We start from the raw sequence: 72,089 nt of genomic DNA on the forward strand, positions 1-72,089 counted from the left end.
TTTTTTCAATTGAATGTAAAAACAATTTTCTCATTAGTTTTCTAAAATTTGGAGTTGCATAATGTCTTGCTCCCTACATCTTTTCCCCTTTCATTGAGAAGGCAGGCAATTTTATATAGGTTGTACATAAGCAGTCATGCAAAACATATTTCCACATTAGTTATGTTGTTTAAAAAAAGAAAATTTTAAAAGTGTGCTTCTATCTGCATTCAGACTCGATCCTTTTTACCTCTGGAGTTGGATAGCATTTTTCATTATAAGTTCTTTGTAATTCTTTTAGGTCATTGTATTGCTGGAAATAGCTAAGTCATTCACAGTTGGTCATTGTACAATATTGCTGTTACTGTGTACATTGTTCTCCTGGTTCTACTCGCTTCATTCAGAAGATGCCATTTTCTTTAGTTACTTCTTTGGCAGAAAGTTTTGCCTGACATCAACCCTAAATTTGTCTTTTTTCAATTTTAATCCAAACAGATTTCGTCTAATCCTAGCATTTTTTTTAACCCTAGCATTTTGAACCTAAAGACTATGAATTTGGACTTTAAAAAAATATTTTGGCAATTATTTCAAAATAACTGGTTTCTTTTGTAATCCAATGTATTTTGTTTTATATCTCTAAAAACATTTGTCTAAAAAGGGTTCTAGGCTTCTCCAGACTATCAAATAATCCATATTATGAAAGACAGACTAAGAAATCCTAAACTAATCCTTCTTACACAATGCTGCTCATCCCTCCTTCCCCAGTCTTCTCTGGAATGAGCATCTCTGGTTTTTTTGTTTGTTTGTTTTTTGTTTTTGTTTTTGTTTTTTTGCTGAGGCAATTGGGGTTAAGTGACTTGCCCAGGGTCACACAGGAGATGTGTATCTGAGGCCAGATTTTAACTCAGGTCCTCCTGACTTCAGGATTGGTGCTCTATCTACAGCACCATCTCTAGTTCTTTCAATGACTCCTCACATGACATGGACTCCAGATTCTTCACTATTCTGGTTGCCCTCTGGAGTGATTTTGCTTACTTGTTTTTTAGTCATTCCCAGCTCTTTGTGATTCCATTTGAGGTTTTCATGACAAACATACTCCAGCGGTTGGCCATTTCCTTCTCCAGCTCATTTTATAGATGAGACAACTGAGGCAGAGTTAAATGACTTGCCCAGGATCACACAGCTAGGAAATGTCTCCCTGACTCCGGGCCAAGTGCCCTGTGCACTAAGGTGCCAATTAGCAGCCCCGTATCTAAGACTTTCCGTTGAATTTCATCTTACATTCAGTCCAGTGCTCTAGCCTATTAAGATCTTTCCTGATTCTGACACTGCTTAGGAGGAAGCCCATAGTACTGGATGTGTTCCAAGATTCTTTGTTCCCTGCAACCAACAATCCTTTCCCTGAACTCAGCTGTGTGTTAAAACGAGTCAGGAAGACGAGTTCAAATCTAGCTTCAGAGGCTTACTAGCTGTGTGATCCCGGAGAAGGTCACTCACCCTGTTTGCCCCTGTTTCCTAATCTATGAAATGAGCTGGAGAAGGAAAAGTCAGTATCTTCACCAAGAAAACCCTCAATGGAGCAAACAACTGTAAGATACCACCTCATACCTCTCTGGCTAAGATGACAGAAAAAAATAATGACCAATATTGGAGAGTATTCCGGGAAACTGGGACACTGATACATTGTTGGTGGAGTTGTGAACTGATCCAGCCATTCTGGAGAGCAATCTGGAACTATGCTCCAAGGTCTATCAAACTGTGCACACCCTTTGACCCACCAGTGCCATTACTGGGTTCCTAGGAAATCATAAAGAAGGGAAAATACCTTTTTGTGGTAACAAAGAATTGGAAAATGAGCAGATACCCATTATTTGGGGAATGGCTGAACAAGTTGTGGTATGTGAAGGTAATGGAATATTATCATTCTATTAGAAATGATGAACAAGCTGATTATAGGGAAGATTTACATGAACTGAGGCTGAGCGAAACATGCAGAACCAGGAATACATTGTACACAATAACAGCAAGAATGTGCCATGATCAACTCCGAAAGACTCGGTTCTTCTTAGCAATTCAGTGATCCAAGCGAATCCCAATAAACTTTGGATAGAAAATGCCATCTGCATCCAGAAAGAGAACTATGAGACTGAATGTAAATCAACACATGCTATGTTCACTTTTTTCTTTTTCTTTTTCTTCTCATGGTTTTTCCCTTTTGTTCTAATTTTTCTCTCCCAATGATTCATAAAGAAATGTGTATTTTAAAAGTTAATTTACATGTATAACCAGAAAAAAGGAAAAAGAAAGAAAACTCTCAACGGGGCCATGAAGAGTCAGATGGGACTGAAGTGATGGAAAAGCAACAATGGATTTGACCTGAAAAGCAAAAAGGAAAAAGAAATATTGGATCTCTTGCTGTCTGGGGAAGGTGGGAGAAGGGAAGGGAGGGAGGAAAAAAAATTGGAACACAGGTTTTTTCAGGGATGAGCATTGAAAGCTATCTTTGCGTATATTTTGAAAATAAAAAGCTTATTTTTTAAAAAATTAAGAAGGAGGAAGACACATTTATTAAGTATTTGCCACATGTTAAGCACTGTGCTAAGTGTTTTGAAAGTATTATCTTATTTTATCTTCACAACAACCCTGGCAGGGGAGGGGAGAGAGGAATAAGGGCTATTTACTATCATCCCCATTTTACAGCTGAGGAAAGTGAGACATCGGTCAAGTGATTTGCTCAGGGTCACACAGCTAAGAAGTGTATGTGACTAGATTTCAACTCAGGTCTAACTGACTCCTTGCCCAGCACTCTTATTTAGACATCTCATTGTCTCTTAGGACTGGTCCTAAGAGGGGTACAAACTAATTGGTAGGGGGGGTTACAAATAATGGGAAGATCACTGATGACTGGGGATGAGGGAAATCAGAGAAAATTTAGAGCCAGTGATAATTGAGCTAGTTCTCAAGTGGTGTACCATTTGAAAGGGGAAGGCATTCTTGATAAATTAATTTGCAAATATTTTAATTGAGTGGCAGTAATCTTTTTCAGAAAGTCCATTAAGACTAATGAGAGGGGAAGGGGATATGAGAAAGGGGGAAGGTGATCAGAAGGAAGGGCGTGTTGGGGGGAAAGATGGTCAGAAGTAAATGGAGAGACAAGGTGAAAGGAAGGAGAAAATAAAATAAATGGGGGGAGGATGAGAGAAGATAGTTAGCAATAGTAATTGTGAAAAGAATTTTAAAGCCAGATTCATGAAGGCTTCATTTCTCAAACATATAGGAAACTGAGTCATTTCCCAATTGAAAAGTGACCAAAAAATAGAACAGTCTTCAGATAAACTAATCAAGCTATTTACAGGCATACAAAAAAAAAATACTTGAGGCAGCTAGGTGGTGCAGTGGATAGAGCACCAGCCCTGAATTCAGGAGGACCCGAGTTCAAATCTGGTCTCAGACACTTAACACTTCCTAGCTGTGAGACCCTGGGGAAGTCATTTAGTCCCCAGTTGCCTTAGGGGAAAAAAATCTCCTATTTATTGGAGAAATGAAAATTAAAACAATTCTAAGACTACCTTCTATCTATTATTGTGACTAATGGGCCATAAAAGGAAAATGACAAATGTTGGAGAGAATGTGGGGAAAATGAGACATTAATGCCTTATTGGTAGAATTGTGAACCGATTCAATTATTTTGTAAAGCAGTTTGAAACTGGGCCCAAAGGGCTATGAAATCATGAATTCCCTTTAACCTAACAATACTACCACTAGGCATGGATTTTTTTAAAAATACAAAGAACCTATACTTGAAAAAAAAATTTATATCAGCTCTTTTCTCGGGGCAAGGAACTGGAAATTGAGAGGATGACCATCAGAGGGAATGACTAAAAAAAAATGGCACATGGTTAAGATGAAATATGATTCTATAAGAAATAATGACCATGATACTCTCAGAAAACCCAGAAAGTCCTCCATGAGTTCATGCAAAGTACATGTATATGTATAAAGTAATAGCAGTGTTGGGGGATGATCATATGTGAATGACTTGGCTATTGTCAGCAACACAATGATCCAAGACTACTCTGAAGGACTTAGGATGAAAAATGTTATCCATACCTACAGAAAGAACAAATTGTGTCTGAATACATAGAAACATACTTTTTTAAACTTTATTTTTCTTGAGTTTTTTAGGGGGAGAAAATCTATGATTGCTTTCACAGTGTGACTTTTATAGAAATGTTTTGTATAATTTCACATATGCCTTTTTGATGGGGGATGATGGGGGATGAGGGGAGGGAAGAAGAGAGAGAATCTGGAACTCAAAAGTTTTAAAAACAAATGTAAAAAATTGTTTTACATGTAACTGGGGGGAATAAAAATATTAAATTTAACCAAAAGACTAATGGGGGTGAGGGGTGTTCCCTTCTGTCTTTGTAAATAGGTTCTTAGCCTGTTTCTTAACTATAAAGTAATCTTGAGGTGGATATTACTACATAGTGACTGATTCTGTGCCAATAACTTAATGGCCTTTCTGAAAAAGAGCTCTGGGAGTGAAGAATTTTTCCCAAAAGGATCCCACATGTGCAAAAATGTTTGTGGCAGCCCTTTTTGTAGTGGCCAGAAACTGAAACTGAGTGCGTGTCCATCAACTGGAGAATGGCTGAGTAAGTTATGGTATATGAATGCTATGGAATATTATTGTTCTATAAGAAAAAAAATCAGCAGGATGATTTCAGAAAAGCCTGGAGAGACTTACATGAACTGATGCTGAGTGAAATGATCAGAACCAGGAGATCATTGTACACAGCAACAGCAAGATTAGACGACCATCCAATAGGAAGGAATATACTTTCTTCTCAGCAGTTCATGGATCCTATACAAAAATTGACCATATATTAGGACATAAAGATCTCAAAATTAAATGTAGGAAGGCAGAAATAATAAATGCCTTCTTCTCAGATCACAATGCAATAAAAGCTACATTCAGTAAAAAGTTAGGGGTAAATAGACCAAAAAGTAATTGGAAACTGAATAATCTCATCTTAAAGAATGACTGGGTGAAAGAGCAAATTATAGAAACAATTAACAATTTCACCCAAGATAATGATAATGATGAGACATCATATCAAAATCTTTGGGATGCAGCTAAAGCGGTAATAAGGGGAAATTTTATATCTTTAGAGGCTTATTTGAAGAAAATTGAGAAAGAGAAGATTAACGAATTGGGCTTACAACTTAAAAGGCTAGAAAAAGACCAAATTATAAACCCCCAACCAAAAATTAAACTCGAAATACAAAAATTAAAAGGAGAAATCAATAAAATTGAAAGTAAAAAAACTATTGAATTAATAAATAAAACCAAGAGTTGGTTTTATGAAAAAGCCAATAAAATAGATAAACCTTTGGTAAATTTGATCAAAAAAAAAGAAAGAGGAAAATCAAATTGTTAGTCTTACAAATGAAAAGGGGGATCTTTCCACCAATGAAGAGGAAATTAGAGAAATAATAAGGAGTTACTTTGCCCAACTTTATGCCAATAAATTTGATAACTTAAGTGAAATGGATGACTTTCTCCAAAAATATAGGCTCCCTAGATTAACAGAGGAGGAGATAAATTGCTTAAATAGTCCCATTTCAGAAAAAGAAATAGAACAAGCTATTAATCAACTCCCCAGGAAAAAATCCCCAGGGCCAGATGGATTCACATGTGAATTCTACCAAACATTTAAAGAACAATTAGCCCCAATGTTATATAAATTATTTGAAAAAATAGGGGATGAAGGAGTCCTACCAAACTCCTTTTATGACACAGACATGGTACTGATACCTAAACCTGGTAGATCGAAAACTGAGAAAGAAAATTATAGACCAATCTCCTTAATGAATATTGATGCTAAAATCTTAAATAAGATATTAGCAAAAAGACTTCAGAAAATCATCTCCAAGATAATACACTATGATCAAGTAGGATTTATTCCAGGAATGCAGGGCTGGTTTAATATTAGGAAAACTATTAATATAATTGACCATATTAATAATCAAATTAATAAGAACCATATGATCATCTCAATAGATGCAGAAAAAGCATTTGACAAAATCCAACATCCATTCCTACTAAAAACTCTTGAGAGTATAGGAATAAATGGATTATTCCTTAGAATAATCAGGAGTATATATTTAAGACCGTCAGTAAGCATAATATGCAATAGAAATAAACTGCAACCTTTCCCAGTAAGATCAGGAGTGAAACAAGGTTGCCCACTATCACCATTACTATTCAATATAGTACTAGAAACGCTAGCCTCGGCAATAAGAGCCGAGAAAGAGATTCAAGGAATTAGAGTAGGAAATGAGGAAATTAAACTATCACTTTTTGCAGATGACATGATGGTATACTTAGAGAACCCCAAAGACTCTGCTAAAAAGCTACTAGAAATAATTCAAAATTTCAGCAAAGTGGCAGGATACAAAATAAATCCACATAAATCCTCGGCATTTTTATATATCACTAACAAAATGCAACAGCAAGAGATACAAAGAGAAATTCCATTCCAAACAAATGTTGAGAGTATAAAATATTTGGGAATCCATCTACCAAAGAAAAGTCAGGAATTATATGAGAAAAATTACAAAACACTTGCCACAAAAATAAAATCAGATTTAAATAATTGGAAAGACATTCAGTGCTCTTGGATAGGCCGAGCGAATATAATAAAGATGACAATACTCCCCAAACTAATCTATTTATTTAGTGCTATACCAATCAGACTCCCAAGAAACTATTTTAATGACCTAGAAAAAATAACAACAAAATTCATATGGAAGAATAAAAGGTCAAGAATTGCAAGGGAACTAATGAAAAAAAACTCAGAGGAAGGTGGTCTAAGTGTACCTGATCTAAAGCTATATTATATAGCAGCAGTCACCAAAACCATTTGGTATTGGCTACGAAATAGACCGGTAGATCAGTGGAACAGATTAGATACAAAGGACAAAAAAGGGTACATCTATAGCAATCTAATCTTTGACAAACCCAAAGATTCCAACATTAGGGATAAAAATTCATTATTCGGAAAAAACTGTTGGGAAAACTGGAAATTAGTATGGCAGAAATTAGATATGGATCCACACTTAACACCATATACCAAGATAAGATCAAAATGGGTCCATGATTTAGGCATAAAGAGGGAGATAATAAATAGATTAGAGGAACAGAGGATAATCTACCTCTCAGACTTGTGGAGAAGGAAGGAATTTATGACCAGAGGAGAACTAGAGATCATTATTGATCACAAAATAGAAGATTTTGATTACATCAAACTAAAAAGTTTCTGTACAAATAATACTAATGCAAACAAGATTAGAAGGGAAGTAACAAATTGGGAAAACATTTTTAAAAACAAAGGTTCTGACAAAGGTCTCATTTCCAAAATATATAGAGAACTGACCATAATTTATAAGAAACCGAACCATTCTCCAATTGATAAATGGTCAAAGGATATGAACAGACAATTCTCAGAGGAAGAAATTGAAACTATATCCACTCACATGAAAGAGTGTTCCAAATCACTACTGATCAGAGAAATGCAAATTAAGACCACTCTGAGATACCACTACACACCTGTCAGATTGGCTAAGATGACAGGAACAAATAATGACAAATGTTGGAGGGGATGTGGGGAAATTGGGACACTAATACATTGCTGGTGGAGTTGTGAAAGAATCCAGCCATTCTGGAGAGCAATCTGGAATTATGCTCAAAAAGTTATCAAACTGTGCATACCCTTTGACCCAGCAGCGCTACTACTGGGATTATATCCCAAAGAAATACTAAAGAGTGGAAAGAGACATATATGTGCCAAAATGTTTGTGGCAGCTCTTTTTGTAGTGGCCAGAAACTGGAAGTTGAATGGATGTCCATCAATTGGAGAATGGTTGGGTAAATTATGGTATATGAAGGTTATGGAATATTATTGCTCGGTAAGAAATGACCAGCAGGAGGAATACAGAGAGGCTTGGAGAGACTTAAATCAACTGATGCTGAGTGAAATGAGCAGAACCAGAAGATCACTGTACACTTCAACAACAATACTGTATGAGGATGTATTCTGATGGAAGTGGAAATCTTCAACATAAAGAAGATCCAACTCACTTCCAGTTGATCAATGATGGACAGAGGTAGCTACACCCAGAGAAGAAACACTGGGAGGAGAATGTAAATTGTTAGCACTAATATCTGTCTGCCCAGGTTGCATGTACCTTCGGATTCTAATGTTTATTGTGCAACAAGAAAATGATATTCGCACACATGTATTGTACCTAGACTATATTGTAACACATGTAAAATGTATGGTATTGCCTGTCGTCGGGGGGAGGGAATAGAGGGAGGGGGGGTAATTTGGAAAAATGAATACAAGGGATAATATTATAAAATATATATATATATATATATATATATATATAATAAAAAAAAAAAAAAGATTAGACGACCATCAATTCTGACAGATGTGACTCTTCTTAACAATGAGACAATTCAGAGCAGTTCTAATGATCTTGTGATGGAGAGAGCCATCTATACCCAGAGAGGACTGTGGGAACGGAATATGGTTCCCAACATAGCATTTTCATTTCTTTTATTTTTGTTTGCTTTAATTTTATTTTCTTTCTCATTTTTTTCCTTTTTGATCTGATTCTTTTTGTGCAGCAAAATAATTGTATAAATACGGATGCCTATATTGGATTTACATATATATTTTTACCATGTTTAATAAACAAAAAAAAAGAACTTTCCCCAAAGGGCCGTCATAAAAAAGAAGGGCTGGAGACAAACTGAAGCTGAGCTCAGAGAAAGGATTTTTGAAAACCCGGAGGTACTACAAGCAGGCTCCTGCTCTTGGGGTGGATGCTCTTGAATGGAAGACTTCAAGCCCTTTGCCCACTCAAAGCTGAAAAGATACAGAGTGGACCTTTATAAATCCAGCCTCCTTGCCCTACGTAGCAGGAACTCATAATTCTCCAATACTTTTGAGTTCATGAAACCAAGTTTCTCCTTCTAGTTAAGGCTTCCCCATCCTTCAGAGCCAAAGTCCCCTGTCTCTTCCAGAAATCACCAGAGGCCAGTCAGCCTCTTTCTCCTGGTCTGAATCTTACACTTGACCCCCCTGTTTTTCTCCTCTCCTGGCTCCAGGTAGGTGCTATACATTTACCCCAACCCCTGACCTCCCTCCCTGTGTGAAGCTGAACAGCAGCCATTCCCTCTCTGGGCTCATTTCTCCAGCCTAGTTGGGATCAAAAATCCCTCAGAATTAATATTCTATTTTCTAAGAACCCTGATGTTTTATAATAGGTAACATTTATGAAGCACTTTATACACGTTAAATAATTTGATTTGATTTTCTAAGGCTCCATTGAGTACTAATAATCTTTGTTCTGGGATAGAAATTTTGCATCTACCACTTATAACCTGCATAACATGAGGTACTTAATCAGGCCTCAGTTTCCACATTTATTGAAATAAAAGAACTGGATTAACTTTCCAGTTCTAAGGTCCTTCAGTTCTAATTGAAGCTTGATAGTAACCCTATGCTCCAGACTCTAAGCACAGAATGTCAGCTCTGACAACCCATTTCTCTGTGATCTCTCTCCTGAAACAGCTAGCATTTAATAATAACATGCCCTCTTTGAAGCTTCATAGAAATGCTAAGTGTTTTGTGTTATTTCTTTTGTTCTTCACAACAGTGCTGGGAAATAGGTGCTATTATTATTATTACCATTTTTCAGATAAACTAAAGGTGAGGGGGATATCAGGGAGAAAAGGCCCTACTTCAGGTCTTTCTGTGTTATAGCCTAAAGACTTCTCAGTATTAAAAGAAAGATATACTTTAGGGCTAGGGCCCCATGTCTCTTATTAAAACTCAAGTAAACTTAGGAAAGGTGGGACCCAAAGCCTTTGCCAGTCATTGATACACTCAATTCCACTCAATACAACAAACATTTATTATAAGTACTTACTATGCTCCGGGGCCTGTGCTCAGAGCAGGATACAAAGATGACAAATGACCCAGCCCCTGCCCTCAAGGGGCTTACAGTCTACTAGAGGGTGATAAGGTACACACACTGAGAAGTCTTTTACAAGATAGGGGGAGACGGAGCAAAGGAGTGTGGGAAAGTCTAAGAAGCAAAAAGTTGGAAGAAAGGATCCAAGAGGGCTTCAGGGAAGAAGTGGCTGAGTTGAGCCTCAAACTTTACCCAGCAGAAATAAAGAGAAAATATGTTCCAGGAGCTCCCAAGGACAATCTGCATGATTTCACGGGGGTAGGAGCATACAGGACAAGACCTGCAGGGCAATACATAGTACAGACTGGCCCCGGTGCTCAGTGCATTTAGGAAATACCACCAAGAGAAGGTGCAACCAAATTGTGGACAGCTAGAATTTGCAAAATCAGGGGTTCACATTTTATCCTGAAGATAATGGGTAGCCACTGATAGCTTTTCAGCAAGGGATCATCCTGATCAGAATTATTCTTAAGATTAATTTGGCAGCTATCTGATTGTTTGGAAAGGGGTGAGACTAGAAGTAGGGAAACCAATTAGGGTTCTATCACAATAACCCTGGTCAAGTTAGTGAGGGTGTGCACTAGGTCAGGGGCCAGATAGAGCAGGGAGAAAAATGAGAATGGATTTAAGATGCAGGAATAGGTGGGAAAGTAGAATTAGCAGGACCTGACAACTGTTTGGATGGGAGAAAGAGGAGTAGGGAGAGGGAGTGAAGGGTCTAGGATGACTCCAAGGTTGCAGACCTGGATGTCCGGGAGAGCAGTGGTGCCGTTAATAGGAAAAGGGAAGTTGGGAAGCGGGGCAGACGTGGGAGAAATAATAACTCACAAATAGAGCAACTCACGATTCTTCAGTGCTTTTAGGTTTTTCAAAGCACTTTCCTTAGGACAGGTCTGTGAGGTAGGTAGTGCAAGTATTACTCTCCCCACTTTTCAGAGGATGAGTTCAGTTTGGGACACACTGAGCTTGAAATGGTGGAAAAGCCAAATGCATGTGCCCAGGAGGGCTAGCATGAGCTCAGGGCAGAGAGCTAAGAGACGCCTCCCATGGAGATGATTCCTGAAAAAGCGATGAGAGTGGATATGTGGGGGGGGGGAAGAGTGAGGGGGAGGAGGAGAGAGGAAGAAGAAGGGGAAATAGGGAGGGAAAGAGAGGGAGAAAGAGAGAGTGGGGAAGGAGGGAGGAAGAGAGGGGGAAGGAGGAAAGGAAGAAGAGACAGATAGAGAGAGGGAGAGACAGAGAGATAAAGAGGGAGAGAGGAGCGGGGGTGGGAGAGAGAGAGACAAAGAGAAGGAAAGGGGACAAAGAAGAAAAAGAGGGCCAGAGACACTCACAACTAGGCAGCAGGAAGATGAAAGCGCCAAATGCTCACTGAATTGGCCTAAAGCACCCCTTGATGCTTGCAGCTTCTGGGAGCTCTCCTTGTCAATAATACCTTAGCACCTTGGAATGGATGGGAGGCGGGGCCCAGGTGGGAGTGAGGGGTCCTGAAAAGGGGGTGGGAGGGACCCCAGACAAAGGCGCTTTGTGCCGGGAGGTCCCTGGGCCAGAGACAGTTCACAGTGCGGGGGGCCACAGCTGAGGCAATGCAGGCAGAAGCAGGGGAGATGTGCTCTGGGGGAAGGAGAAGGAACAACCCCTTTTCTTTCGGGGAGGAACATCTTGAGCCAAAGTTTCCTGCAGTTTGGAATTTTTTCTAACTGCAGGGTAGAAACAGGATTTGGCTACGACACTGCTGGCCAGCATTCACACAGGGCTCTTCTTTCAGCCTGTAGCAGGAGGGTCTCTGTCTGCAAAAGAAGTAGAGAAGTGAACATTTTAATGCCGGCGCATGAAACTATAATAACCCAGGTAAAGATTCAGCTTTTCCAAAGTCCTCTTCTAATATCTCAGCTACTATCATAACCTTGTCCCCCATCCCCACCAGATCCCGGGGGGCAGGGACATGGAATCACAGAACATTACAGCCCTTTGACATCATCTGGCCCAATCGCTTCATTTTTCAGATTGGGGAGTTAGCACCCAAATAGGAGGAGACTTGCCCATAGTCATATATATCTAAGAACTGGAAAAGCCAGAACTCAAAATGAGGTCTTTTGACTCTGGGTCCCCTATATCCAGTGCAATCCCACGGGATTAGAAGGTCTTCAAGAAGCATATGAATGACCAATTCATAAGAATTTAGTCAACATTTATTAAGCAGCTACTCTGTCCAGGGTCCTGAATGAGTTATTAAAAATACAAACAAAGGCATAAAGGCCCCTGCTTTCAAGGAACTTACAATGGGTTTAGGGGTACCCCCAAAATGTTGGGGTTCCAGGAAAGGTGTTGCCAGGTATCCCAAAAGAATTCACAGGCTCAAATCACTAAAATTGGAGTAAGTATAGAGATCAGTAGACACAGTAGTCCCATCCAGAGGAAGACTTTGGTGAGATGAGGTTTTCATGAATGTCTCACAACCAGTCACCCTTTTCTTCCCTGAGGGGTTGGGGTACATTCAGCAGGAGGTGTTGGCAAGGGCACAGACAACCACTAAAGGTGAGAAGATAATCTAGGGCCAGCCTGTTTTTCAAGACTATAATGGCCAATGAGTCTAGGAATTCCTAGAGTTCTCAGAAAGAGGGTGTAATATTGTTGGTCAATGATAACAATCAGGTTGAAAGGGATATGTTTCTGAGTGTCCAACCCAGGGAATGAACATTTCCATTCTTTTCCCCAAATGTCAGGGAACATTCTCCCAAAATCCTTGCTTTTGTCTCATTAAAGGTGGTTGGAACAACAGTGTTATAAACAGAAGGACTGCTTAGGTGGCCAAGTGTGGATTTGCCAGAGTGTTTAGACATAGTGAGGATGACTGGTTGAGGGAGTTTCTGGTTGAAATATTCTCTAGGGGAGACTTATCTTACAGAGAAAAGTACAGATAGTGCCTGAGGTCAGGTTCTGTAATTGCTTCCTGGTTAGGTCTCCCTAAGGGTCAATATAATTGCAAGACATTATACCAATGGGGACATCAGTTTTCCGGATATCAGGGAGAAATTTCTAGGCTGGGAAGGGGGCAAAGCAGAAGTATCGTGGGTGAATTTGCTAGAATAATTTTGGAATAGGGGATCCACAAATTATCTCTATAGATGGTCCATAGTCATAGGTACGGTGAGAGTTTGACCCAGCAGGAGAGCTAGTACAGGTGGCTGAGGTGAATGTATGACACTTGTTAGAAGGGCTGCATTCACTTGCTCTGACTGTACTTGTAGTAAAAGTTAATGTCCCGGTTCCTAGTATGAATAGAGTGATATCCAGGGCCAAGATGGTGACATCTGGAAATGGGTCTTTGCAAATAGAGCATTAGGTCATAGATGTGGGTTGCCTTGATAATGCTGATGGTGCATGTACCCAGCAATCGTGGATGTTCCCACTGCCCACAGAGTTTCCCAGTCTCCCCAGTGATAAAACCCCATGATGTAGGCTAGAGAGTACTGGAGAGAGTACTTGGAGCCTTCGTCCTTGGGATATGTGGTGAAAGGGGCAGAGAAAATGGTTTAAGAAGTATGGGATGGAGAAAATGGAAAGTAACAGCAAAAAAGGCAAAGAGGAGGAAGAGGGGGACAGAAAAGTTCCCTCTACATTTCTAGGATTATCAGGGGTCTTGCAGAATACAAGTTTCAGGTCTTCTATGGGTTCACATGAATAGCCAGGAAGGTCCAGAGGAGAAAAGGTAACAGGAATAACATGTTTTATTCCGGAAACATGAGTCCAGCTGAGAAGGCCTTTGAGTTTACCAGCAGTCGAAGTGGTGAAAAGGACCCAGGATGGTCCTTTCTACTTTGCGCCCAGAGGATCTGTGCCTTGAGCCTTCCACGATTTCAAGTATCCCATGTCCCCTGGGTTTACTAGGGTGACGGTCTGGGTATGAAGCAGATACCAGTTTAGGGAGATATTCATTCACAAATCCAGAAAGGGCCTTCTGAACTATCCCAAGTGGTGTGGCAAACTGAGTGATCAAACGTTCCCAAGCTACAAGACTGTCAGAGGTTAAGAAAGACCTAGCATCTAAAAGCTCAAAGGGGATGAATTCAGTGTTCCCTCAAGTGTAATGTGAACCCCAAGTAGTTCTATCAAGAGGGTGTCTCCAGGCACAACTTCATAAGGATTCACTTGAGAATATCTCTATCTTCTCTGAAGACTGAGGATACCAGGAAGAATGGAAATAATAATTAATTTTAAGTGCCTCAGCCAATTTGGGTTATTTATCACTCTGTCACTCTGTAAAGAGCCAGGTTGGCCAAAACAAGGTAAAATTTTCTTTATCAAAAATTTTAAAACCTCCTAAGTTTTTTTAGTCCTGCAAGAAAAGACTTCTGCCCAACAAGCCCAGAAGTAATTTGAAACCCCTCCATGGGGGTATAAGTGTAAAGTCTTATCTGCTAATTTTTTCCTGGATAGGTGAACAGGTATTAAAAGAAGGAGGGGGTTAATGGCACCTTCAAGGATTCACCTGGGCACAAATTGGGTGGGCTTGCGAAAACCTGCCTAATGGTTTCTCCTAGTTTATGACCAGTGGGAAAAGGCTTCACAAGGGACTGGAGGGTACTCTTTCTCAAGTGAGTAGCTTGATAGAGACCAAAGAGAAGCTTCCATTGGCTTACCTCTGGGATTAGAAACTGGCCTGAGAGTTTTTGAAACTACCTGGAGGAAGAAAGAGTGTATCCTCTCTCCTTAGCAAGGGCTTGTTCTTGGGGACTGTAGAAAAGTGTTTAAGAGTCAGGGCTTTGGGAAAATACTGATGCCATGGTTAGGGGCAAACGTGCAGCAACTCAGATGGCTGAGTCTGCAAGCCTGTTACTCCTGGCCTGGAGTGAAACCCCCCCTTTGGTGTCTTTTGCAAAATATAATAGAAACCTCTCTAGATTCATGGACATCTTGCAGTAACTGTAGTATTTCCCTGCATGCTTAATAGAGGAATATTTAGCTGTTAAAGTCTCCTTTTTTCCATATAGTTCCACGAGCATATAAAAAAGACATTAACAGCTCTAAGATTTTGCATCATGTAGTATTCCCCATTTAGTTTTTAACTGGGAGGCTGGAAATGTTACAGAGAGACTGGCATTTTCCAATCAAGGGTATTTGAAATCAGTACAAATGTTAACACTCAGTTCTTTCCCCAATTCTAAAGCTATGGGGAGGGCAATGAGTTCAGCCCTCCAAGGAGGGGTCCCGGGAGGAAGTGGTTCAGCCTCTTAGGTGCTATTAAGACTAACCACAGAGGAGCCCATTTCCTTTCTTTTTCCACAAAGCTGGACCCATCAGTAAATCATTCATCATCTAGGTTATCAAAGGGAATGTCCTCAAGTCAGGGCAGCTAGCGGAGAAGTAATCTAAAGTTTTTTCATTACTATGAATAATATAACCCGGCAGTGTGGCGACTGAATTGAGAGTGTGATAGACCCAAAGAATTAAATCGAGAGTGATCTGATATTTAGAAAGCCTTCCGCTGGCCAGCCACTGATGGCCTTTAGCTTCCAAAATGCCCTGAACTAGGACCTCCAAAGGTTGGCCAAGAATGAGTTTAGAGACTTCTCAATTAAACAGGCCATAGCAGTCACAGCTCTGAGACAGGAGAGGCCACAGAATCAAGATGTTTAGAAAAGTAAGCTACAGACCGGTCCTAGAAGAGAGTTAGAACTCCCAAGAAAGTCTTGACCCCACCATTCATCAATGAACATAATGAAAGGTTTTTCCAAATTAGGTAGGGCTAATGCAGGAGCAGAGGTGAATTTAGTTCTCAGTCTTAAAAGCCTTGACATGGGCAGATCTCCTGTCTAGGGAGGGGGGAATATGTCAGGGACTTGAATAGAATTATAAAGTGGTTTTGCAATAGCCCCAAAGTTGAGTATCCAGATACAAAATCCAGCCATCCCTAGAAAAGTGCCCAGCTGTTTGTTTGTGGCTGCTCAGGAAGAGACAAGCTAGCTTGTGTTCTTTCTGCTGTGAGTGACTGAGAGGTGGGGGTCAGTTTATGGCTCAGATAGACAGGTGATGTGTGCCTCAGATAAGTATACCCAACCACCCCAGGAGCCTAGAAAATAAGGAGCTTGTACGGCAGCCAGAGAAGCCTCCCAGCTTGGCCTGCAGATTTAAAAAATGTTATCTACATCCTGGATCAGACTGCTTAAGTCTTTTCCTAGTGCCTGGCCAAATAGATGGGGGACTGGCCTTATCAGCTGGTGGGGTTGAGTTCCCCCAGAAGTGTCCACTCAAAAGCAAAATGAGATTGTGAATCTTTATGGAGTAGGATACAAAAGAAGACATCTTTAAGTTCTAAAGTGGAAAACCATTGGGTATCCCTTGGAATCTAGCATGAAGATGGCCCTACTGGATGAGCAGGAATAATGGCCTCATTAACAGCTCTGAGATTTTGCACCATGTGGTATTCCCCATTCAGTTTTTAACTGGGAGCTGGAAATATTACAAGGAAACTGGCATTTTTCGATCAAGGGTAGTGATCCCCTTCTAGCCTCCCATTGTGTATCATTGGATTCAGTGAGAGTTAGGAATCCAGAAGGGAGGGTACTATGGCTGGGGCAGCATGAATGGCTTGCCCTGGGATTCCAGAGGAGTCCACTTCCTCCCAGATTTCAGATGGGATATGGGAGGGCCTGAAAAGAAGCACAAAAAGTGCCCCCTGAGTCTGAGAAAAGAGATCTGGGTCCCCAGCTTCACCATCAGGTCATTCCCCAAACAAGGAGAGCTGGGCAAGAAAAGACAAGAAATAAGTGTTTAAATAATTAGTCCCCAGACTGACAGGGCAGAGGGAAAGTCTCAAAACATTTCCTCAATTTCCCTTCAAACCCCATTACCCAATAGGGTGAGGGGCAGGTAGGGCCCGAATATTGAGTTAGGACAGATTAAGTGGATCCTGTACGAAAAAAGAAAATCAACAGACTTAGCTGCCAAAGCCAAAATTACTCTGGGTTCAGAAATAGTGATGGAGTTGGGGGAGCTTGGCCAAAGCTCCCTGTCACTCCTAATCCTGAGATTAGAAGGCAGGGAAAGTAGAAGGCTGGACCTCTCTGGGCAATTCCTCTTCCAATGTCCTTCTGGCTGCACACAGGGTACAGGACTGGGGCTTCTTTTGAGAACAGTTTAAGACAAATGTCCCTGTTCATGGCATGGAGCACAAATCTCCCCATGTGGGGCCCCTCTGAATGGCCCCAAATCCGAGCCTAGCCATAGCCCTACGGTCCTGCTCCTCAGTTGTTCAAAAGCTCCAAAAACTGTCTCCAAAAGCTGGGCCTAGGAAGTCTGAGGACCCAAAACTAACTTCTGCAGCTACCTCTAAAATGCATTGCTGAGGATGGTGGCCCTTTCTAAAAGTGGGGTCTAAGCCGGTATATTTAAGATTCTCTACAAATCACCCTTGAAAAAGGGTGGGATTTTCCTCAGCTCTCCTTAAGCTTCTCATAAATTAAATCTGATTCTTAATTCCCTTCTTCACACCTTCAATGAGGCAAATCGGCCTATGGTCCCTTCTTTCTCTGTTTCTGCTCCCCTTTTAGTAATCCTACCCAGGGTCTCCCTACCCAGAGAATCTAATCTAGATGAATATTAATCCTAAAAAAAGCATTAAACTCACACCCTTGAAAGTCTCCACCACTTCCCTTCCATGATTCAATCTGAGTAGTCTGAATGAGGATGAATTCTTTTATCTGAACTGCAGAAGACAACTGAGTTTCATGATCTAGTCACTTTCTCAAACAAAGGGGCTAAGCACTTCTTAGCCCATCCACACCTTAGAAAAAGTCTACCCACCCATTAATCAATCAATCAAACCCCAGTCTGGGCTGATTTTCACTTATCAGGAGCAACCCACTTTTCCAATGGTATTTAAGCATTTGATGATCTCCATGGTTATTGTCTTTGTTATCTTATGCCGTTAAAAACATTCTTCCAAAAGGGGACCCTCAAGCTTCTCCAGACTGCCCAAGGGGTCCATAACACACAAAAAGTGAAGGAACCCTGGTTTAGACAATCTGGAAACATTCACTTAGCTATTTGCCAATTTAAATGTGAAGGGAGGGAATTTGAGAGGGCAGCTATGTAGTGAAGTGAATAAAGTACAGGCCCTGGAATCAGGAAGCTCCATCTTCATGAGTTCAAAACCGGTCTCATACACTTACTGTGATCATGGACAAGTCACTTAATCCTATTCACCTCAACTTTCTCAGCTATAAAATGAGCTACAGAAGGAAATAGAAAAACATTATCTTTGCCAAGAAAACACAAAATGGAATCACAAAGAATCAGAGATGACTGAACAACTTTGAGAGTCAGACCTTTGCCCAGTGACAACTAAGATGATGCATCACTGGGGAAAAGAATAGATTCTATCCACCTTGACATTCCTGCCACAAATGAAACTAGAAGACAAAAGGAATGGAAGAATTGTTCATTTGCCTCCTTGGAGGAGTGAAAGAAAAAAAGTCAAAGGAAGGTGAACAAATTGACTTGATCATGCGTTCATGGCCAATAAGAAACATTTGACATTTCATGGGATACCCAGATATTTTATGTTAAGATACTCTAGATAAGTATTTGCAAAAAGACCACTGTAAATGTAGTTATAACTTGCAAACCAACATCTGAGGCAGAGGGGACAAAGAATCTTATGAAGAACACAATGATACCCTTGAAATTAAATCAACATAGACCTGCATACACAGTGGCTTTAAAGGCAAGATGGACAAAGGGTAAGACTGAAAAATATATTGGAATCATGGCTCAGGAATAAGAAAGAAAAAAGACTAAAGGCTTGTAGAAGCTCTTGCCCAAGTGGGAATGTATCTTCAAGAAGAGAGTTAGAAGGCACTAGACATGATAAGGACCGAGTAACATTACAAAAAATGAACCGGGAATCTTAAAGTCAGGAAATGGTTACCATTGTGAGAATCATTTAGTTGTTTGCATACAGTCTGCTAATTTGTTAGAACAAAGACAAAAATCAACAAAATTAGAAGGAAGATAAAAATGAGAAGATGATAATACTTCAAGTCATTGAAATGCTTTCAAAAAATGGGAAATGGATAAAAGAACAGACATCAATGCAGATTACTACCATTTATTAAGGATTTTCAATCAATGCAAATCAAATGCCACGATGAAGAGACCAAAAGACTCTAGAAACCACTTCAGCCAATAAACAGTTGACAACTGAGGAGGTTTGGCAGCTAAAGACAATACTGTTTAAAATGTAAACTCACTTATAAAATCTCACAGAGAAGAACAGTGGAAGATTATGGACAGTATTGCTTCATAAAACACTGATTAGCAGTGGAAGGAGGAAAAGAAGCCTACGGAAAACTGAAAAGCAGATCCAACTGAGCCAGATCTGTCTCTTCTTGCCAACAATTTTTAAAAAGTAGCTTCATCATAAACATGCATTTGTGCAATCATTCTAGTTTTGTCTGACTCTTTGTGACTCCACTTGGGATTTTTTGGCAAAGATCCTGTAGTGATTGGCCATTCCCTTCTCCAATTCATTTTATAGATGAGGAAACAGGCAAACAGATTTAAGTGATTTGCTCAAGATCACACAGCTACTGTGTGTTAAGGGGCAGGTCAATTCTCCAAGAGCCTCCACAGCTGTGGATCATAATATCTGAAAAAGTTGCAGAGCTGGTGTTACAGAGTGGGAATGAGATAAATTGGAGGCAGAGGGAAGAGGAGGGAGGTCAGAGAACAGCAACAGCCTTGCAGTCAGAGAGGTCAGAGAACAGCAATGGCCTCTCAGTCTCCTTGTATCATCTTCTCACAAGAGGAGATCCATTCTGGGTTGAATCTCCAACAGTCACTGTCAGGTGGCTCCCATATATTTCAACAAGTATCTCAGGCTGGATTTGAATTCAGGAAAATGAATCTTTCTAATTCCATTGTACAACCTAGCTGGCCAAACATGCATAATACAGCCAAATAAATTTCCTACATCAGCTATATCCCCAAATCCCTCTGCCTTTTAACTTTATCACCTTTCCGGCAGAAGGTGACTGGCCTATTTCATCTTCAGTTCTCTGGTCTTGTGGTTTATTGCATTGATCAGAGTTCTAAAGCTTTTGAAAGCTGTTTTTCTCTATTATGTTGTCATTCTCTTAGCTCTATTCACTTTGATCTATATCAGTTCACAGAGGTCTTCCCAATTTCTTCTGAAATCATACATTTCGTAATTTCTTACAGTACTCTAACATCCCTATATGAAAAAATATATATGTATATATATTTATATATTCTACAATTTGCTTAGTCATTTCCCACTAAGAAGACAACTCCCTAATCTCCAACTTTTGGTTACTATGAAAAGAGTTGCTGTAAATATTTTCTAATATATAGGTTCTTTTCCTCTTTCATATGATCTCTCTGGGATATGGGCCTAGCCAAAGATGAGAGAATACCAGATCTCACTGCACTTATTGACCATAAGTTGACTATAATATATTTGATTCTACAGAGCAAAATTTGACTACCACTCACATATCAAAATCCAACTAGATTCCTTAAAAGGTGGAGGAATTACTTTGATAATCCTCTGATTTTGGATACCAAAGAAAGTATAAAACAGAGACATAAACTCTCCAAAGATAATTTTTAATGTGAAGGAAGATATCTACCAGAGAGTCCATATTGAAGAGAGATTCCCTGTATTCTTCTGTTTGTGGATAACCTCAGGTTGATTTTATCAAATTCCAAAACACTACAGAGCTTTTTAAATGAAACTCTTTGGACAAAAATTCCATTGAATTAATTCATCAGTGAATATATTGTGAACAGATCCCATAGATGGGCAGTGAACTGGTCTGAGAATTGAAAATGAGAACAGGAAGGAGGGCCTTAGAAATCCTAATGACAACCAAAGTTTTTCCTGATACAAGGTCCACATATCTAACTTTGGTACTTTTCCAATGATGGAAGTATTACGTATACCTATGCCATGTAATAATATAGTTTCTGAAGGATTAAAGTTGGAGCTCACCCAAAGAGCAATGAAGAGATACATTCTCAGTACGAGTGGATCCTAACATACTACTAAGGAAACACTCTCCAAGAGCCACATCATGAGAGAGGTTATCAAGAGAAACAGAACAAAAAAAGCAGGTGGATTAGTCAGGGAGTTGGAACAAGAAAAAACCCAATGGACAATCCACATACTCTACTCATTCCCAGACAATGTCAAAGCTCTAGATGGAGCTCAGTCCATCAGATGGAGACCCTGTGATTCATGGGAGGATGTGTATGACAAAGCCAGATGGGTTATAATCTGCACTGTTAAAGGGAGTATCAAAGGAATAAATCACATTTCTACATTATTCATAAAATGCCTATCTCACAATAACCCTAACACAACACAATTATCATTACCCTCATTTTATAAAAGATAAATCAGTCTCAGTGAACGGAAATAATTAGGGGCAAAGTCAGAATTTAAAATCAGCTCCTCACTCTAGGTTTACAGCTCTGCCTATTATACTATATTGCCTTCCTATAATATAATGGGTTGCATGTATGTGCCATTTTGGCATAGTAACCAGTCATCTGGCATTGGAAACAAGAAGATCTCAGTTCAAATTCTGCCTCTGACACATGCTCGCTATGTGATAACAAGCAAGTCCCATATCTCTTAGGGCTCTCTGTTATTATTGATATTCAGTCATTTGAGTCATAGCTAAGTCTTCATGATGCCATTTGGGATTTTCTTGGCAAGGTACTGGAGCGATTTGCCATTTCTTTTTCAAGCTCATTTTATAAATAAGGAAACTGAGGCAAATAGAGCTAAGTGACTTGCTTAAGGTCACACAACTAGCCAGTGTCAGAAGTTGAGTTGAACTCAAGGTCTTATTGATTCCAGAACAGGAACATTATTCAATGGGACACCTTGGAGCGTACAGCAACTTTCTGAGACGATGAGTAACAGAGAAATTGCTTATGCCCGCTTGGTAGAGGGAATTTCCTCACAAGAGCCAATGAAATCACAAGCCCAGTTCTTAAACTTACCCTATCCTTCTCAAATTAGCAAGCCTTTCACCCTCAGTCATAAAATCTAGATCTGTGAGCTAAAAGATTTGGGTTTAAATCCAAGCTCCAACATTAATTTGCTTTTTGACCTTTACCTTTCTAGGACCTTCTTTTCTTATCTGTAAAACTGGACTAATAATACTTACCTCTCAAAGTTAATATGAGGAAACTTTTGTACCTCTTAAGGTTTTATAGAAACATGAGATCTGATTATGATTTTTCTCTCTTTCTCTTTCAACTCCTCCAGTCCAATAACTTAAGTCACTCTTTAGAGACTCAATAGAAGCATTGTAATAAAACAAAAGCACTGAATTGGGAGCTAAGAGACTTGGTTTCTAATCCCAGTTTTGCCATCAATTATGTGACTAAAGGGAAGTCTTTTGCTTCTTCTTCCCAAACCCCATCCCTACTCCTTACTAAAACCTTCTTCTGAGATTACTACTGATTTTTTATCTTGAAAATACATAGTTGTTTGCATGTTGCTTCCCCCATCAGAATGTAAGCTCCTTGAGGGCAGGAATCAAGCATTTGCTTTTCTTCATATCCTCAGTGCTTAGCATAGTGCTCAGAACATAGCAGGCACTTAATAACTACTTATGGACTGACTATGTTTTAGCTTCCTCCTCCATGAAACAAGAAGCTTGTATCACATCTCTGAGTTCCTTTTTAGCTCTGACATGCGAAGATCCCTCCAAGCTGAAATGTTTTGTGCTCCCTTTTATTTTTAGTGAATGCTTACACTGTTCCCCTTCAGTGTTTCCTGAGTGTGTTCTCTCCCCTAAAGAGAGAGGATGGTATACGGTACAGAAAGGGGATAGATTTGGAGCCAAAAAAACCTGGGTTCAGATATGTATGTAGCTGTGAAACCTCTCCCTTCATTTCTCAATCTCATTTTTCTCATCTATAAAATAGGAATAACAGCATGTACCTCTCAGGGCTATTGTGAGGATCAAATGAGATCACATATGGAAAGCACTTTGCAAACCTTAAAACCCCACACAAATTCTAGCTACTAGTACTATGAACTAAAAAAAAATTATAAAAATAAAAGGCAATCTAGTCATAGAGTCTTAAAGCTGGGAGGAACTTCAGAAGTTCCAATCTCTTCTTTTACAAATGAGGAAACTGAGTCCCAAAGAGGTGAACTGCCTTACCCAACATTTTCCAGGTAGTAATGGAGGCAGCATTTGAACTCAGCTCCTATAATCTTAAATCCAGTGTTTTTCCCACCATACTTTTCAATTTCCTCAAGGGGAAGATATCAGAATGCTTTCAAGCTCCTCCCTCTAGGCAAACCATGATTTCATTCTGCAGACACTCACCCGTGTGTCAAGGTTGTAGGCAGTCTTCTTCAGATCCTGGAGGGCTCTCTGCATGAACTCAAAAGCATGGCAATCCACACAAGGTCGACCTGGAGGAAACAGAGAGAGGCTTAAAATGTCAGGGTCAACTAGAGTATCCCCATTTGGAAAACCACCTTAGGGATCATCTGGTCCCAATGGCTCAACTGACGGAGGAAAGGGGGGATCTATTTCCCCAATGTCCCTCACAATAAATTAGTAGCAGAGCTTGGAGGAATGAAGACCCCAGGTGAGACTGCAAACATCCCCAGAAGGCTCCTCCTACATCCTGCAGTAGTGGAATTATGGAAAGGGAGGAAGTAAAACTAGTTCTGCTTAGAGATAAGACATGAGGATCCATGACAACGCAGAGACATCTTCTAGTCCAAATCCTACCAAATGAAGATGCAGCTGCAAACCTAACAAGGAACAGGCTTGTAGCTAGAAGGGTCCTTAGTTATCCAAACACCACTTCAAGACTTCCAGCAATGGGGGAGCTCACTGTCCCATAAAATAACCTCTTCTGCTTTTAGATAGCTTGAACAGCTGAGAACCTTTTCCTTATAACCACCTAAAATCTGCATCCTTGTAACTTACCTATGTTGTTCTTAATTTTTCCCTTTGGGCTCAAGCAGAATATCCAGAATGAGATTTAGGATTTCAAGGCAGAGAACCCTCATTCAAATCTTCACTATTGACTCTCTGTATGATCTTGAATATGTCATAGTAAGCCCAAAATAAATGTTTATTGACTGACTGACTAACCTTTCTGAGACTCAATTTAATCATGTATAAAATGAAAGGATTGGACTAAATGACTTTTTTCATAATAGCTTTTTATTTTTCAAAATACATGCAAAGACAGTTTTCAACATTCACCCTTGCAAAACCCTATTTTTCTCTCTCAATCTCCTCTACCCTAGAGAGCAAGTAATCCAATATAGGTTAAATACATGCAGTTCTTCTAAACATAGGACTAAATGACTCCTAAAGATCCAGATCTGGATCTATGAAACTGAAAGTGTCAGAAACCGAGTCTCAGAGAAGTGAACTTATTTACCTAAGCTCACTCAAGTAGTGACTATCAAAGGCAGAATTTGAATTATTAAAATTAAAATTAAAAAGAGCTAGTGCTCTTTTTACGGAACCTTTTGGTCTCTTGAAGGAGAAGACACAAAAGCACTTTTCCAAACCCTCATTCAATATAAGCCACTATTTCATTCTTGATGCTAATACTAATTACTCTTTCCCCATGACAATTTTTTTAGATACTTCAAGACACTCATCTCTTCCTAATGCCTAACCTAGTGATTCTTCCAGACCCACTCCAGCTTGGCAATATCCTTCTTTTGTTGTTACTGTTTCTGTGGTGATAATCTATGGTAAGCTTTTATTTTTCAAATAATATTTTATTTTTCCTAATTACATGTAAAGACAATTTTAACATTTTTTTAAAATTTTGAGCTCCAATTTTTTCCCCTTCCTCACATACACACATACACAAATAAACTAAAAAACTGTAGGATTTAATCTGCATTCAGACTCCATTAGTTCTTTCTCTGGATGAGACCTTTGGAATTGTCTTGGATCAATGTCTTATTGAGAATAGCTAAGTCATTCATTGATTATCATACACTACTGCTGTTTTTATGGACAATATTTTCCTGGTTTTGCTCAGTTTACTTTGCATCACTCAAGAAAGTCTTTCCACGTTTTTCTGAAATCAGCCCAATCATCATTTCGTATAGCACAATAGTATTCCATCACAATCATATACCGCAATTTGTTCAGCCATTCCCTAATTGATGAGCATCCACACAATTTGCCACCATGCAAAAAAAAAAAAAAAAAGGTGCCATATATATTTTTATAGAAATAGGCCCTTTACCCTTTAAAAAAATCTTTTTGAGATATAGACCCAACAATGGTATTGTTGAGTCGAAGTTTTGTAGCTCTTTGTCAATATCCTTCTTCAAAGGTGCTACCCTATCTAGGCACCTGTTTTCTTTGTCCTTTTCCTTTTTTAAAAAGTATTTGATAAGAATTGAGTCTTTATACTGTGTTCTTTGAGTGTGAGACATGTTTGAGGAAATGTAGGCAAGTGAGTAGTGAACAAGAATAGCGAGTTGGTGGGGGTGAGAGAGAGAAGACAATCTGCATATGGAAAAGGAATTCTATTTCAGGGCAAGCTAGAAGGAGCTGAGAACATCTAGGAAGGGCCTCAGAGCACAGGAGGCAAGAGTTGTAAGGATATAGGACATAGATCACAGGGCATTGAATGCCAGTAATAGAAGGATCCTTAGATTGGAGAATGTCAGAGATGTAAGGGACTTGAGAAAGTGAATATTACCACTGGGTGATCTTAGTTTAAAGATGGGGAAACTGGGGGAGATAGCCTGTTGAGTTGGGAAACATCCAGTCTGGCCATAAAATACAGTGTGGGAAGCTGATATGAAATCAGAATAGAAAGCTTTCTTTCATCCAGACTGTTCACCTTAAATGCCAGGCTGAGTAGTCTGAAGCTTATCCTAGGAGCAATGATGAGCTTTAGGAAGATTCTGAGCAGGGAAGGGACAGGGTCAGACTTATTTATTTGGAAGATAATTTTGCCAGTCAATCTATGGAAGGATGGATTGGTGAAAGAAGGGGCTAGACTCACCTCCAGGAAAATTTAAGGAATTAGGATCTCAGGAGAGGATTCTAAGAAAATGGAAAAGTAAGTCAGAAAACCCCAAGCTCTCCAGATTTCCCTCACAAACAAGACAAAACTGCAGCTCAAGGCAAACATAGAGTGGTTAAAAGCAAATCAGAGTTGGGGCAGAACTATGGTCCCCATTTGGAGGACAATTGGAGAAGATCAGAAGAAAGAGATCAAAAGGAGATTTAGAAGTGTAAATACCTTCAGGCTAGTTCTGCTGAAGATCTTTGCTAAATTCTCTTCAGGACTAAGCCCACAATGAAGTACTCTCTCTTTTTCTCTCCCTCATAATGCCTTCCCTTTAATGGAGACTATCTCCTTATTCTAGCTAACTCTGATAAATCTAACCTGCCAGTCAATGGCTTACTCCCATCTCACAGAGTTATTTCCTTTCTCTTGATTAATTGGGAGTTTCTCTGGGGAACTTGTGTTTTTCCTTGCTTGCTAACTACATGGTTTCCCACTTCTATTTCATATTTGCCACTTCTGGTGCCTACTTTACCTCCTATTTTTGTCTGTAACCTCAAAATCCTAAATAAACCTGCATTTTGCCAAAAAGGATGACCATTATGAATTTGCTGCGTTTATTTCAAACTAGGTATTGCTATCCTGTTCTCATCAGTTCCACTGAAACAATATAGTAAGCCCTAAGGTTATCCGGGTTGATAGATAGTCTCAGTTTCAGACACCGGAACTTTTCCCACCCAAATACTCTGGGGAATCAGCTTTCTGAGTCGGGAAGATTGAGGGAACCTCTGCTGGTAAGGAAAGCCAGCTATGCTGCTGAGATGCTGCCCTGGGTGAAAAGGAACGAGAACATGCTGGGTGAGTGCAGAATCAGTGGAGCAGGGAAGCACTGGTTGTGAGAACTTAGGGTGGAATTCTAGGTTTTGGATTCTAGGACAAAGCAGAGAACTGAAAGAAGACCCAAAACCAGAGGCACCATTCCCCCACCCTCACCCCAGGACTAGAGATGATTACACTAACAAGCTCTTAAATTTTAAAAAATGAGCAAGAACCCAAATATACCAAATTATTATGGGAATAAGAAAGACTGGGGTTGATCTTCAGAGGCACCCACTGATTTAAAAGGTACATCATTATCTGAAGAGTACCCTTAAATGGTTACCTGACCAAAAGAAAATTCATAGAAGAACTCAAAAAAGACTTTAAAAGCCAAATGAGAGACGATAAGGAGAATGGGCGGTTTTAAAAGTACAATTCAAGAAAACAAGAAGATTATGAAAACAAAGTCAACCTGAAGTTAATAGAAAATTTGACATATAAGAGCCAAGAGAAATATCAGGTAAAATCAAAGACTAATTTTGAGGAACTCAATAGACAAACTGTTTATGTATTTATTATACATGGAGATGTAAACCATAAAGAAGGACTAGCAATCATTGATTTGAAAGTTAAAGTTAAAATAAAAAAAGATTCAATCAAAAAAGAGAAATCGACATTATGTCAGTCATATTAATGTTGTTTTAGATTATTCAAAACAACTAAATAGTATAAGGTTGGAATATTGCATAGGAAATGATGTTGGAGTTAGAAAAATATGGAACACTTGGACTTATCTATCACAGAGAAATAGAGGAAAAGTAAATGGAGTACAACTATACTTAGATGTATATGAATGTGTATGTATTATAGGTATCTGTATATATGCACATATTTGTATGCATGTGTGCATAACTATATCTCTGCTTAACTGTAGCCTGCTTAGAGAATCTGAGGGGGAAGAAAGGAGAAAAGAAGAAGAAAGTAAAAAGGGCACAGTACAGAACAACAACAAAAAAAACCCCTCAAAGAAGTAAAGATGAACACTTCTGAATACAATGCCTTTTATTATATATGCTTTCTAGAAATGGAAATTTATCGTTACATACTTTGAATCCTCTCATGTTTTGTTGTGTACAATGTTGGGTTTTTAGTTTTGTCCATTTTGTATTTATGTTTTAAGTAAATATATTTAATTTAGAAAAAAGAACTGGGAACTCCTGAATCTCAAAGCGGTTTCACGATTCTTGGGCAAATGGCTCTTGCCATTAAGGAAAAAAGAGTAATAGAGTATGCTTCCCAACTTTTGATAAACAAATGATGAACTACAGGTGCAAAACGAGACATACATTTTCAGACATGACTGATACAACATAGATTTGTTTTGCTTAAATATGCTTTTTTGCTACATCAAGTTTTTTTGAAAGGAGGAAAAAATTGAGGGTAGTGAGAATGATATTTTAAAAAAAGAACAAAGCGATTAAACATTTCAAGAGACAGAAAAGAGCAGAAGGGAATTCTTCAAAAGAAAGATACTTTCTCTCCTCCCTCAAAAAAAAAAAAAAAATCACACACACATCATGCCTTCCACTTTTATTCCACCTCTATAGCTTTGAAACACAATCCCCCCCGCCCTTTTTTCTAACCAATACAAATCCTACCTATCTTCAAGCATGGATAATAACAAGAGCAAAGAACTGAACAAAAAGCCGAATTTGAATGCAGGGCTCTGCCCCTAAATTGTCATAGAAAGATAGGGGAAATACCGCCCCTGCGATGGGGACACACTAGACTTGGGTTTAGGGCCGGGTTCCGGGTCCTTGTCATCCACCTCTGGGCAGTCTGGTTTATCATTTATCAACTGTTGTAAAAGAGGGAGGAGGGGGAGTCATTTTTGTCCTTCTATTCCCAAAGCTGGAAGTTAAGATTAGAGAAAGGACCATTACGAAGAAAGCTGGAGCTGCGGTAGAAGTCAGATGGGCGGGCCTTCAATAAATACTACTGGGGAAGTGCAGGTAAGGGGAAAGGGACTGGTTTTGCTCAGGTAAGCGGCCCGGTGGAACAACGGGCCTGGATTAGAGATTCTGTTGAACTTTTACAAAATATCTCGATAACTGTATGTCAGTGTAATTGACTTTCTTTGAAATCTTATGGGTTTTTATTTAATGCATTTTAAACATTATGCTAAGGAATCCAAGTCTTCATCATGCTGCCAGAGGGCTCCAGGAAAGGCGGAGGAACTGGAGGGGTGGACCCCGGAGCTCCGTCCGAGCGCAGACATCCTTCTCTCGCCGTGGGCATCTACCCGGGCCAGGAGCAAAGCCTCCCCGGGCTTCCTAACTGCAGGGAACCTCACTCCCTACCTATTCCCCCCTAGCCCCACGGGGGTACCCAAATGATGCCCCACGGCACGTCCGCGGGAGAGGTGTCCTTCCCCGCCCCGCCTCTTCCCCTCCTCCCCTCCCCCCCCCCCCCCGGGCAGCTTCCACCGGCTTCGTGAGCCGATCTCAGGGTGGGCGTCTGAACAACCCCCTCCCCGCCCACAGTCCGATAGGGGGCGCCCCGAGCCTAGGGAAGGGAGGGATGCGCGGCGTGGACTGGGCAGGGCACACCGGGGAGGGACGCTGGGTACGTGGCTGGAGCGGCTCGTGCGCCGCGGGGCGGGGCGCCACGGAGCCGCCAGGCGTGGGAAGGGAGGTGACGGGTCGGGTCGTGGGGAGGGAGGTTCCCGGCGAGGCCAGGCGAACGGAGACGGGCACGCGGCGCGGGCCGAGGCGCAGGGGCCTGGCCCACATGGGGTGGGGCGGGAAGCCCTTGCAGTCGGGGCCAAGGACAGGTAGGCGCGGGCTGCGCGGGGCGCAGTGAGCGCGGGGAGGGAGACGCCGATCCGGAGCTAGCCGGCGTAGGCCGAGATCTAGGCCGAAGAGGAGGATGGGAGGGTGTCCCGTACGCGGGGAGGTAGGACCGGGCTGAGCGCACCTGTCCCGGAGAAGGGGAGGGGCTGGCTCACGACCAGGCCGCGAAGATGGATGCGCCAAGCCAGACCGCTGTGGGCGCACCGGGGAGGGGGAGCGGGGCTGGGGTGGGCACTCCGGCATCAGGGAGGCAGGCACCTGGCCGGCCCGGACTGGGCGCACAATAGAGCGGGACAAAGATGGACCCACGGGCCCGGGAGGCAGGTGCGCACAAGAGATGGGCCCACCGGACCGGGGAGCGAGCGCCACACAGGGCGCACGGGGGAGGTGGAGGGCGCTGGGCTGAAATGAGCCCGCTGGCCAGGGGAGGGGAGGGGCAGCCGGACACCTACTTTCTGCCGGGATGACGCTTCCTGACGCGGGCTCGGCAGTGAGAAGCCGCGGTACGAGCAGCAGCAGCAGCAGCAGCGGGAGCAGCATCGATCCCGGGGCCCCGGCGGCGGGCCGAGCGGCCATAGCGAGTGTCCTGCCCCGCGGGGTGTGCGCTCGGCAGCGCGCGGCCCAGAAACTCCAGGAAAGGATCGGAGAGAGATGGATGGGACACGACTGCGCTGCGACCGCCTTCCCCGCAGACGTGTCTAAGCTCCGTGCCCGACGATGCCCACGCAGCCTCGCCCTTCCAGCACCTTTGTTTGGGGACCCCCAGCTCGGGGCGGAATCCCTCCAGCCGGCACAGAGCATGCGTCCCCGGGTCTCCCCCACCCCACCCCGTTAGGGTCATTGCCAAGGAGATTCACTATAGCAACATCCCAAGGGGGGGGGGGGCGGAAAGGGAGGGAGGGAGCCTCTATGAAGAATGGAATTTAAAGGGACTATCTCAGAACGTCATAACCGGAAGGCCCTTGAGCTTTGAACCGAGAATATTCTGCGCGCACCATCTAATACTGTTATCATCTTACTGAGTAGAAAGGGCCACACGAGAGAGCAAGGGGGCTGCAATGCAAAGCCTCAATTACTTCCCTCAGAATAGGATAATACCCCCTCCCCCCGCTTTCCAGATTGAAGACTGTAAGGAGGCTAGTGCCTAGTCACTGATACATGATATGAAATACATCATAATTTAGAAGGAAGAAAGAAGACAGGCAGGCTAGAATAGCTCCTTGCTAGAAACAAGGGCTGCCAAGAGAGCTAAGGAGATCCTGAGGAAGAGTCTGTAGAGATAGGAGATGGACTCACAAACCATCAACTTTCAGGGCTGGAGAAGCCCGTAGAGATCGCTCAATCTTATAAAGTGGCTGTCTGTTAAAAGATGTAAATGATATTTGGAATGGGCAAGTTACCCCAGAGGGAGACCGAACCAAGCTGGGACTGAAGTCTTCCGGGCAATCCAGGCTTGGTTTGTTTGTAAGATTAGGACTGCCGGGACTGCTTCTGCTAGGACAAAGTGGGAGGTGGGGGAGGAGAGAAAGGAGCAGCCATACGGAGCCTGAATTGCAAAGCGCTCAAGCGTTTGAAAGGACCTTGAGGAGGTAGAGTATCCGAGCTGAATGAGTCTCCTCTTATTTTTCATTTGAGGAAAATTAGCCCAGAGGAATGTGACTTGTTCAACATCTCACAGGAACTAATGGGGGGGAGGGTCAGAAATAAAACCTAGGAGGGACAGTTGAGTGACAGTGATTACCGGAAATAGTCAGGAGAACCTGAGTTCAAAGTGTGCTTCAGAGGCGGTACCCTGGACAAGTCATTTAACCCCATTAATTTATATATAAAACCCAGGACTCTAGACTTGCCATTAAATGAAGGCCAGTTGGGTGGAATTTGGGGGGGGAAAGATCCATCTGCCAAACAGGACTAAATGCGTAGCCTATGACATTGTCTGAGAAGTCTACCTCCCCCAGAAGTCAGAAGAGCTGGGCTCTCTGCCCCTATTAGACTCTGTGACTTTGGGCACTCGATTTCCCCTCTTGAAGGTCTCAGATCATTAGACTAGGTGACTTCTTAGGTGGTTTCAAGTGCTAGACTCCAGATTCTATCTATGGTTTAACATAATGCCCATTTGAAGATTAGGAGAGCAATTAAAAATAGCTATAGAGATGGAAAATTAGGCATGATTGGTAAGGACCAATGAAAAAGAACCCTGAAGAGGACTTGGGGTTAAATGATCAGCTGTGGGACCTTAGGAAAATTACTTCCTTAGATCTCAGTTTCCTCATCTGTAGAACTGAATTAGAATTAGAAGGACCTCTTGAGATCCCCCTAGCTCAAGCATAAGCTTGAAAATGGCAAAAACTCCAAAGAATTTTAGCTTCATTCTAAGATTGGAATGACTAGTTTTGGACTAGAATTTCGTCTTGTATTATGTGGGGAAGGAGGAAAGCATCTGTGAGCAACTTAAGACGTTTTTCAAGTATGGACATTTCAGAAACACCCATTTGTGGGCAATCACATTTCAGGGAACTCATTAGGCAGCTCCCAGTGGGAACTAACCTACACTAAGGCACGTTTAGGATACTAAGTATCCAAGTAATAAAACTTATCTAAAACTAGGCCTTGCATTCTTTATGAAAACATTTTATAGGTTTCTTCTGTGGAACCACAGTTGCGGGGTGGGGAGTACAAATTTAATGAGCACTGATTTGGCTTCTGTGTGAGATGTAAAATTTACCAAATCATAGCTAGCATTTATAAAGCATTTAAGGTTTGCAGAATGCTTTGCATGTATTAACTCATTTGCTCCCCAGACTTGTGAAGTAGGTACTACCATCATTCCCATTTTACTGATGAGGAAATTGAGGTTGAGAGCAGTTAAGGGACTTGCCCAGGCTAGATGAATATCTGAGATAAATTTGAACTCCGGTCTAAAAAAAACTCCAATTCCATAATCACTTACTTGTCTTTGTGACAAGTATTTAGGAAATAAATTTTCTGGGAAATAATAAAAGCTAACAATTATACAACACTATAAGGATTATAAAGTGCTTTACGTCTGTTTTCTTATTTGACTCTCATAACCCATGAGGTTATTCTCATTTTCCAAATGAGGAAACTGAGGCAGAAAATGTAACTTGCCTTGGATCAGAAAGGTCTGAGGTAGGATTGATTCTTGGTCCATTGCTCTAACCTCTATGCCCAGTGATGGTAGCAGATGTGGAGGTGATTCAAGGAGAAAGCCTTCCAAGCTTAAGGAATATCATGGGCAGCAGAATCATAAGATTGGGAAAGTGTTGGGGAAATATGGCAGATGGCACAGTCTAATTCCATGGGGGATAATAGAAAATAGGAAAGGTCAGATACTATAGTAAAAGAATGCTGGTCTTAGGATATAGGCGACCGGTTGGAAGGTCTCAGCCCCTATTCTTGGACAAATCCTTTCATCTATTTCTGAGCCTCAATTTTCCCATCTGTAAAATAGATATAACACTTTCACTATCTATCCAATAGGATTATTGTAAGAAGAGTGCTTTATAAATCTTAAACATTCAAATCCCACTGCCTATATCACATGTGGATCAATTGACTACACTTGACGTCATCCTGATAGGGATGACCAAGAATAGGATTTTTCTAAGAGTTTTATAAAGAATTCTATTTTTGTAACTAAAGCATAATTATTTGCCTAATTTCTGACAAAAAAAAAGTTAGAGGAATTTGTGGATTTAGAGGAAAATGTGAAGAAGTAGACTTAAATACAATGTGGAACCTAACCTTCAAGCAGTTCCTTTCTTTGACTCTCAAAGACCCTCTGACTAATACAAGCTTACTGAGCTGCATGGTACAATGGAAGGAGTGTGAACTATGAATTTAAATCCTTACCTGGAATTTACCTGTTGTATCATAGTGAGGGTATTAGTTTCCTAGTTTTTTGTTTGTTTGTTTTTATTGAGGCAATTGGGGTTAAATGACTTGTCCAGGGTCACACAGCCAGGAAGTGTTAAGTGTCTGAGACCAGATTGAACTCGGGTCCTTCAGAATTCAGGGCTGGCGCTCTATCCACTGCACCACCTAGCTGCCCTCCTAGTTGATAATTTTTAAGAAGTAACAACAATCAAATGAGATAACATGTAAAGCATTTTATCAGCTTCAAAAACATTATAGAAATATGAGAAAAATTATAAAAATGTAGGAAAGCACTATATAAATGAGTTATTAGGATAGAAATTCCAGCTCCTCTTTCTAGCATCTTGATTCTGGGCAAAGTAACCTCCCTTCTCTTTAGTCAAATGAGATTCCATAGGGAAGGCACTTTGCAAACCTTAAAGTGGCTATATAGATGGTATTAGTTATTATCTTTGCCTCATTCCTCATCTGTAAAATGGGGATAATAATCACCCTCAAAGAGCTACCATGTAGAAAAAGATTTTGGAAATCATACATGGTTATAGAAATGTAATTTCTTATTAAGGTGCCTTTAGTGAAGACAATTTAGGAAGGAGTACTTGACTTGGAGCCCAGCATAGGACCTTGTTTAAGTAGGCACTCAAGGAATGTTGGCTGAATTAAATCAGTTCTTCCGGCATGCCCTCAGGCGGGACGCTACTTCGGGCCTGTAGCTCTCCTTGCAGGCACTATCACAAAGTTTTAGTGGGTACTTTGGTTCCAACCTCTCCCCTCTCCTGATCCATCCTAGAGACTATGCCCGGGTCCCGCCGGGTCATTTTCTTCTTCAGAAACCTTTAACAAGCTATGTTTGCCTCTGGGATAAAACGATAGACTTCAAGATGACTCCATGCAGCCTTTCCCGCCATGTTTCATACATCTCCTTCCCTACCAAGTGTGGGAATCTTGGCCCTAAAATGTTTTCTCTCTCCTTCGTCCCTGGTATCGCGTCCATATTGTACCCCGTGTTAGACTGTAAGCTCCCTGAGGGGAGTCTTTTTTTTTTTTTTTTTAAAGCTTTGCATGTTCGATATAGAGCACAGAGCATAATACCTGCATAAAATGTTAAATTGATGTTAAATTGGGTGTGGGGTAGTCTCTGGCCACCATTAAATGTTTTTTAAACGGGAGACCTACTTTCAAATTGTCAGTCATTTGGATATTTGTGTCAGTATATATAAGTACATACATATATATATATATATATAAATACTTATAAGTATTTCCAGATCTGGCCCCTCCCGAGGGCAGTTTCATGGATGGAAGGGGGGGTGAGATGTGGGGGGGCGCCTGGGGGAGGCTGGAGAAGGGTATTAGGAATCTTTGTTTCCTGGGGCTGGACTCGTCCACCCCCGTCTTCACAGAGACGTCTTCCCTCCCTTCCCCTCCCTACTGCTGAGGAGAAACCACCCCCAATTAGCCCAAATAAGGCCGTGGGAAGGTCGGTGTCCCGAAGGTGGGAGATAACCAGGGAGAACGTGGCGGGGGAGCAAGGACCCCGCCCCAAGCCCTCCAGTGTTGCCTTTCTGCTTCCTCCGGGAGGGCAGAGTCCAGGGCTGCTCTACCCGAGTTCATCCCGACGGTATCGATCTCTGAGCTGGACCGACAGTTGCCTGAGGAATATTAGCAGCTGCGTTCTCGCCCCTCCCCCTTTGCACCTGTCTCCTCCCCTCCCCCCACAGGTGCCCAAATTAGGCCGGACTGCCGCAGGTCAGGGAAGAAATGGATGGCGGGGGCAAGCCCGGCCCGGGCGCGTCTTCGGGCCGCTGAAGCGGGCCAGCCTGGGCACGCGCCGTCCGCGCGGGGCCGCTCCGGTCGGTCGGTGTTGCTCCCCACGTGCCGCTCCTCCACCACGCGAAGCCGCGCTTCTGTCTGGGATGAAGAAAACGTAAAAAGATCAGCGGAGCACTCTCCCCAGGGCCCCCAGGCCTCGGGAGCACTCCTTGCGTTTGCCTTTTTCTCCGTCATCCCGCTCCTTTCCTTCCTCTCTGCTCCCCTCCCTTCCTGTTGTCTCCACTCCTTTATCAAGTGAATCCAGGTCCTCCCCCCCAAGACAATCAGCGGCTGACCCCGTGGTCGTAGGATTTAAGGGAAAAAAAGGCAAAGAGCAGCAGATTGAATGCTTTGAATCAGCAAATCTCATAATCCTACAGGTTATAGTTCAGATTTTCAGAAAAAACAGCCACCAGATAGTGAGGGACATAGTAGGCGGGGAGCAGAAGCCCTGGGTTAAGTAGCAAAAAAAGAATTCTTATTTATACAGGGTTTTAGTCATCGTAGGACATTTTCCCACATAAAATGAGGCAAGTTTTTACAAGATTATCATTTCATTTTGTAGTCCGACAAAACCATGGCCAAAGGGAGGATAGCATCCATTTGACCAGGGTCACAGTCCATCAGGAGAACCCAGATGCAAGCACAAGGGTCTGTGGGTTCCATTCTTCTCACTACAGCATAGCCTTTTCCCCATTGGCTGTGGTACCCATTGACCCAGAGGAATGAACACACACATACACACACTCACACACACACTGACTCACACACGCTCACACACACACACACACTGACTCACACACGCTCACACACACATACACACACACACACTGACACACACGCTCACACACACATACACACACACACACACACACACACACACACACACACACACACACACCAGGCCTTCTAGGAGGAGTCTTGTTCTACCTGCTCTCAGAGTTATTTCTCTAAGGCTGTGAACCAGAGAAGTTGTCCACAGGCCAGCAGCAGAACCCAATGAGTCGTTCTCAACAAATAATATATGCTGGAAGTGACATGAAGGAAACCATCGGAGAGATGTGTAACTTAAACAGAAAGTGATGCAATAACTGAGGGTCTAGGTATCAAGTGGAATCCAGGAATAGCCTAGCATTCGGGTGTATCTCTGTGGAGAGTTACAGAAGCTCATGGTTGAGAGTTGTAAAAGATCAGACAGGGGGCATTTAGCCACAGACACTAGCTAGACAAATCCCTCTGCCTCAGTTTCCCCAACTGTGAAATGAAGATAATAGCAGGTGTCTCCCAGGATTGTTGTGAAGATCAAACGAGATATTTGTAAATGGAACACATAGTAGTCACTATGTAATTGCCAGCTATTATCATTATTGTTATTAAGAAGATGTGGGTAGGTTATAATCTGCATCTTTTGGAAGAAATGCCTACATCAGCAGGATGACAGACCCTACGAAGGAACAAAATATAAATGAATGAATGAATGAACAAAAGGTTGAAGTAAAGACTAGCTGAATGATACTCTAGAACAATCTGAACAGCACTGTTGATGGGGAGGGGGTAAATTGAGCTTCTGGCACATTCTTTAGGTCTTCTGACCATCATCAAATACTCAAGCTCTCTGTTGTCTAACCGATTGAAAAATTAGCCATGTTACCTATCAGCTTGTAAATCACTCATGTAGACAGTATTTCTCCTTCAAGGGAAGGATTGAGATAGGAGCTAAAACAGCTTCTCTCACTGAAGGGAGCTCTTCTGGCTATGGGGAAATCATCCCTCAAAGCACAGAACCCAGACTATCAAAAACAGAAAAAACCTTAGAACATCATAACATCATCCACGCTAGACTTTAGAAAATAAAACAGGATTGTCTGAGCTTCTGAAACATGGTGCCTAGAATCTTATATTGGGAGAATTTTAGAACAAAATGTCAGAGCTGGAAGGAACCTTAGAACATGAAAGAGCGGAGCTAGAATGGAAAATAAGGAATAATAATAATAGAATAAGGAAAAGAGACTAAGCTGAAGGGGACCTTAGAACAAAGAGCTTTAGAACAGGGAATATAGCATAGCATGTCAGAACTGGGAGGTACCTCAGGATTTAGAGTCACCGAATATTAAAGTTGGAACGGAGCCTCTCTAGACTACCCAGGCTACCTTTCTGTCTGATGACAGCATTCCCTGGGAGGCAGACTGAGGCAGTGAAGAAGCTCAGTACACCGTTTCCTCTTGTCTCCCATCCCACCATCCTCGAATTTCTTCCCCGAACTGTGGGCAGTCCAGCCAAGTAACATAAGAGATAACAGAACTTAAGGATTGTTTTTTTTCCCTCCCACTCATTTTTAAACAAAAATTTAATTTAGATGTTAATACTTACCAATATATTTACTAGTATTACTTTCACAATATAATAGTCATTTACTATTAATCCGACGTGTTACATATTTATTCTTATAAATCAATTAATATATCACTATTGTTTAGTCAATTCATTGTGTCCAACTCTTTATGACTCCATTTGGGATTTTCTTGGCAAAAATACTGGGTTTGCCTCTTTGTTCTCTAGCTCATTTCATATATTAAATATGTACTCTTAATTACAAACAAAATGTAATTAATTCTCTATTAACTATAGCTTGTGCTGTTATAATGGAATAATCTATAGCTATTAGAGTATTGGTTGGTTGTTAATTATTAATAATATAATTATTCATGTATAAATTATTAATGATTCAGATTGATGTTTTATCAAAGATTTTTTAAAATTCAAAGCCATCAAATAAAACATGTATTTCTGCATACAAAGTAGATTGAAAAAATGGATTGCATGTGAAACTGAATCTCTTATGTAAAGCTTGCTTTTCTTTTAAACTACATTATGAATTCAACATATAAATTTGCCCTTCTTGTTCGTGATTCTTTGTTTTCTACTGTGCATTTTTTAAGATGCTTCAGTAACCTTTTTTTCATTCCTTGTTTTCCCTTATGACCTTATCTCTAAGTCTCCTCCTTTCCATCAAAAACACGCATTGGAAATAGAAAAACAAAGTTCTTGTAGTATATAAGCATGATCTAGCGAATCAGATTCCCACATTGGCCAACTTCAAAAATGTGAAGACACAAGATTGCTCTGCCCATCTTTAAATCAGCAAAAGAACTTACCTGTTTTTTAACCTATAGACAAGAAAATGGACCCAAAGAAAGTCTTTGTCATAGCTCTAACCACATTTAGAAGGAAGCTGTATACAAAAGGCTAAACTTATAAATAACTAATAACTGAACTAACAATTCTTTCTTTGCTTATATAGAACATTCTGCAAACTATAGGCCAGTGAACTTGACTCTGATCCTGGGAAAAGTCTCAAATGGATCATTTATTTCTATTGAATTTATCTTATTCTCTGGACCATTAAAGAAATGATTAGTTAACAGAAAAGAAAACAGTAATCACAGAGAGCCAGCAAGGGTTCATCAAGTGCAGATTGTGGCAGACTAATTTCATTTCCTTTTTTTGATAGGATCACTAGTCATTTAGGGAAATGCTGCTCATAAAGTTTACTTAGATTTGATGCATTTTTTTTCCTTTTTTGAAGACATTTGGAGCTAAGTGACTTACCTATGGTCATAAAGCTAGTAAATATCTGAGTCGGGATTTGAACTCAGGTTCAGAGACTCCAAGACTGATGCTATATCCATTACACTATTTAGCTGCCCCAAGATTTAAGCAAATATTTTGATAAAATATCTCAATATTGTTCCTGAGGAAATGTAGAGATAGGGATTAGATTGCAAAGCTTCATATACTGTGGGTCACAATCCCATATGGGATCTCGTAATGAATGTGAAGGGGATGCAAAATTGTAATTTATTATCAGTCAATTTTGATTTACATACCTATATACCAAGGATCACATAAAAATTTCTCTGGTAAAAGGGTTTCAATTGGAAAAAATTCTCAAACCCTGAACTAGAGTATAATATAACCAGATGGATCTGAATTTGTTGAATGGCCAAATTAATTGTCCAATGATCCCTTGGCAGATAGTCTCCAGTGGAGTGTTCCAAGTTTTTATGTTTCCTCCTGTACTATTTGCAATTTTATCAGTAACTTAGATAAAGTCAGAGATGGTATGCTCATTAAATCTGCAAATAACGTAAAGGAATTAAATTTATAAGAGGAGATGTTCCACTGAGACTTCAGTACATATCTATGAGGGGATTCAAAAAATTGACATGTAACAGAAAGCTATTAAATGCAAAATAATATCTGTGCCCATCCCAGAGAGGGTTGGAGGCATAAAAATTTAACTGCATAGGAAGAGATCATAGAGATAATAATTTGGGATTCATACCTTTATACTTAGCCACTTGTCTATATAAGATTGCCTAAAGAAATATGGGGGCAAAAAGAACTGAATTTAAAATGATGCCCTAAGGCAACATAGAGTGGCTTGCTGAATGAAGACATTTCTGAGCTAGGAAGAATGTACAAAACTGGGATGACCAGATTTCTATGCTCTCCAGAGATATTAAACCATCTCAGAAGCTTTGATGGAGTCAAAAAGAAGCTTCTTCCAATCATAAGCTAAGGATAGGTGCTCTGTCTGAAAGAGTTCAAATTTAGGAAGGGCATCACTCAGTCAAGCCCCTGGCTCAAAGTGGAAAAAATTACAGCTGTTCATCTAACTAGGAGAAAGAAGTGACCTGCCCTAAAAAGAGCCCAGCCTTGGGACAATCAGCTTGGCCCAGCCTAAAATCAGTGAAGTCTGATGAGAAGCCAGAAGAGTCAGAAAGGACCTTAGAGACCATCTAATCCAACCATTTTATTTTACAGATGAGGAAACTGAGACCCAGAAAGGCTAATGGCTTCCACAATGTAACACGAATAGGAAATGCCAGAGCCAGGATTTTAATTTAAGTCCCCTGAGACTCCAAGCTCAGCATTCCTAAATATTCTTTCTACTTTGCCAAAAGGTAATATCTATCCTTATAATCTCAGCAATCATTTTGAGGACTGAATGAAACAATAGATATGGAAGTGTTTTGTAAACCCTATTATTCCTTAAAACTCAGTTTCTTCAAAACATGCATTGTGCACATAGCCTTCCACATGAAATCTTAGTTGAATGAGACCTCAGAGACTATGAATCCAAACCAATCTTCAGTCTCTGCTACAATAATATTGGCAGTTGGACAATGCAACTTCAAATGCAGCAACTTTAAGGTGGGATGGTATACATTTTTTAAAAATTTGTTAATAATTTTATATTTTCTGTATCTTTTAGCCAATTGTGTGGATTGTACATGTGTGAACTACATTATTTAAAAACAAAAAACAAAAAACAAACAAAAAACCCCAGCAGGACCAGGAGATCATTGTACTGGCAACAACAAGATTATAAGGTGATCAGTTCTGATGGACATGACTCTCTTTCACACTGAGATGATTCAAACCAGCTCCACTTGTTCAGTGATGAGAGGCATCTACACCCAGAGAGAACCCAGCATTCTCACTCTCTTTGTTATTTGCTTGCTTTTTGTTTTCTTTCTCAGTTTTTCTTTTTCTTCCTTCTTGATCTGATTTTTCTTGTACAGCAAGATAACTGTATAAATGTGTATACATATATTGGATTTAACATATTTAACATGTATTGGACTACCTGTCAGCTGAGGGAGGGGGTGGGAGGAAGGAGGGGAAAATTTGGAACAAAAGGTTTTGCAAGGGTCAATATTGGAAAAAGTACCTATGCATATGCTTTGTAAATAAAAAACTTTAATTAAGAAAAATTTAAAAAAACCCAAACCTGTGCACCAGCCCTGAAATCAGGAGGACCTGAATTCAAGTCCAACTTCATTCAGACTCTTAACATTTATTAGCTGTGGGACCCTGGGTAAGTCCCTGAACCTGTTGCCTTGCCAAAGTAAAAAAAAAAAAAAAAAAAAAAAAAAAAAGTAAGCCCTATTTTATTATTTCAATTATAAACACATTTCTTTTAGCTCCCTCCCATCTCTACCTCTACTTCCCCCCCCCCCCCCCCCCCCGCAGCATTCTTTGAGGCAGAAATTCCCAGTTACTTAGAAATCTGTTGCTCAATTAGACAGTTTCAAATAAATTCAGTTGATTAAATTCAACAAACATGCACTGTCTGAATGAAAAATACCAGGCAGCTTTCCTCTCCTTCACAACATGCAAAGCAAGGGGAGCTGAATGATCCTTTCCATTCATTTATCCAAAATGCATTTATTTACCCCCAACTATGTTAGGGATGCTTTAAAAAAAGTTAGTCTGCTCTGGAGGATATTGTTACATTTTACTGGAAGGTAACCTGCTCCCTGCATCTCTGGGCCTCAGTTTCCTTACTTATAATGAGGGGATCAGACTGGATGACCTCCTCTAGCTCGGCCATTCCATGTTTTATGTTATCAGAATCTGTCCGGGTGATGACCACAGAATTGTCGAAAAAGCCCAAATGGAGTCAAAGGAGCCGGATTCAAAACCCAGCTCTCCCCGAGGACATCTGTGGGTGACCTCGGCCAAGCCCACCGTCCCCAAGCTTTTAGTTTCCCCTTCCTCTTGTGGGACCCCTGGGGGAGTAGAGTGAGGTCACCCCGTCACCCGGCCTTATGCAGAGGTCCCAAAGGTTCCGCTCAACTTTTCCAGGGCAGCCCTCTATTTATGCGCATGGAACTCGACCCCAGCCTGGCCTGGCCACTCATTTCCCTATCCCATCAGGACAAGACTGGATCCCCCGAGTTCCCGACATCCTCCCCGCCATTGTAGCCACACCTGCTCACAGGTGCTGGGATGCATTTGGCAGACGCCCACTCTCCCTCCCTCCGCGCGGTACTCTGCCTTCCCCCGCAGCAGCCGGGAGACATCCTTTCCCAACCCAAGGACAAAGACATCTGCCCTGCCCGGGTCCCCACGGAGAGGGGACCCCCGGGCGCGTTCCCTGCCCCCTGTCCCGAGGGGCTACCGAGAGCCGACGCCTACCTGGCTCCCTCTCCATTTCTCCGTTCGAGCGTGGCGCCTGCCCGGCAAAGCTCTCTGAAATGGCCCCTGGCAGCCAGCCGCTCCCTGGGCAGCCCCAGCATCTGTGAGCATGTGCGCTGGCTCTGTTAGCCTGCCAGGGAGGGAAGAAGAGGGGAGGGAAAAGGAGGGGATAGGAGAGGGAAAGGGGAGGGAAAGGGGAAGAGAAAGGAGAGAGGGAAAGGGGGAGAGAGGGAGGAGGAGGAGGAGAGAGAGAAAGGGAGGGAGGGAAGAGAGAGAAGGAAAGAGGGAACAGGTAGAGAAGGGGAGAGAGAAAGGAGGGAAAGACAAGATAGGAGGGAAGGGAGGGAATGAGGAGGAGGAAGAAGAAAAGGAGACAGAAAGAAAGGGAGGGAATAAGAAAGGAAGGAGAAAGAAAGGAGACGGAGGAGGGGGGAAGAAGGGATAAAGGGGAAAGAAGGAGAGGAAGAGGATGGGGAGAGAAAATATCTCAAAGTCAGGACAGCAGTGATAGTTGAGAGAGCACCCGTGATGGGAGATCAAGAGTTGAAGAGGATATGGAAGACAGTCCGATGAGTCTGATGCTCTTACTTTACAAGTGAGAAAATGGGAACTAAGAATCCATTCAAAGGGAAAGCACCTAGGGAGAGGCAGGGAAGCATGGTGTCCTGCAAAAAGCCGAGCACTAGGAGGCAGGAGTTCTGGGTTCAGATTTGGACACCAGCATTTGTGAGTTTGGGACGTCACTTCCCTTCCTTGATCCTTGGGTTTCCAAGCAGACCTGGAAAAGGCTTTCCTTCCCTTTCCCCTCTTCCAACTCCCAATCTCTAAAATGGGAGGTATTAATTTTTGCTTGAGAGACAACATGATTGTAGAGATCATGAGGCAGCTGGATGTGGAGTTAAAAAGACCTGAGTTCAAGTATCTTCTCTGACAACGTCACTAGTACTAGATGAATAGTGATTTTGAGCAAATCATCTAACCTCTTCGTGTGTCCCTTCCCATGAGCACACACACACTCTCTAAACTAAACAGATCTGCATTGGAAATGTTTCCTTCCCTGGAGTTCCTCTATTAATATTAAATCAGAGTTCCGAATAAATAAATGAATGAATAAATAATAAAATTAATGTGAACAGATAGATAATGAGTCAAAACCATCTCTGCCCGCCCCACAATGCCAAACACTTTGTAAACCTTAAAGCAGATTTTAGGGGCAGCCAGGGGGCGCAGCGGATAGAGCACCAGCCCTGGAGTCAGGAGGACCAGAGTTCAAATCTGGTCTCAGACACTTAACACTTCCTAGCTGTGTGACCCTGGGCAAGTCACTTAACCCCAGCCTCAGAGGGAAAAAAAAAAAAAAGCAGATAGAAAAGGTCCTGGATGGGACCAACACATGATGAAATGTTTACCTCCTAGGGAAAAGTAGCCAAGCTCCAATATGCAATGTTGTGTATACTGATATGTATTCTAGGTTGATCGGTCTAAATTGTTTTTCCTTGTTAGAAGGATGTGTAGGAAGATGGTTGTGATTTTAAAAAATTCATTTAAAGTAGAAAAATTTAAGAGTGAGTTAGTTTATTATTGTGGACCTTCCCATAATCCCTAGTTCAGGGATTTCAGGTTAAGAACTCTTCTCATTTTACAGACGGGGCAACTGGGTCTCTCTTAGAGGAGAAGGGTCTCAGCCAAAACCATATGGGCAGCATATGGCAGATTAAACCCTGATGCCCAGTTTAGGATTCTTTCTGCTGAACTACACAGGCTCTCCTATATCAGCCTGGGAGGTAGGACACTCTGGACTAAGGACTGAGGAAGATGAGAGCAAACCATTCCAACAAGAAAGAACTCTCTCAATCACAGTTCTGTGCAATGATTTTCATCTTAAGGAAAGTAAATTTAAGGATCTCAGAGAAAGGAAGTGATTTGTCCAAGTTCTCATTGCTAGGAAATACCCCAGTCAGAAGACTTTATTATGAATCAATCCTTTCCAATTGATCAATGATGGACAGAACCAGCTACACCCAGAGAAGGAACACTGGGAAATGAGTGTAAACTGTTATTTTTACCTTCTGAATCCAATTCTTCCTGTGCAACAAGAAATTCGGTTCTACACACATATATTGTATCTAGAATATGTTGTAATATATTTAACATGTATAAGACTGCTTGCCATCTGGGGGAGGGGGTTGGGGGAGGAAGGGAAAAAATCTGAACAGAAGTAAGTGCAAGGGATAATGTTGTAAAAAAATTACCCATGCATATGTACTGTCAAAAAAAAGTTATAATTATAAAATAAAATTAAAATTAAAAAAAAAAGAATCAATCTTTATTGAGACTACATCATAGAGTGTTCCAAATCACTATTGATCAGAGAAATGCAAATTAAGACAACTCTGAGATACCACTACACACCTGTCAGATTGGCTAAAATGACAGAACAAATAATGATGAATGTTGGAGGGGATGTGGGAAAACTGGGACACTGATGCATTATTGGTGGAGTTGTAAAAGAATCCAACCATTCTGGAGAGTAATCTGGAATTATGCCCCAAAAGTTATCAAAATGTGCATACTCTTTGACCCAGCCGTACTACTACTGGGCTTATATCCCAAAGAAATAATAAAGAGGGGAAAGGGACCCACATGTACAAAAATGTTTGTGGCAGCTGTTTTCATAGTGGCTAGAAACTGGAAGATGAATGGATGTCCATCAGTTGGAGAATGGTTGGGTAAATTATGGTATATGAAGGTTATGGAATATTATTGCTCTGTAAGAAATGACCAGCAGGAGGAATACAGAGAGACTTGGAGAGACCTACATCAACTGATGCTGAGTGAAATGAATAGAACCAGAAGATCACTGTACACTTCAATGTTGTATAAAGATATATTCTGATGGAAGTGGATATCTTCAACATAAAGAAGATCCAACTCACTTCCAGTTTATCAATGATGGACAGACTCAACTACACCCAGAGAAGAAACACTGGGAAGTGAGTGTGAACTGTTTGCATTTTTGTTTTTCTTCCCAGGTTATTTTTACCTTCTGAATCCAATTCTTCCTGTGCAGCAAGAAATTCGGTTCTGCATACATATATTGTATCTAGAATATACTATAACATATTTAACATGTATAAGACTGCCTGACATCTAGGGGAAGGAGGGGAGGGAAGGAAGGGAAAAATCAGAACAGAAGTGAGTGCAAGGGACAATGATAGCCCATGCATATGTACTGTCAAAAAAAGTTATAATTATAAAATTTTTAAAAAACTTTAAAAATTAAAAAAGACTACATCATAGAAATTCAGAGACAAAAAAAAAAGTGAGTGGTGTGGGTCTTCCAAAAGATTCTATTTTATTAGAAGGTGGAACTACTTCTGTTGTTGGTGGTTTTTCATGATGTTTTGACAAACCAGCTTCGCCCTGGGACCAGTGCTTATCGGGAAGAAAGCTGGATTTGGAGGCAGGGACATCAGAGTTTAAATCTTGCCTCAGATGATGGTTAAACTGAATTGAATTACATTAAAACATGAAACCTTCTGGCACTCTCTAGTGGGATAAAACATTAATGGAAATAACTCTGGTGCTTAAGATAATATTCAGAATATATAAACCATGTACAATCTAGCGTTATGAAAATGTCAAAGAGTCCTAGAGATGTTCAACCCAGATGAAGGAAGGCTTCCTGTAAAAGCTGGCATTTAAAAAGAATTTTGAGGGATGAATAGGACTTCATCCCTCTAAGAAAAGCTTAGGAAAAGGGTATGGCAGGGGCATTCTTGGCAAAGAAAAAAAGCTCCTTTTGAAGCTTACCATACACAATTAGAAGGCAAGTTAAAATCTCTGACCCCCTTCTTCACATTTCCTAAAACACTGCAAGTAAACCTTCTCCATCCTTCAAGGATCATATCAAATAATAAGTCCCTTTCCTCTAGCACATTAAGGTTTATAAAGCAAGTTTCTCATAGAAACGATGTGAGGAAGGGAATGCAAGGAATATCCTCCTTGTTTAAAAGAGAGGGAAGTTGAAGTTCAGAGTAACTCAGTGACCTGACCAAGAACACACAGCTAGGCAGAGTCCAACTATTTCTCAGACAAAATCTATTTGGCACATTTTGGCCCTTATCTGGAACACACACTGACTGCTTCATGCTGCTTGACAGACTTCAGGTGATTAGAAACTGAGTTAATAATAAATAACAGGAATAGATTTCAGAGGTGACCAACCATGTGGAAAATGTTGAAAACAAAACAATCTTAAATAACCCATGTGTCATGAAGAATATTAAGAGGACAAAAAAAAAAAAAAAAGAAAGAAAGAAAGAAAGAAATACAGCCTCTAATTAATTTTGAGATTGGGGTTACAACTCCATATATATATATATATATATATATATATTTGCATATATATGTTATATATAGATTTGAATTTGATTGATTTGAATGCCTATAGTAGCAAGAGAAAAAAAAACACAGAGACAAAGAGAGAAAACAAGAGACAAACATAGATAGATACAGAGACAGACACAGACAGACAGAGCAGTCCACAGAAGAGAAGAGTCTCTGAGCTTATCGAACTCTCAAAGAGCATAATATCAGACTTTCTCCTGAGAGAGGAATCACCTCTACAACCTTACTGGCAGGAGATTATCTAGTTAACCAATCAACCAGCAATGATAAAGTACTTACTATATAAGTCACATTATGCTAAGTGCATACATGATTATGTACATAATCCATAAAAAAGGAAGGGAAGGAGGAACAATGGGAGGGAAGGAAAAAGGAAGGAAGGAATATGTTCCAGGCATAACATATGAGAAATAGGGGAATTGGAAATATGGGATGAGAGAGTGAATGGCACCCATGGGATGAGCCTAGTTGACTGGAAGGATGGTGGTACTCTGACTGCTTCCACTGAAGGGCTGCTCTGAACCTCTTGAAGGAATCCTTTTCTTCCTGAACAACTTACCATCAAGTCAAAGCAACATAGTCACAGCCTCAGGGTCCAGTTCCGCCGGACTAGTTCTTAGTTCCATCTGGTGATAATTAGGTAAAAGTTTAATCTCTGGGTCCTTCTCTTCCCCCTGGTTTTCCTAGATATTTAATTTTTTTTGTTGTTGTTGCTTTTGATAGGAACTAAAACGTTCTACGTAGGAGGGTCACACCACTTTGCCCACAGCCCAAGTATTTCCCTGGGGCAGAGGCTGTAGCTGGCTGACTCACTGGAAGAAGCCACCTTCCCAGTTCAGCTGTGGTTTCTCTGGCATTCTCCCTTTCATCCAATCAGTCATGAGACCAAAAAGAAAAAGGTCACAGTGACTTGGTTTCTTTCCAGGAATATGCTCTAGGCCTAATCCAGGATTCTTTCCCCTGTACTGATGACTTTGAAAAGGTTAGTTTTAAAACATGAATGGAGCCCTACAGATGGCTCTGGCATGTCTTCAAGGGCATGGAAACTACAGCCAGAACATTACTGATAATAAGAGCTGGCACGGAGAGTAACTTTGTGGGGTGGATGAGGAGTCAAGAAAGCTGAGTTCAAATTTAGCTCTGCACTTTCTTGGAGTTGGGGCTTTAGCAAAACCCCTTACCTTCACTAGACTTCAATTTCTTTTTTTAAATAAGATTTATTTTTTTAAAATTTAATATAATTTTATTTTTCTAAATACAGGCAAAGATAACTCTCAATATTCACCCTTTCAAAAATTGTGTTCCCAATTTTTTATTCCTCTCCTTATCCCTCCCATTCCCCAAGATAGCAAGCAATCTGATATAGGTTAAACATGTGCAATTCTTCTAAACATATTTCTTTATTCATCATGTTTCACAAGAAAAATCAGATCAAAAGAAAAAAAACAAGCAAACAGACAACAACAAAAAAGGTGAAAATACTATGCTTTGATCCATATTCAGGCTCCATACATACTTCTTTCTCTGGATGCAGATGGCATTTTCCATCCTGTCTATTGGAATCGCCTTGAATCATTCCAATGTTGAAAAGAGCCAAGTCCATCACAGTTGATCATCACATAATCTTGTTGTTACTGGGTACAGTGCTCTCTACAATCCTGTTGTCTAAGAAACGACCAGCAGGATGATTTCAGAGATGCCTGGAGAGACTTACATGAACTGATATGATACTAAGTGAAGTGAGAAGAACCAGGAGATCACTGTACACGGCAACAGCAAAATTATACAATCAGTTTTGATGGACATGGCTCTTCAACAATGAGATGATTCAGGGCAGTTCCAACGATTGCGTGATGGAGAGAGCCATCTACACCCAGAGAGAGGATTGTGGGGACTGAGTGGGGATCACAACATAGTATTTTTACCTTTTTTGTTGTTGTTTGCTTGCATTTTGTTTTATTTCTCATTTTCTTTCCTTTTTTGATCTGATTTTTCTTGTATAGCATGATAAACGTGGAAATATATATAGAAGAATTGTACATGTTTAACATATATTGGATTACTTGCTGTTTAAGGGAGCAGGTAGAGGGATAGAAAGGGAGAAAAAAATTGGAACACAAGGTTTTGCAACAGTGAATGTTGAAAACTACCTATGCATATATTTTGAAAATAAAAAAGCTAAAAAAACCCAATATTCCATTACATTCACATACCATAACTTATTCAGCCATTCTGATGGGCATCCACTCGGTTTCCATTTCCTCACCACTACAACAAGGGCTGCCACAAACATTTTTGCACATGTGGATGGGCTTCAGTTTCTTTATTTGTAAAATGAGGAAGTTGGATTAGACAGTGTAGCAAATATTTCTCATACACCCACAGAACAGTTGGTCAGCCAATAAACATTTATTAAACAACTACTATGTACCAAGGATTGTACTAATCATTGGAGATATAAAGAAAGGAAAAAATCCCTACTCTCAAGGAACCCACAGTTTAACTGGGAGAGATTACAGGCAAATAAATACGTTATAGACAGGATAATGGAGAAGGAGGGCCCTGGAATTTAGAGGCACAAGGAAGACACTGGGCTAAGATCTGGCCTTTGACTTCTTAGAGTTTAGAGAAGTGTGGAAGTGAGGACTTGCTATTTCACTTGTCATCAGAGGGGATATAACAGGATTTCTCCTCTGGAAGCTTCTTTGGTATATTGGGATAATATCCACAGCTTTTTGCTGGTCCTGAGCAATATGACAGGAATTAGAAAGACAAATTGAATCCTGAAGTGGGAGCTAGGGAGGAGGAGGAGACGGCCTCCCTTTGTTAGCACTCATGTCTTTTTGAGGGAAATGGAAAACACCCACTCCTTTCTATTTGCTCTTTTGTACTCCAGCTACACAGTTTATTAATAAACAGCATGCAACCCCCCCCCTGCCTCTGCGTGGATGCCATTCTTCTGGTTCTGAGAAATGAAACCCCACAATAATCACAGCACAGGAAATCAGCTTTGTAAATCAAGCAAGCAATTCAATAAGCATTTATTAAGCCCCTCCTCCTATGCGCCAGGTGCTGTTCTGAGCTTGGGGGATTCAAAAACAAAATATGACCCAGCCTCTAATCTCAAAGAGTTTACCTTCTACTGGGGGAAACAACAAGTAGATCCAGAATAAATACAGGAGAGTCTGTCCCGGAATAACAGTGTAAGTCAGATGACCCATAAAGGTAAGATCTGAGTGTTTGTATCCTTAGGTAAACAAAGGAAGGTGACTAGAATCTTAGAAATGCATCAAACTAGGGGGAAAGAGCAAACAGGTCAGGAATAGGCTAAGTGCCCAAGACTCGGTACAATTTTTCTGGGACAAAAATTGCATAATTACCAGTCATTCTATCTACTTTTGTCTACCTGTCCATCGCTCCTCCATCTGCATCACCTTGAAATTTATCTTGCTTACTTACAAACTAATATCTAAATTGAAATTGACATTCTGAATTTTAAAATGCTATGTAAGAGGGATATTTACATAGCATATGTAAGATTTTTTGATGAAAACACCAAACATGGTGAAAAGTAATATATTAAAAAGATGTTAGAAAATGAGACCTGAATTAATGCTACACTAAGTCAAGAAATCAACATTTAGTAAATAACAATATAAATTAAATTTAAATTTAATTCAAATTAAATATAAATTAAAATAATATTTAATTGAATAAACTAAATGTACATAATCTTGTACTAAGAGTATGCACAGTTAGAGACATGGGGGCCACAAAATTAAGATAATATCCTGGCCCTGGTAGAATGTATGCATGAGAACAAAAACCATTTTCCGCTTGAAGTCCGGCAGAGGGAGCTCTCAGATTGCTGGGGGAGATGACTGAGGGCAGAACTTGGGGATTTCTAGCTCTAAGAGACTATAGTGATCTAGTCTAACCTCCTTCCTTATTAGAGAGATGAGAAATCAAGGCCAAAAGAGGAAAAGGAAGTTCCCTAGAATCATCACGATAGCTTGAATTCCAGGCCAGGCATTCTAATTCCCAATCCACAGCTGCCACTCTGATGAAGGCAAATCTCATGCATTCTCTGGTTCTTAAATCAATTACAGGGCCCAGACCCTTCTCTTTAAGCAAAATTTAAGAATGACTTTGCAGTAAAGCTCTCAACCCGTCCATGTCCACTCTTCCCCAGGAGACTTTTGTCTGGGCTTTCCCATATGTTTACTACAAATGTTTATCCACAGTTCCAGGTAGCATCCTCTATTTCTCCTGACATCAAGAGAGTTCCAGTAAACTGGGTGGATGTCCATCAATTGGAGAATGGCTGAATAAATTGTGGTATATGAATGTTATGGAATATTATTGTTCTGTAAGAAATGACCAGCAGGATGATTTCAGAAAGGCCTGGAGAGACTTACATCAACTGATGCTAAATTAAATGAGCAGAACCAGGAGATCATTGTGCACAGCAACAAGAAGATTATACAATGATCAATTATGATGGAATCAACATGGAGATGATTCAAACCAATTCCACAAGATCATTAGACACACATTGGAGTGTGACCCACACTCAGTTCTCAACATAACATTCTCACTCTTTTTGTTGTTGTTTGCTTGAATTTTATTTTCTTTCTCATTTTTTCCCTGTTTGATTTTTCTTGAAAAAAGGTGACAAGAAAAGAATGATAAATATTGGAGGAGATGTGGGGAAACTGGAACACTAAATGTACTGTTGGTGTAGTTGTGAACTGATCCAACCATTCTGGAGAGCAATTTTTGGAACTATGCTCAAAAGGCTATCAAACTGTGCATACCCTTTGATCCAGCAATGTCTCTACTGGGTCTGTATCCTAAAGAGATAGTAAAGAAGGGAAAGGGACTCACATGTGCAAAAATGTTTGAAGCGGCTCTTTTTGTAGTAACAACGAATTAGAAAGCTGAATAAGTTGTGGCATATGAATATAATGGAATACTGTTGTCCTGTAAGAAATGATGAGCAGGAAGATTTCAGAAAAAACTGGAAAGACTTATATGAACTGATGCTGAGTGAAGTGAGTAGAACCAGGAGAATATTGTGTGCAGAAACAAGAGTATTATATGATAATGTGAAGGACTTAGTTTTTCTCAGCAATACAGTGATCTGAGACAATTCCAATAGACTTGGGATGGAAAATGCCATCCACATCCAGAGAAAGAACTATGGAAACTGAATACAGATCAAAACATACTATTTTCGCTTTGGGGGGAAGGGTTCTTTTTCATAATGTTTCCCTTTTGTTCTGATTTTCCTTCACAACATGACTAATATGGAAATATATTTAATATGATTGTACATGTATACCTATATCAGATTGTTTGCTATCTTGGGGAAGAGAGAATAATTTGGAACTCAAAATCTTACAGAAATGAAGGTTAGAACTATCTTTACATGTAATTTGAAAAAAAGAGGATACTGTTAAATGAAAAAAAGAAGAAAAGATGAGTCAGAGAAGTAGTATGGCATAGTAGTGAGAGCTGGGCTTCAAAGGATGATGAAATGAACTCAAATCCCATTTCTGACATTATCTATGATATTCTGGACAAATCAGTTGATCTCTCAGTGCCTCTGACAAGTCTCTAAAACTATATATTGCCAGGTAGGGGTCAATCAGCATTGGTGAAGGTGGGGAAGAAGATTCCTCACCGATATTTCTCTATGCCCATCAGGCCACAGATCCAGCACCAAAAACAAACAAACAAACAACAAAAAACACTAAAAAAAACTAAAAAAGATGGATCTTCTTATCAAATAGGAACTTAGAGCTATTAAAGGAACTTTGTAATTTCTAGCCTGTGCCTGTCCTGTTGTTCAATTGCCCAACTAGGGTTTTCAAGGGTAGGGTCAACTGTCACAAATAAAATAACATGTTGTTTGCAAACCTTAAAAAGCTATACGATTGGTAGTTATCATATGGAAATTGATGGATGAACTCTACAGGTTATTACACTGGGTTCTTTAATAGCTGTGCAAAGCCAGCATCAGAATTTGATGACTCTGGGCTATTTGCCTTATCTGTAACTCCTTCAGGCAGGTGGCTCTGAGTCATTGAAAAATTCTGCTCTTTTGAGTCTCACAGCCCCATCCTTTACACAAAAGATAGAATGAAAAAATGGTTCATTGGAAAGATTGCTTTTATTAGACATTAGATTTTCTGAGTTCAAAATTTGGGTTTGCTATTCACAGGTATTCCCGTTTACCTCTGAGCAAGACAATCTGAGATAGCTTTCTTGATTATAAAATGAAGGAATTAAATAACTTATTAGGTCCTTTCTCACTCTTAATCTCTAATACTATAATTCTGGAACTGATCCCCCATTCTTTATTTCTAACTGAGCTAGACCAACTTGATTCTTTCTACCACTTTCTAACTTCAGGATTCAAGATAGGGGGATTGGGGTAGGGCTATGAGGATGCCATCAGAACACTAAAGTCTGAAATAATCTTGGGGAAGAATTAGAAACACTGGGGCGGGGGAGAAATAAGAATTCTTAGGGAAGTTAGAAGGCATCTACATCAACAGAATACATGGATGTGGGTTGAATATGGTGGGATGATATCTAAAAATTGAGAGGAGGATGCACTGGGAGAAGGGAAAGGAAGAGTTAAAAGGGTTAAAAGAGACTCACATAAAAGAGGCTCAAAAGAGCTTTTACTATAGAGGGGAAGATGGCAGGATGGGCAATGTTTGAATCTTATTCTTGGAATTGAATCAAAGAGTGAATTATATATATATATATATATATATATATATTTTAGTTGATTAAGGAAACCAGTCTTACCTTATACGGAAGTAGTAGGGATAAGAGAAGGGGAGAAGGGGAGAAGAGATTGAAAGAATGGAGGACAGATTGGGGGAGGTGGTGGTCAGGAACAAAACACTTTTGAAAAGTGTAATATTCCTCTCTAAAATGTAATGTTCTCTGGGAGCAGGTTTCTTGGGGGGTTTCTGGAGGCAATCTTCCTTTCAGTTCAATAATCAATGCAAGAGCAGCCAGGGATTAAAATTCAAATCCTTTATTATCTCCTTCAAAGTCTTGTCTCCTTCACTTGGGGCTCAGCTAGTTTTTCTGGAGGCCTGTCTCTCTCCTTGGTTCCAAGAGCTTCTGCTCCACCCTACCTTTTCTGGCTTCTGAATGTCCCTGACTGACTCCTGGCTCAGGCTCTGAGAGCTTCTAGTGCACTTGTCCTTTCTGGCCCTGAGAGCTTCTTGTTTATATATGTTTTCTTTTTTTTTCTTTTTCTTTTTTTTTAATTTTTTATTTATTTATTTTAAATAATTTAATTTTTATTTTATTTTATAATTAAAACTTTTTTTTGACAGTACATATGCATGGGTAATTTTTTTACAACATTATCCCTTGCACTTACTTCTATTCAGATTTTTTCCCTTCCTCCCCCAACCCCCTCCCCCAGATGGCAGGCAGTCTTATACATGTTAAATATATTACAGTACATTCTAGATACAATATATGTGTGTAGAACCGAATTTTTGTTGCACAGGAAGAATTGGATTCAGAAGGTAAAAATAACAGTTTATACTCATGTCCCAGTGTTCCTTTTCTGGATGTAGCTGATTCTGTCTATCATTAATCAATTGGAATTGGATTAGCTCTTCTCTATGTTGAAGATATCCACTTCCATCAGCATACATCCTCATACAGTATCATTGTTGAAGTGTATAATGATCTTCTGGTTCTGCTCGTTTCACTTAGCATCAGTTGATATAAGTCTCTCCAAGCCTCTCTGTATTCCTCCTGCTGGTCATTTCTTACAGAATAATAATATTCCATAACCTTCATATACCATAATTTACCCAACCATTCTCCAATTATGGGCACCCATTCATCTTCCAGCTTTTAGCCACTATGAAAAGGGCTGCCACAAACATTTTGGCACATACAGGTCCCTTTCCCTTCTTTAGTATTTCCTTGGGATATAAGCCCAGTAGTAGTATGGCTGGGTCAAAGGGTATGCACATTTTGATAACTTTTTGGGCATAATTCCAGATTACTCTCCAGAATGATTGGATTCTTTCACAACTCCACCAACAATGCATCAGTGTCCCAGTTTTCCCACAGCCCCTCCAACATTCATCGTTATTTGTTCCTGTCATCTTAGCCAATCTGACAGGTGTGTAATGATACCTCAGAGTTGTCTTAATTTGCATTTCTCTGATCAATAGTGATTTAGAACACTCTTTCATATGAGTGGAAATAGTTTTAATTTCATCATCTGAAAATTGTCTGTTCATATCCTTTGACCATTTATCAATTGGAGAATGGCTTGATTTCTTATAAATTAAAGTCAATTCTCTGTATATTTTGGAGATGAGGCCTTTATCAGAACCTTTAACTGTAAAAATGTTTTCCCAATTTGTTACTTCCCTTCTAATCTTGTTTGCATTAGTTTTGTTTGTGCAGAAACTTTTTAATTTGGTGTAATCAAAATGTTCTATTTTGTGATCAATAATGGTCTCGAGTTCTCCCTTGGACACAAACTCCTTCCTCCTCCACAAGTCTGAGAGGTAAACCATCCCATGTTCCTCCAATTTATTTATGATTTCGTTCTTTATGCCTAAATCTTGGACTCATTTTGATCTAATCTTAGTATGTGGTGTTAAATGTGGGTCCATGCCTAGTTTCTGCCATACTAATTTCCAGTTTTCCCAGCAGTTTTTGTCAAATAATGAATTCTTATCCCAAAATTTGGGATCTTTGGGTTTGTCAAAGATTAGATTGCTATTTTTATTCACTATCTTGCCCTGTGAACCTAACCTATGCCACTGATCAACTAGTCTATTTCTTAGCCAATACCAAATGGTTTTGGTGACTGTTGCTTTATAATATAGCTTTAGATCAGGTACACTTAGACCACCTTCCTCTGACTTTTTTTTCATTAGTTCCCTTGCAATTCTCGACCTTTTATTCTTCCATATGAATTTTGTTGTTATTTTTTCTAGGTCATTAAAATAGTTTCTTGGGAGTCTGATTGGTATAGCACTAAATAAATAGATTAGTTTGGGGAGTATTGTCATCTTTATTATATTCGCTCGGCCTATCCAAGAGCACTGAATGTCTTTCCAATTATTTAAATCTGACTTTATTTTTGTGGCAAGTGTTTTGTAATTTTGCTCATATAATTCCTGACTCTCCTTTAGTAGATATATTCCCAAATATTTTATACTATCAACCGTTATTTTGAATGGAATTTCTCTTTGTATCTCTTGCTGTTGGATTGTGTTGGCAATGTACAAAAATGCTGAGGATTTATGTGGATTTATTTTGTATCCTGCAACTTTGCTAAAATTCTGAATTATTTCTAATAGCTTTTTAGCAGAGTCTTTGGGGTTCTCTAAGTATACCATCATGTCATCTGCGAAAAGTGATAATTTGATTTCCTCATTTCCTACTCTAATTCCTTGAATCTCTTTTTCGGCTCTTATTGCCGAGGCTAGAGTTTCTAGTACTATATTGAATAGTAATGGTGATAGTGGGCAACCTTGTTTCACTCCTGATCTTACAGGGAAAGGTTCTAGTTTATCACCATTACATATGATGTTTACTGAAGGTTTTAAATATATGCTCCTTATTATTTTAAGGAATAGTCCATTTATTCCTATACTCTCAAGCGTTTTTAGTAGGAATGGATGTTGGATTTTATCAAATGCTTTTTCTGCATCTATTGAGATGATCATATGGTTTTTATTAATTTGATTATTAATATGGTCAATTATACTAATAGTTTTCCTAATATTAAACCAGCCCTGCATTCCTGGTATAAATCCCACTTGGTCATAGTGTATTATCCTGGGGATGATTTTCTAAAGTCTATTTGCTAATATCTTATTTAAGATTTTAGCATCAATATTCATTAAGGAAATTGGTCTATAGTTTTCTTTCTCAGTTTTCAATCTACCTGGTTTAGGTATCAGTACCATGTCTGTGTCATAGAAGGAATTTGGTAGGACTCCTTCAATCCCTATTTTTTCAAATAGTTTACATAGCATTGGAGTTAGTTGTTCTTTAAATGTTTGGTAGAATTCACCTGTAAATCCATCTGGTCCTGGGGACTTTTTCTTAGGAAGTTGGTTAATACCTTGTTCTATTTCTTTTTCTGAGATGGGGCTATTTAGACTACTTACTTCTTCCTCTGTTAATCTGGGCAAGCTATATTTTTGAAGGTATTCTTCCATTTCATTTAAGTTATCGAATTTATCGGCATAAAGTTGAGCAAAGTAGCTCCTAACTATTGTTCTAATTTCCTCTTCATTAGTGGTGAGTTCACCCTTTTCATTTTCAAGACTAACAACTTGCTTTTTCTCTTTCCTTTTTTTAATCAGGTTTACTAAGGGTTTGTCTATTTTGTTGGTTTTTTCATAAAACCAACTCTTAGTTTTATTAATTAATTCAATAGTTTTTTTACTTTCAATTTTATTAATCTCACCTTTTATTTTTTGAATTTCAAGTTTTGTGTTTGTCTGGGGGTTTTTAATTTGTTCCTTTTCTAGCAATTTTAGTTGTAAGCCCAATTCGTTGGCCCTCTCTTTCTCTATTTTATGCAAGTAGGCCTGTAGAGATATAAAATTTCCCCTTATTACTGCTTTGGCTGTATCCCACACATTTTGGTATGATGTCTCATTATTGTCATTTTCTTGGGTGAAGTTATTAATTATGTCTATCATTTGCTGTTTTACCCAATCATTCTTTAGTATAAGATTATTTAGTTTCCAATTATTTTTTGGTCTATTTTCCCCTGGCTTTTTATTAAATGTAATTTTGATTGCATTATGGTCTGAAAAGGATGCATTTACTATTTCTGCCTTACTGCATTTGATTTTGAGGTTTTTATGCCCTGGTATATGATCAGTTTTTGTATAGGTTCCATGAACTGCTGAGAAGAAAGTATATTCCTTTCTGTCTCCATTTAGCTTTTGCCAAAGATCTATCATATCAAACTTTTCTAGTATTCTATTTGCCTCTTTGACTTCTTTCTTATTTATTTTTTGGTTTGATTTATCTAATTCTGAGAGTGCAAGGTTGAGATCTCCCGCTATTATAGTTTTGCTATCTATTTCCTCTTGCAGCTCTCTTAATTTCTCTTTTAAGAATTTAGATGCTGCACCACTTGGTGCATATATGTTTAATATTGATACTGCTTCATTATTGATGCTGCCCTTTAGCAGGATATAATGCCCTTCCTTATCTCTTTTAATTAGATCAGTTTTTGGTTTTGCTTGATCTGAGATGAGGATGGCTACTCCTGCTTTTTTGGTTTTGCCTGAAGCATAATAGATTCTGCTCCACCCTTTTACTTTTAGTTTGAATGTCTCATCCTGTTTCAGGTGTGTTTCCTGTAAACAACATATAGTAGGATTCTGACTTTTAATCCAGTCTGCTAACTGCTTCCTCTTTATGAGGCAGTTTGCCCCATTCACATTTATGGTTAGAAGGATTAATTCTATATTGCTTGCCATCCTATAACCCCTGCTTATGCTTTTCCCCTTTCCTTCCCTCTTACCCCCCTACCCAGTATTAAACTGGTGAACACCACTTGCTTTTCACAGCCCTCCCTTTTTAGTATCCCTCCCCCACCTTAAAGTTCCTCCCCTTATTTTACCCCTTTTCCTCACAATTTCTGTCTTCCCTTCCCCTTAGCTTACTCCTTCCCTTTCACTTTTCAATGAAGTGGAAGAAGTTTCACCATAAATCGAATATGTCTATTGATACACGCTATGTTCATCTCCCTCCTTTCTTTCTCTCAGATATAATAGGTTACCTTTGCCTCTTCATGAAATGTAGTACCATCACTTTACACTTTTTTATGATATAATTTCCTTTCCACCTCTAGTTTCTAAGACAAATTGTACATATGTTCTTTACATATTTTTTTTGGCAGAAGTATAGTTCTCAAGATTTCTTTTTACCTTTTTAGAAATCTCTTGAGTTCTGTATTTGAAGATCAAACCTTTTATGTAGGTCTGGTTTTTTCATCAAAAATAGATGGAATTCATTTATTTTGTTAAATGTCCATCTTCTTCCCTGGAAAACGATGCTCATTCTTGCTGGGTAAGTTATTCTTGGCTGCATACCAAGTTCCTTAGCCTTTTGGAATATCATGTTCCAGGCCCTGCGTTCTTTTAATGTGGACACTGCTAGATCCTGGGTTATCCTTATTGTGGATCCTCCATATCTGAATTGTTTTTTTCTAGCAGCTTCCAATATCTTTTCCTTTGTCTGATGGTTCTTGAACTTGGCCACTATATTTCTTGGCGTTTTGATTTTAGGGTCCCTTTCAGTAGGTGATCGATGAATGTTTTCAATGTCTATTTTACCCTCTGTTTCCAGAATGTCTGGGCAGTTCTCTTTGATAATTTCCTGGAAAATGGTGTCCAAGCTCTTTTTTTCCTCCCATTTTTCAGGGAGTCCGATTATTCTCAAATTGTGTCTCCTGGATCTGTTTTCCAGGTCTGTTATCTTTCTGGTAAGGTACTTGACAGTCTTTTCAATTGTTTCATTTCTCTGGTTTTGCTTGACTCCCTCTTGGTTTCTCCTTGAGTCATTCATTTCTACTTGTTCGCGTCTAATTTTCAATGATGTATTTTCTTCACTCACTTTTTTTATATCTCTTTGTAATTGTCCAATTGAGTTTTTATCTTCTATGGAATTTTTTTCCATTTTATCCATTTTATTTTTTTGAGAGCTGATTTCTTTTTCCAGCTCTCTAATCCTGTTTTCCTTGGAGTTGTTTACCTTTTCCAGCTCACTAATCCTGTTTTCCTTGGAGTTGTTTACCTTTTCCAGCTCACTAATCTTGTTTCTCAATGATTTGATTTCTTTATCCATTCTGTCTTTGAATGCATGGGATGACTTCTCCAGGCTCTCTTGCCAAGCTTCCCTTTCCTTTTCCCATTTCTCTTCCAGCTCTCTTGTGAGAGCCTTTTTGATTTCCTCTATGAGGTTCTTTTGTATTGAGGAGCAGCTTATATCCCTCCCAGGGGATTCCTCTGGGGACAGTCTGTTCCTAGTCTCCTCAGCATTTGAAGTCTGCTCCCTCTCCACACAGAAGCTGTCAATGGTTAGAGCCCTTTTGAATTTTTTGTTCATTTTGTCAGAGTAGGTATCCAAGAAAACAAACTGACAAGAGAAACAATTGGTCTGTTTTGCGGGGGATGGGGCTGGATGGTATTAATGGGCTTCCTCTACAGACTGGGGGTAGGGCAGCAGAGAGCCACTAACAGAACAGCAATGACTGTACTGAGTCTGCGCTCTGAGGCTCTGAGAACAAGCTGAGTCAGTCCAGGTGGGGGTTGGGGGTGGCCGGGCTCTGAGAGACGCTGGCTTTCTGGGGTTTTAATCTTCACCTCCGGTGTTTACACCCTCTCCGCCGCTCCTGGCTTGCTGCCAAGACGGAGCATCCACACTGGGGCAAAAGCCCTTTCACATAAACGGCAGAGATCACACCCCTCCCCCTCCGGTCTGAGCTGTGTGAGCTGCCTGTCTTGCTCTGGCTGTCTGCCCTCAGTCTGCGCCCAGTCTGATTGACCCTCCCCCGAGCAAACACAGACCTTTTCTGGCGACTTTCAAGGATGTCTTCTGTTGGTGATTATTTGTAGGTTTCTTTTCCGGTCAAGCATTAAGTCTGAGGCTTGTCATGAAGTAAGTTCTGAGAGAAAACGAGGAGCTCAAGCAGCTGTCTGCCTCCACGCCGCCATCTTGGCCAGAAGTCTATATATGTTCTCTTAAAGATCTTATAGAACTATAGTAAGTACTAAGTACATGTACTGAACTAGAGAACTGTTAAGCACCATACTAAATAACCATTGTCTCTATCAATTCCACTGACTTAGCACCTTGTTTCAAGTTCTGACCCATAATGGAAAAGGACAATGAATGTCTCTCCCTCCTCAAATCATCTCAAATATACTTATTTGCTTATATGTCATATCCCTCTAGGAGAATGTAAATTCTTTGAAGGCAAAGATTGCTTTTCATCTTATTGTATTTCTAGTGCTTAGAATTATGGTAGGTGCTTAGTAAATATTTGTTGGATTGTTTCAGATTGGAATCTAGGGGGGCCTTCTTGTTCTGAGATGCTGGGATTCTAGTCTTTGATCCCAGATCAGAGCCTGGAGCTAGATCCTAATTCTGGGTTCTGTACCTTGCTGAGGTTTTCATACTTGGACCTTCATAGACAACACTGCTGTGACATAGGCTTGATGTCCCCAAAGGCCTGGATCAGAGAGACAAGGTCTGTATCTTCCAGGAAACAGAAAGGATGATAGGCAAAATCATGTTATAAAGGGGTGAGCCCTAATCCTAGATTTCTCTCCTGTAGTCCTGTCGCTGTGCCTGAAATTCCATTTTAGACCCACTCCTTGGGTTAAAAGCATTGAAGTTCTAATTTAGACATCATTATGATCAACATCATCATGAAAAGCATTACAAGATTTATAAGATATCTGGAATTAACTTTAGAAACCATATTAGTTCAATTCCTTCATTTATAGGTTAGTAAACTATAACTTAACTAAATTTACATAGATAGAGACAGAATTTTAAACCTAGATTCTCAGAGTCCAAATCTAGGTACCTTTCCACTCCACTATACATATCATTTTCACCTTCATTGCCTTCTGTTTTACCCAAAATCCTAAGTCTGGCACTCTATGCCCCTTACAATGAAACTTTATCTGCTTCTTCAACCTTATTTTCAGCCAGGCTGCTTTATTCCTGTTCCCTAAATAGATTGCACTTGCCCTGAGTACAGATTTCATTCAAATCCCAAACATGAGGAGCCTGTGGAAACTTAGGGATCATCTAGCTCAACCCATTTATCCTAGAGAGGAAGAATATGAGGCCTGGTGAGTGGTTCACATTGATCTGGCACTTTAAGTTGAACCTAAATTTTAAGAATGCTTCCCTCATAACCTTATGAGATGGATAATGTCTTATAATCCTCCTTTTACAAATAAGGAAAATGAATCTCAGAAAAGTGAAGTGATTTTTCCAAGATCATGAGGAATTCAAATGTAGGTCCTTTACACTATGATACCTAGAGGCTTGGGGAGCAGGAGAGAAGTATAGCAATAGAAGGTTTGATCATAGGGACTATACCTGATGCCTTTCCCTGGTTAAGGGATCCTCTGATCTGACCGTTGGTCCCCTGCTCCTGGCTCTCTGCTGACCCCTAGCTGTTACTTACAGTATCATCTCACCAGTAGCTCTGGCTAATAGTTGGTGTGGTGGGCGTAACTGTGTAGTCTCACTGCTGATGTATATACTCTGAATTACATGCAGCACTTCTCTGTTGTCAGTTACTGTTGAATAATTTATCATATTATTTGTTCTCTTCTTTTTCTTCCTCTTTCTCAAGCAGCATCTATTGAGAGCAGCTGGATATTAACCCAAAGAGTGTCCCCCTTGTACAAATGGAAGAAAACAGAGATAAAATTTTTCATAAAGTTCTGTAATGGGATGAGCCTTAATCAAGACATAGTACCATAACAAAATTCATATTAACATCATATTGATCTTAGAAAATAGATACATATAACTAAATAATAAAATCTCAGCGTTGGATAGCAGAGAAAGGAAAAAGTATTCAGTGCTATATTTAAAGTCAGGGGATCCAGATTATAGATCATAGGATTACTCTCTAGCCTTTATTTATTTGAAATTCAAAGAAATTAAATAATTTATTCAAGTTCATAGAAGTCATAGGTTTGAACCAAGGTCTTCTGATTTTACATTCAATATTCTTTCTACTACATCACTCTTCTTCCTTCACCTCTAAGCAGGAATCTTTTCTGTACCTTCCTGTACACGTGGTCCATCTGTCCTCTTTGAAGGGAGAGTCCCAATGAATCGGAAATCACTACTTCCCATGATACTCCGATACCAAACACACTTCGTATTCCTCCCCAAATAGTCCTGATCTCAAGAAAAGAAAGTATATTTTTGTTATGATTATATCAGAGAAATGTACTTTGTCAGATTACATGCCCCAGCTGTGGATTTGAAAAGTATAGTTATTCTAGTCAGCTTCATCCATTCTTCCTTGTACAGAACAGAAATCTTCCTCCACATTACGTCCCCACATTTAGTATTCATTTCATCCTTTGTGCTCAACAAAAACACAACCACTCCCTCTCCCACATTACGTTCCTTCATATGTTAGATGATAGCTATCCTCTGCCCCCTTAGTCTTCTCTTCCCCATGTTCTTCCAGCTCATTCAACAGCAGGATTTCGGTTCCTGATCATCCTAGTCCCTCATCAATGGAAGTTGTGATCCCAAAAGTAGACGTAATAATCAAGTAAGGGACAGACCTGGACAAAGTGCAGAGTGATCATCATTTTCTCTAATCAAGTCAAGATTAGTGTTAGCCATTGGGGGCTACCTCCCCCGCTCTGTGTGTGTGCGTGTGTGTGTGCACGTGTGTCTCTATCTTTTTCTCTCTCTGTCTGTATCTCTGTCTCTTTATCTTTGTCTCTTGTGTGTGTGCCTTTCTCTTTTCATCCCTGTCTCTCTGTCTGTCTCTGTGTCTCTCTTTTTCTGTTTCTATCTCGGTCTCTCTTTATCTCTGTGTCTCTGTGTGTGTTGTATCTGTGTATTTCTCTGTCACACACACACACACACACACACACACATGCATACACATGATTCATAGTGAGTCCACTAAAAATCATGCCGGGTCGCTCTCTAACCCAGACTCTCTCTGCCCATGTCCCTCCCCATTTTATGGTTTTGTTTGTTTGTTTGTTTGTTTTGTTTTTACTTGACGTATAGGAATTCACACTTATCCCCATTAAATTCCATCCAGTTAGAATATTCTAGCCTGTTCAGACGTTGTTGCATTCAAATGCTGTCATTCAACTTTGTTAGCTGTGCCTCCCAAATAAATAACATCTTCAATCTAATGAGTACAGCATTTGTTGAATAATAACTATCTTTTGTCCAAGTCTTTGGTAAAATAATGTTGACTAGAAAAAGACAAAGAACAGATTCCTTGGATCCATCACTTGAGGTCTCCTTCCAAGGAGATGTCTACTTGCAACTTTACTTCAAAAGATATTTTATCTCGTTCTTATAAACCAGCTTAATTTGGCTCCTGATGGCTATTTGTTAACTTTTCAGTATGAATATTTACACCTTAGAAATCAACAAATGCTGGAAAATCAGGACATGATTTGTTATTTTGATTTATTTTGGACTTAAAAGTGATGGAGAAAATGTTAATAATGAAAATTAAATAGCACAGGCACATTTTTGAAGATATGGTTGTTAAATATTTGACCCCACACCTCTGATCTAGAGTCATTTAGATCATCTTTAGGATACTTTTTAGCTCTAAATCATGTGATCTAATGTTTTAAAAATCCTTGCAACTCCGTCCATCCTCTGATACATTATCCTTCACACACACACACAAGCTCAACATCCTTATCCTTCCCTCCCCACAGTCAGCCACTTACTTTTTCAAACTTTCTGTGTATTAAGCCAACCATGTCTTTTGTGCATGATGAAGTCTACAGAGGAAGCCACCAAGACAAGAGGTACCTGCTACCAGAAAAGCAGCTGTTGCCATTGCTTGTGCCGGTGAGGAAATCTGCTGTCAGCTGGCTACTCCCTGGGAGAAGGGAGGAGGTGGTTTAAAAAGGGGAAAGCAAGCACAGCATCTGTTCCTGGCAGAGCTGCAATGAGATTATGAATGTCCAGCAAGACGCCCACAGGCTCCTCAGGGCTGGCGTGTGGATGCAAGTCCTTGGCAAAAGAAACAATGGAAGCCAGTGTGTAGTATAAATGACAAAAGAGGAGCTTGGGCTCAGAGTCAAAAGACCTGGATTCCAGACCCAACTTTGCTACTTAAAGCTGCATAATCTTAGATATGTCACACCCCCTCTCTGAGCCTTAAATGGCTAATTTTTAAAATGAGGAAATGGGACTAAGATGCCTCCTTGAAAGTAAACTATTCTTTTGCTTCTTTTCTCTCTGTGGGTTAATAATAATGTGGCTTACTTCTATGAAATTTTATAGTTTAGAAAGCAATTTTTCCTCACAATAGCTCTATGAGATATAAATTATCACCATTTTACAGATGAGCAAGATGAGAACCAATGTAGGATCCCACAGTCAGTAACTTAGCTGAAACTGTGACTCTAATCTTCTGACTCCAAATCTGAGCTCTCTCTATAACACATCACGGTATCCCCAGATATGATTCTTTGAGTTAATTCCCATTTAACTTGAACTACCAACTAACTAGTTCTGATGCTCTCAGTTTTTCCATCTCTCTTAAGTCAAGACACTTAGGATATAGGAAAAATCAAAGGGGACTCCTAGATAAGGAAAACCCCTCTCTCCATGAAGTTTAGTACCTTTTCTTAGTTGTTGGCAAGCATCTTAGACCACCCACTCTTTTTGACAGAGGATACTAAATAAAACTAAAGGATTTTAATTTTTATCCTGCTGAACTTCATATCCTGTAACTTCTTAAAAAGAAAGAAAAGGCTAAAAAGAAAAGAAATGGAAAGTTTTATTCTTTTTCAGGATCATACCTAACTTGGGGCACTTGGAGATGCCTGGTGCTCCCCAGAATTTGATACCACAGCACAAAGTTCTTAACACTTATGTAATCCATATCTATTTCTGGGTTGTCAGGATGAGTTCCATGGTGTACGGTCCCTTTCCTGTCTCGGGCAGGGCAATCACTCTGCCCATTAGCAGTGATTTAATAGAACAGCTGCATGAAGATCTCAAATTATCCAAATCCCTTAGAGTCTCCTGGAATGTTAGCTCCAGGAAGGCCCCTCAGGAGCATGCCTAGCTCCCTGACTTTCATGGTTTACTCACTAAGTCTTGGGGGAACTTTCTGAAATTATAATCATGAGAAGATAAGAAATGACTTTTTCCTCACCCTCTTTTGAAACTTTTAAATCTCCTACAGTATATAGAGTAGTATGCTCAGCTCTGGAGAAAGTATAAGTTTAGAGAAAATCACATCCAAATGTGATTCAAGAGCTATCCAGGAGCTCACAATTGAATAGGTAGGTGATTGTGACATAATTTTATTCACTTTAGAAACCTCACTGATAAATGAATTCTATGAAAAGGTGGTTTAGATCGTTTCACCCAAGAAATTTTCACATGACACTGAGTAGATGGGTATAAAAATAGGTATACAAATCAAACATTTACTGATAAGTTATAATTTCATGGCCTCTCCATTCAATTATATAATCCCATATGGGGTCACAATACACAGTTTAAGAATTTTTGGTTTAAATAATAAGCAAGCCTCCATCAGTTCAAGCTCCTATCTTAGATATAGTGAAAAATTCTAGATTAACTAAAGTCAGTCACTTTAGGGATTGGAATGGACCACGGAATTAAATCATTGAAGAAGGAAGCAGCATGACCTGGAGTTGTATAAAGTTCAGCATCAAACACTGGGATCATGAGGTAGATAATCCCAATATCATTATTGCCACTTTTCAAATGAGGTACTGAGCCATCAAATGACTTTTCCAAGATTACATATCTTGGAAATTGGCTGAAATTGAACCTAAGTCCTCTAAACTCCCAGTTTCTATTTATTCTCTCTTTTTCTTTTTCTCAAGATGAAAGGAATGTTAGAAAAAGAATATAATAAGAAAAGAAAAAGAAAAAGAAAAAGAAAAAGAGATCTGATGCTAAGTGAAGTGAGTTCAACCAAGAGAACATTGTACATAGCAACAAGATTATGTAATGATCAACTGTGATGGACTTGGCTCTTTTCAACAATGAAATGATTTGAGGCAATTCCAATGGACTTGAGATGAAGAGAGCCATCTGCATCCAGAAAGAGGACTATGGGGACTGAATGCGAATCCCAACATAGTGTTTTCACCTTTTTTGTTGTTTGCTTGTTTTTTGTTTTCTTTCTCATTTTTTTAATCTGATTTTTCTTGTACAACATGATAAATATGGAAGTAATGTTTCAAAGAATTGCATATGTTTAAGCTATATTGAATTACCTGCTTCTAGCGGAGGGGGTATGGAGGGAAGAGAGGGAGAACAACTTGGAACACAAAGTATTGCAAGGGTGAATGTTGAAAACTATCTTTGTATGTATTTTGAAAAATAAAAAGCTACTATTATTAAAAGAAAAAAAAGAGGTCTGGGATAAAAGGGAACTTGCTAGCAATAAAATGAGAATTCTAAAAAGTGAAGTGGAAGGAGAGAATGAAGACATACTAGAGAAGAATTGAGCTACACTGAATAGGGCTGAGAGTTCAATGATAGGTTGGTAGGTAAGTATGCTTTGTTTTTCTTCTTTTTCTTTTAACTTGAGTAGCCTGAATCACAAAGATTTTGCTAGCCAAAGGCAAGTATGAATAAAGTGTGTATGCTATTTATATTATTCTTTTATGAGGGTGGCTTAGCCTACCATATTTCCTGGGTTGGAGGGGGTGTTCCTCAGTTGATTGTAGAAGACAGTAAGGTCTAATGTTACTGAAAAGGGATAAAAGAGAAAAACCACAGATTTGGGTAGCTTGGAGAGCTATAGATGTGGTCGATTCTGGTCAATACTGACATATGTTCCTGAAGAAGATGTCAACATTGGGGATGTATGTCATTTAGAGAATTAGGTGAATGACCTGGAGATACTTCACTGGCAGCAACAAGGCCAGAAAGAACCTGGTGCAAGCGCACAATGAGGAGAGAGCAATGGAGGGCAATTGGGAGCAAGGTGTAGGACAGTTCTCTAGGGATCCAGAGAGAGTGGGAAGAGGAGCCTTTGGGAACGAGGGTTTCAAACCTAAAGGTGAGCTTGAAAACCTTTTCAGGATCAACTGCCACAAATGGAATGTGGCTGGGCTAACAGGAGGGAGAGTGGTTCTTCCCCCCCAGAGTTTACCTCTATCCCTAAGCTTTCCACTCCCCGCTCCATTTACCTAAAAGAAACCAGAGAGCCCTAGGGCCAATTATTGGCTGGGCAGCTCTGACCAGCTGAGTAATTAGGCATGGGTTAGCCTTTAAAAATAGGATGGGCAGAGAATTTTACCTTAAACTAAAATGAATAACCTGAGACATCCAAGTCCCTGAACCAGGAAATGCAGTTCAAAGAAAAGACTACCCTGAGGGCACTGCCTAAGTAGAAAAGTCCTCCTAATCTAAACCCAAATCTTTAGCTAATTTTGGTTTGTCCCAGTGAATGGGATTGATTAAATGAAGTTTTCTCAGTTTGAGACTAAGTCACAAGATCCCTATACCCAGAGCCGGGAAGATCAGACCTTGAACCCTGGGTTGCAGGAAGTTAGTGAAGTTACAGGAAGTGATGTGACCCACAGGCAGTAGACACTATCCAATGAAAAGGCTTGGATCTTTTCCTATTTAACCAGGTATTCTACTTCTCACTGGTCCGGTCAAGCACATGGCAGGAGCTGGGATGCCTCCAGGTATGTCTGGGCCTCTCCCTGCAGGGACTTAATAAATGCTTTCTCTTTGTACCTGAAGATGTCTCTGGTTAGTTAATTTGGGGAAGAGGTCTACGGGGGCTCATCCGGGATCTGTGGCTTCCCAGAGAGATGGCTGGGATCCTGATTTAAGGCAGGCGTCAGGTTGGGCTTTCTCTGGCTTCCTTGGGATCAGATTCTCAGCCTCCCCCTCTGTGAAGAGTGGGCCCAAGAGAGATGCTCGGATACAAACCAAAGCCTCCAAAGATGAAGCAGCCTGGGTAAGAGGGAGCCAGGTAACTTACACACGCATAACTCATGGGGCACTGTCTCAGAACATGTGCTTAGGCCTCCAGCCCTGGGATCATCAAAGCTAATGATCCAATGGAAGGGCTGGGCCAGGAAAGAGGTCCTGTTAGAGACACAGGACAGGGACATGGGAGGTCAAGCTAGGAGATTGGATGCTCTGATGATCCAGTGTAAGGGGTTGCCCTCCTAGCAGGGGATTCGGACCCTCAAAGAGAGGGAGCAGTCCAACTCAAATCTTTGGAGAAAAAAAAGAGGGGGGAGTGCATTTGATTGGGTATTTCTGTTATGTGTGGGGAAGGGATAGCTCTCTTTGTCTGTGTTTGTGTCTTTGCGCAGAATGTCTTTGTCATGAATGTTCTGTGAGCTCAAATTTGTTAAAAAGAGAAAAATGATTTTCCTGTAGACTCCAACTCAAAGTTGGAACTGCAGGAAATAATGGTTGGGGAATTTGGCAATTGGTCATTTCAAGATTCCAAAGCAATTCAATTAAATTGGGGCCTCCTGGAGGAGGATAGTGCAGAGAGTAAAGAGATTTTTTCTTCATCAGTCCCTGACTGCATCAGGGACACATGGGGCCAGGGGGAGAGAAAGAAACTATGCTCTATTAGTTTAGTGAAATACGTTATTTGAGATACATTAGTAAAAGCAGTTTTGTATTATTAAGAGCTGTATTTGATTTGATTTTAAGTTAAAATATAGGTTATTAAAACCTTACCTTAGGGGAGGTCACATTTGGATCCCCCTAATTAGATGGTATGTTGCCTTCTAAAATATATATTGGGTAATTTGTAAAATTATGAGTTATGCCTTAAAATTTTGTTGGCTCTGCTGGATAAATGTAGTTTTATGAAATTTGGTCCAAAGCTATTTAATTGTGAATCTTAAAGTTTAAAGTTTAAAAAAAAGTGATTTAAAGACAAGGGACAGGAAAAATTAATTTGCAAAAGCAGCTAATATTTTGAATGGATTTAGAAAGGTTATTTATTTGAGAACATCTTAGAGAAAGGGAGACAGTATGTTGGAATCAGAAGGAGAGATGGGACAGGGGAAGAGAAAGTGTGAGAGAGAAGGAGAAAGGAAGAGGAAAATGATATTGGAAAGAGGGGAGAAGAGTTAGATTGGACTGAAAGGTGCAAGCTTCTAGTGGAACTTGCCATTTGCCAGGGGAAAGGAGATACTCCATGAAGTTGGGGCATATCTTTGGCTAGCAGGCTGGATTCTGGGGAACTTGGCATTCTAAAAAGCTGTGAGAAGTGGGAGTCAGGAAGCATGGTGGAGTCAAAAGGGCTGCCATGTGGAATGGAGGAAGGGGTAAGAGGACCTTGTCAGGTTAGATTGTCAGATGATTACCCCTACTAAGTGTGGCTGTTTTTTAACAAATTGCAAGTCTTTGGAGTTCCCCTTCCCCTTGCTGATTGAAAGATTAATTGCTTATATTGTTTAAAGGGATAGCATACATTTACATGGTGTTAATACTGAATGCTTTATTTTTATTTTTCAAGCCTATAGCTACTCTTAGAGGTTGTTGGAACCACAAATTTTCTGAAAGCGATTTATTTCTACTAAAGTGTTCATCTGTCTTCTGCAAATTATTTAATGTTTATCCAAGTGCATAATGGTAACACATATGATAACAAAAACCTAGAACAGAATTTTAACCTGATTTGATAAGTTGATAGGGTTACTTTCTTTTTTTAAAATTAATTTTAGGGGCAGCTAGGTGGTGCAGTGGATAGAGCACCAGCCCTGAAGTCAGGAGGACCCGAGTTCAAATCTAGTCTCAGACACTTAACACTTCCTAGCTGTGTGACCCTGGGCAAGTCACTTAACCCCAGCCTCAGGGGGGAAAAAATTAATTTTATAATTATGACATTTTTTTTGACAGTGCATATGTATGGGTAATTTTTTACATTATCCCTTGCACTCCCTTCTGTTCTGAATTTTCCCCTCCTTCCCTCCACCCCCTCCCCTAGATGGAAGGCATTCCCATACATATTAAATATGTTATAGTATATCCTAGATACAATATATGTATGCAGAACCAAACAGTTCTCTTGTTGCAAAGGAAGAATTGAATTCAGAAGTTAAAAATAACCTGGGAAGAAAAACAAAAATGCTAACAGTTTACACTCATTTCCCAGTGTTTCTTCTCTGGGTGTAGCTGATTCTGTCCATCACTGATCAATTGGAATTGGATTAGCTCTTCTCTATGTTGAAGATTTCCACTTCCATCAGAATACATTCTCATACAGTATCGTTGTTGAAGTGTATAATGATCCCCTAGTTCTGCTCGTTTCACTCAGCATCAGTTGATTTAAGTCTCTCCAAGCCTCTCTGTATTCCTCCTGCTGGTCATTTCTTACAGAGCAATAATATTCCATAACCTTCATATACCACAATTTATCCAACCATTCTCCAATTGATGGACATCCATTCATCTTCCAGTTTCTAGCTACAACAAAAAGAGCTGCCACAAACATTCTGGCACATACAGGTCCCTTTCCCCTCCTCAGTATTTCTTTGGGATATAAGCCCAATAGCAGCAATGCTGGGTCAAAGGGTATGCACATTTTGATAAATTTTGGGGCACAATTCCAGATTGCTCTCCAGAATGGTTGGATTCTTTCACAATTCCACCAACAATGCATCAGTGTGTAATAGGGTTACTTTCTTTTTTTTTTTTTTTTTTTAATAATAATTAGGGCATTTCTTTTTTTTCTTTTTTTTTTATTTTTTTATTATATATATATATATATATATATATATATATATATATATATATATATATATATATATTTTATAATATTATCCCTTGTATTCATTTTTCCAAATTACCCCCCCTCCCTCTATTCCCTCCCCCCGATGACAGGCAATCCCATACATTTTACATGTGTTACAATATAGTCTAGGTACAATACATGTGTGTGAATATCACTTTCTTGTTGCACAATAAACATTAGAATCCGAAGGTTCATGCAACCTGGGCAGACAGATATTAGTGCTAACAATTTACATTCACTTCAATAGGGTTACTTTCAAAAAATTTATAGGAACTCCTCAACTGGAGGAAGTTGACTTAACGTTTTAAGAATGAAGAAATTGTTAATTCCAATAAAGTTCTTTTATGTGGAATTAAGATAGTCTATATTCTGTATGAGTTTTAATTGATTTGTATTTAATCATCTTAAATTCGCACCCATTATTTAAAGGGAGTCTGAGAATAATGGTCTTTGCCTTTGTCCCTTTGAACATGTTTCTGTTATGGATAATATGCAATTTAGAGTTTTTCTATATGTTGGACATTTTAAAAGCAAAATGATTTGTATAATGTTGAATTTAACCATCTACTTAGATATGAAAGATAAGCTGTAAGCTTTCTAGGATGAATATCTTACTGGGGTCCTTGAGCTAGATTTATCTGAAGCTTTGATTA

At 40.0% G+C, this 72,089-nt stretch overlaps 1 protein-coding gene and 1 long non-coding RNA gene across 2 annotated transcripts; both read right to left on the minus strand.

Moving 5' to 3' along the window:
- Positions 1 to 9,945: 9,945 nt before the first annotated feature.
- Positions 9,946 to 30,584, minus strand: NICOL1 (NELL2 interacting cell ontogeny regulator 1). Its single transcript, XM_074275601.1, has 3 exons — positions 30,215 to 30,584; positions 23,409 to 23,497; positions 9,946 to 11,819 (listed from the first exon to the last, which is right to left on the minus strand). The coding sequence occupies exons 1-3, from the start codon at positions 30,561 to 30,563 to the stop codon at positions 11,754 to 11,756; spliced, it is 504 nt and encodes a 167-aa protein (XP_074131702.1). The 5' UTR covers positions 30,564 to 30,584; the 3' UTR covers positions 9,946 to 11,753.
- Positions 30,585 to 33,872: 3,288 nt separating this feature from the next.
- On the minus strand, positions 33,873 to 42,673 carry LOC141547194 (uncharacterized). The gene is made up of 2 exons (XR_012483543.1): positions 42,459 to 42,673; positions 33,873 to 35,570 (listed from the first exon to the last, which is right to left on the minus strand). It is a non-coding gene; the product is annotated as an uncharacterized LOC141547194 (long non-coding RNA).
- Positions 42,674 to 72,089: the final 29,416 nt, after the last annotated feature.

The sequence above is a fragment of the Sminthopsis crassicaudata genome, chromosome 6 (genome assembly GCF_048593235.1).
Source record: "Sminthopsis crassicaudata isolate SCR6 chromosome 6, ASM4859323v1, whole genome shotgun sequence".
In the NCBI taxonomy this organism is placed as follows: Eukaryota; Metazoa; Chordata; class Mammalia; order Dasyuromorphia; family Dasyuridae; genus Sminthopsis; species Sminthopsis crassicaudata.

Excerpts from the sequence above, each read along its gene's own strand:
- NICOL1 (XM_074275601.1), bottom strand. The coding sequence starts at position 30,563 with ATGCTCTGTGCCGGCTGGAGGGATTCCGCCCCGAGCTGGGGGTCCCCA. Across the intron at positions 23,498-30,214 it reads AAGCGTCATCCCGGCAGAAA|GTCGACCTTGTGTGGATTGC; the intron begins GTAGGTGTCCGG and ends TGTTTCCTCCAG. Across the intron at positions 11,820-23,408 it reads CCTACAACCTTGACACACGG|ACAGAGACCCTCCTGCTACA; the intron begins GTGAGTGTCTGC and ends CTTCTTTTGCAG.